Raw genomic sequence first — 60948 nt, 5'->3', positions numbered from 1 at the left:
AGCAAGGACCAACGCAGAGGTGGCACTCAGAGACACCTTGGTGCGGTGCTAGCTCAGGGCACTCGCACACCTCTGACAGGGAATTTACAGCACGTCCTCCGCGAGCGGCCTGCCCCGCAGCCACGGAATCCCACGCTGACGCCTTCCCCGTAGCTGGCAGTGGGCGGCCCTGCGCTCTGGCTTCTCAGTCCGCACGCTGGTCCGCTGGTCCGTTCGCGAGCGTATTGGGCCAAGCCCTGATCGCTGCCTCGTGGCTCCTGGACTTCCCTATAGCTTGGGTTCACATCTAAGTCAGCGATTGCTGTTGGGACCTTGAGGCTGGCCGGGAGAAGGGGGCAGAGCCAGGGCCCAGCCACTGCCTGGCCCCAGGACGCAGCGGGCAGTGGTGTGCTGGGTCCTCAGGGCCAGTGGGCTGTCCCCTATCGGGGATCACACGGTGCGCTGTGGAGTGCCCGGCACCGCGCCAGCCTGGATGTGTGGACACGCCCTCCTGCACGGGATCCGCTTGGGTCCACCGGCCCTGAAAAGCCTGTGCAGGGGGCAGGTGCAGAACTGTACCTAGCGCTTTCTTTCTCTCCTAGGAATTGTTATCGCGGTAGCTAGTGCTTTCTTGCTCTCCTCGAACTTGCTATTGCACTGGCTGACCAGGGACCTTGCGCTCTTGTTGCCCTGGGAGGTTGAGAATTGCCCAATAGTTCTCTGGAGAACATACAAAGTTTGGCTCCCGTCCCTTCCTTGTACCCAGCTGGGACACCACCTCCCGGTCTCCAGCGCCTGGCTCCCCACCCTCCTCTCAGCTCCCACCACGCCCTGCTTAGGTATCTGCCACAGACTCTGCCTAGCCCCTAATGCCCCAGCCCCTAGCTCCCCAGAGTTGTGCTGCCTTGCAGGCTTGGGGAGTCACCCCCTTCCTGAGGCTGCTCCATCCTGGGGCACAGCCTCAGCCCAGCTCCGAGGAGAGGAGCCCACAGCTGCCTCCCAGGTCCGCCTGTCCAGCGTCAGCCTCCTCTGTCCTGCTCTTGCTGCCTGCCCTGCCTCTCCGACCCTGCCTGCTGCCCCTGCCTCTCCAACCCTGCCTGCTGCCCCTGCCCCACCCCACGCAGGGCGCCCTCCCTGCAGTCAACAATTGCCCTGACTGATGGATCAAATCTGGCATTTTGCTTGTTTTTTATCACAGAGGTGGCAGGGTGTCTGGGTGACTGTTAGTGTTAAATAAATAGAATTTGAAAGCGTTCTTATCACCGCCTTGTAGCCCTTTCAGGGACTGTGCTGGAGTGGGGGCGGGGAGCAGAGCAGGCGGGGACACGCTGGGGAGGGTCACTGGGCGTGCTGGCCCGGCAGGGCAGCTGCTGGAGGAACTGGGCTTCCCTGTGGGAACACCTGCTTGTGGAAAAGCATGTTGTTTTTGGTGTGGGATTTTCATGGTGATAATCTGATTTGGGAGAATGACTGGATCCTGTCTCCTGGGCCACAAACCAATCTATTTAACTCTAGACTTTATGGCCCACATGCCCTGAGCTCGGTGTCCCATTGCCGAGCGTGGAAGAGAGTGGACAGATCGCACACCTGTCCCCAGCCCCGTCTCTGACTGTCCAGCACTTTGGGAATCCCCACAGTGAAAGGCTGTCCCCTCTCGGCACCCAGACTGGGGTCCTAGCACCCCGCTATTCATAAGACTAGACAGTGATCAGAAGTCATGTGTGCCGATGTCCTCCCTGTCTACATGATGTCTCTCCTCTCTGCTTGGTGGGCATCTGCCTCTGTGACTCCGAGACGAAGACAGATCTCAGCGGAGAGAATGGAGCTCATTCTGATAGGAGGCGCTTCTGAGCCCCAGCCTTTCTGCAGGTGGAAGTTGGGGGGCTTCCTGTTGAAAAGACAAGGAAAACTTAAGAACTCAAGAGTTCTTATTGCTGCAGATCTGAACAGTAAAAGGTAAGTGACTTGGCCACGGTCACACACAGATGTCTGGCCGAACTGCGATTGGTGTGCAACCGTCCTGGTCACGTGCTGCTGTCTCTCTGCCCTGCCTGCTCCAGAAGCCGGTCTCAGGGCTCACTCCCCGTGTTTGGAGAGCTCTTTGAGGGTCTGTGCACACGAAGTGTCTCAATGCCTGGTGACTTCTTCAATGCCTGATATAAAGGAGCTTGGAATGACATGAGAGGGGTAAAATAGACTGGGGGGAAGTCGCAGAGCAGAGGGGTCCAGTGGGGGAAGGGAGAAGGCCTCAGGGTCTGGGAGAAAGAGAGAGAAAGATGAAAGGAGGGGAGAGGCTTGGGAAGCATACTGCAAACCCCGACACCCTCCTGTATACCGCTGTGTCCCCAGCCGGGTCATGCGGGGGCCACAAGCTATGACTTCAGCCAGCAGACACCTCCAGAGAGAGTTGGGGTCTGGCCAGGGTTTGTGTGGCTCCCTTCCTCACTCAGCCCCTTCCCTGTCACCTCCTGGATAGAGGGGTTGGAAACAGATGATCTAAACCACTGAGGGGGTATGGGAGAGGCTGCAAACCCAGGGAGACCTCGCAGGGCTGGGTCAGAGCATCTTCCCTGCAGAGGTGCGTTGGGACGGGAGGGGGACCTGGGTGACAGGGAGGATGCTCCCTGACATCCTACCTCCCCCACTCCCTCCATGCACATGCCCATCTCTGGCCTTGGGCACATTCCACAAGAAGTAAGGATCCAGAAGGACCAACACCTGTGAACTTGAAAATCTACAGACTCTCAGGGCAATGCCAGGACACAGACACACGTGCACACACATCCCTGGGCTAACTCATTGCTACGGCCCACTGATGCATTTCACATAAAACATACTGGGCACGAGCACAGGTTGAATAACGAGCACAGGCGTACCCGAGAAGGTGGAAGCTGGCTGCAGGCGCCCTTTGCCGTGGCCTCTGCCCTGTTTCCAACTCTGCTCCTCAAGCACCTTTCTCTCGGCTTTCCTTGGGTCTCATCAGAACAGCGACGTGTGTCTGAAGCTGCTACACAGTGTCGGTCCCCCGGGGAGTGAGCACGTAGGTGGGCTCAGGGGTGACCAGGGATGGAGGGGCTGTAGGAAATGAGGGCGAAGGGATGGAGCTCCCGTCACCACCTGGGATGAGAACAGGGGACCCGGGACTAAGGCCACATTTAGGAGTGAAGAGCAGGATGGTTGTACAACAATTGAGACCCCCTGGCCCGGGGGAGCTGACATGCCTGTGTGTGCACAAGGAGCCCGTGGGACCGGCAGGCCTTCAAGCTCACAGGCTGTTTGAGCTGAAAAGGACCCTGGAGGATTTCTAGCACCAACTGCCAGCCAGGTGACCACAGATCCCGCCCTGGGGGCCTCACTCCTGGGGCTCCAGTCAGACATGTTCGCGGTCACGGTCCGGCCAGCCCGAGCCCTGGGCAGTGTGGTGACGTGTGTGCGTGCACGCTCGCACTCCCTGCCCATCAGCGCCCGCTGCTGTGCAGGCTTTCTGGGCTGGCACAGGCTCGTGAACCCAGTGACTGGAACAAACTCCAAGCTGAGCGAGCAGCGGCTGTGACCTCACTGCCTTGACCCGGGGCCGTCAGCACAGCTCCTTGGTCTACCTGGCCCGCCCTGCTCATGACAACAGAGCTAAAGAGCCTCCGAGATGGCGTCAGGAGAAGGGGTGCGGTAACGCAGTGAGCTGGACGAGGAGACAAAGAGGCAGAGGGAGAAGGAAGAAGAGGAATAAAGCCAGGGGTCCACAGAGACAGCTCAGAGCCCTAGACACACACACACACACACATGCACACACACACATGTGCACACACACGCACACACACACATGCACCAACCATATCACACACCACAGCTACTCACAGCATACATCACACAATACACACCCCGTATACACACACACCTCACCCCCCCCCCACATCACACACCACAACCCTACTCATGTGCACACAAACCCCACACGTGCTAGCACAGCACCTAAGACCAAGGGAGCAGGGGCAGTTGCAGAGAGGCAGTGGCTTGAGCAAGGGTAGACAAGGAACAGAAAGACAGGACCAACAAAAAGAGGGACACAACCAGAAATATACACACTTTTTGTCCTAAATCAGTGGTTCTCAGTGGAGAGAGATTTTTACTCCCCAGGGCACATCAGGCAATGTCTAAGACATCCTTGATTGTCACACCTGAGCCGGGGGATGCTCCTGCCACCCAGTGAGTGGCAGCTAAACACCCTACAATGCACAGGCAGCCCCCACACCCCACAGTTATTTGTCCCAAGACATCAGTAGTGCCTGGGTTGAGAAACGGTGTCCCGATGTAGGAAGCAGCGCAGGGCAGCTCCTGGGCCCCAGTCCGGGCTGTGCCTGGTCCTGCGCATACTAACACACGCATACACACCCACCATGCCCCTGACCCCTTCAGCACTGCCAGTGTGGACTTAGGGGACGCCGGCCATACTCTGGTTGACCCTCCCTCCCGATCTCTCCATCGGACCCTGAGGACCTGACTTTTACATACTGTTCAAGTTCACCCTGAAGCAGGAAGAGCCTGGCCCAAACCCAGTTAACACTGACCTTCCGGTCCCCAACCCCATGGACCCTGACCTCTTCAGTCCTCCAAGGCTTGGCTGGAGACGGACCGCCATGAGCTCAGGAGCATACTGGACAATGGTCACCCCCAATCCATATGCTCCTTCTTATAGACGGGACTGCTGAGAGGGACAGTGACTTGCCCAGAGTCATTAAAGTCTTCTTCAGTTTGGAGTCTGGCAGGGGAACTTGGAGAGGGTGTGACGGCAGCTCAGCAGAGGAGGCTGCACCTGTGACCATCCTGTCCTCCCATGAGTTCCAGCTCGCCCCCCTCCTCATCCAGGCACCTGCAGCCTGGGATACTTTTGGACACGCGAGGCGGGGACTCTGGGTCGCAGAGCCAACCCTGTCTCCCCTGCAGGGGGTTGTGGCCAGCATGGCCTCGGCCTTGACATGAGCCAGGGAGCCTGCCACACTCCTCAAGAGAGGGGGCTCCAGGACAGCTCCCGGCCCCTCGGAACCAGTAGTCCCAGGACGGGACGGGGAATGTGGCTTCACAATCCGAGAGGACCCATGTAGGGGAGCCACCACCCTGTGGCCCGCCTTTCCCACTGTCCAAGCACTAATGTTGGGACCGAGAGGTGAGGGGACAGGGCGGGCAGAAGCCAGTATCTGCAAGGCACCTCCTCTGCTCCGGTCATCCAACCCATGTCAGCCTGTCCTCTGTCTCCCACGCGTCCTGGGGACCCACACCGAGGCAGCGCCAGGTGCAGGCAGGGAAGGGCCGTCTGGAGTGACTGCATCCACCTGTCGCCTTCCTCCCCCACATGCAGGTACATCATCATCCTGTTCCCTCCCACCAGGGACTCACTGGGGGCTTTGGCTGGAGCCCAACAGGACAGCGAAGGTGGGTGGGTCAGCAGGCAGACAAGCACGGGCTTAATGGGCACAAAGGTCCTGGGTTCAAGGTTTGGGTTCTAGCACCTTCCCGCCACCCAGCCTGCACCCACTGACCCCTGAGTGGGTGTGGAAGGTGGCTCATTGAACTGCGCTGTTTGCTCAGGGCCTCTGGCCTGGCCTTGGGCCAACAGCAGGAACAGGAGCCTCACTTCCCGTAGATTTGAGGGTGACCCTCCTCCCCTGCCCACAGCGACAGCCCACCTGCATCTAAGCTCTCTTGTCCCCGTGCTTCCCCCTCTCTGTCTCTCCCCCTCTCTCCCCTTGCTGCTTGCGCCAGCCCTCTGTGTCAGGGACAGGGACATGTAGGACAGAATGACTCAGGAGCTAGAGAGCGACCCCACCCCTGGGACTCTGAGTGTGCAGACACGTGGGCCCCAGGCCATCGGGTGGGTCACTGGCTCGCCCAGGGGCTCTGCATCGTCCAGAGCCTCTGTTTCTGCCCCAAGTGAGGGGAAATAACTGATCTTCACGGTGGCCCCAGCTCGCACGTGTCTCTACTGTGTTGTGGGACCACGACGAGCTCTGTCGTTCTTCATGGCTGTGATGCAGGCCTGTCCCCTCCCTGGAACTCGGTGTGCCTGCGGGGGTGTGCTGGGGCAGAGAGATGGTGGCTCCATCGCCAGGGGGTGGGTCTGAACCTGGCCTTGGTCACTGAATGGCTGCCTGGCCCTGGGAGAGTTATTTTGCTTTGAGCTTTGCTTTCCCAATTGGAGAAATGCAGCTGATACACGTGCCTCACGGTGTGACACAGGCCGGCCGGGGCCCACTTAGTCCAGGGCCTGGCAGGCAGGCAGGCAGGGGCGAGCGGGTAGGTGAGCGCTGCCCCCACGGGAGGTTGCCGGAGAGGGTCCTTGCGATTCTCGGGCGTCCTTACCCTAACCCAGCTCCTTGTTGTCCATCTGAGATTAGCGCTGAGTGGGACGTGTGTACTGTGCTTGACCACCCACCACAGTATGTCGGGCCGGGGAGGATCTCCAGGTCCAGAGTGGGGGCGGCAAACCCTGTCGGGGGCCACAGCTCTCCTTCGTGCCCCAGCCCAGGAGCTCGGGATGGATTTTACATCTTTAAAGGGCTGTAAGAGAAGAAGAGGAATGGGTTGGGGACCGTATGCCCTGGCTTGCAAAGCTGGAGATACCCACCTGCCTCCACTGTGACCCCTGACAGAAATCGTCTGGGGACCTCCGCTGGTGTGGGGACAAGGATTTCAATACTGTGCCCCTGTTCTGGGCCAGGAGAGAGATTAAAGGGCAAGAGTCAGAAAAGCCAAGTCCCCAGCAGGGGAGGCTCAGAAAAGGGGGGGGAGGGGCTGAAGGAAAGGCCCCGTAGAAAGGTGGGCTCACTCATTTGAGGGGCCTTCCAATCCCAAAGACCTGCCTGACCCCTCCCCCCTCCTCCCTCACTGCCTTGAGCCTCTCAGCTTCACCTGACCTGTCCAGACCTTTCTATAAAAGGTCAGCAGGTGGCTCAAGGTCCAAGAGAGGCCTTTGCTGTCTCTTTGAAGAACTCTCCTCCCTGGACCGGCCTGGGGGCAGGGAGAGAGATGGGGTGAAGGAGTTTATGCAAGGCCCAGGTGGCAGGCAGGTCTGCTGGCCTGTCTCTTTAAATCTCAGGTGATTTGGGAGGAGGAGGGAGGGTGTCTGCCCAGATCCCAGGAGCTCCTGCCAGGGAAGCCCAGTGAGGCAGCCCAGGCTCTGCCAAGTGAAACAAACTCGGAGCCCTCTGCAACCTGGAGTGTGCCTGCCCGAGACCCCGGGGGCCCGGGCGGTAGGCAATGGGCCCCCTCCAGGGAGACGGCAGGCCGGCCCTTGGGGAAGCTGATGTGGCGCCCAGGCTGAGTCCAGTCGGGCTCTGGTGTCCGCCTCAGCCCCACAAGGAGCCCGCCCTGCACGACATGGGGCTGGCACTCCCCAAGAGGACGAGGCTCCTGCTCAGCCTGTGGAGGAAGCTCTGTAGCTGGTTCCAGAGACAGGAGTCCTGGGCTCAGAGCCGAGATGAGCAGAACCTGCTGCAGCAGAAGAGGTAAGCCTGCACCTGCTGCCCCCCCCCCCGCCATGAGCCCCCCATCCTTCTGGCCTCGGCCCCCTCGCCCCCTCCCCCTCCTCCCTCTCCTTTGTTTGGCACCTCTGTCTAGACAGACTGTGCTCCAGGACTAGTTCCTCTGGAGCATTTTGTCTCAAGAGTCTTGGCCTGTGGGGCCTCAGGGTTCCGGGCTGGAGTGGAGGACTGGCGTGGGCACAGGTGGCCCCTGTATTGGAGGCTCCAAGCCTGTTCTGCAGCTTCTTAGGAGGCAGTTGACCCTTGAACAATGTGGGGGTAGGGGCGCCGAGGGTGTGCAGTCAGAAACCCACACATAACCAACGTTGTCCATTCGTTTACAAGAGTTCTCGGCCGCCAGGTGCCCCTTGTAACAATATGGGTTTCAGCTGTGAGGGTCCATTGAACAAATCTGCTCATGGGTAGAACGCCGTTGTTCAAAGCTGCATTGTTAAGGGTCGACTGCCGTTTTTCTTTTATTTATTTATTTATTTATTTATTTATTTATTTATTTATTTATTTTACAGAGACAGAGAGAGTCAGAGAGGGATAGATAGGGACAGACAGACAGGAATGGAGAGAGATTACAAGCATCAATCATCAGTTTTTTGTTGCGACACCTTAGTTGTTCAGTGATTACTTTCTCATATGTGCCTTGATCGCGGGCCTTCAGCAGACCGAGTAACCCCTTGCTGGAGCCAGCGACCTTGTGTCCAAGCTGGTGAGCTTTGCTCAAACCAGATGAGTCTGCACTCAAGCTGGCGACCTCAGGGTCTTGAACCTGGGTCCTTCTGCATCCCAGTCCAACGCTCTATCCACTGCGCCATCGCCTGGTCAGGCTTGACTGTTGTTTTCTAATGGCCAGGCACCTTGCTGGGCCTTGGAAGGATGGTGGCATCCTCAAACCTCCACCAGAGAGGTGCTGATGGGTCAGGCAATGTCATATTTCTACTCCCTAGCCCTTGAAAAATTTCCCTGGCAGAAACATGTAGCAGACATACGTAGATATGTGGGAAGGAAGGAAAGAAGGGAGGGAGGGAGAAAGGACGGAAGGAAGGAAGGAAGGAAGGAAGGAAGGAAGGAAGGAAGGAAGGAAGGAAGGAAGGAAGGAGAAGGAAGGAAGGGGAAGGAAGGAAGGAAGGAAGGAAGGAAGGAAGGAAGGAAGGAAGGAAGGAAGAAAAAGAAAGAAAGGGAAGGAAGGAAGGAAGGAAGGAAGGAAGGAAGGAAGGAAGGAAGGAAAGAAGGAAAGAAGGAAAGAAGGAAAGAAGGAAAGGAGGGAGAGAGGATCTGCAGACTCTAGTAATCCCAAAAGAAGTAAAATGTGGTCCTGGTTCTCATTCCTGTGCATTAATTGCATCAACCATTGATGGGAGGATATGCCGATGGGACCCAGCCTGGAATCCATTACTCTCTGTTGGTGGGATGGGGCACCCCCTCTGCCATTCAAAAGTGGTGGGATTCTAGAGGCCTAGAGTCTGAGCCCTAAAGAAATCTCACCTGTTGCTCCCAGCCCCTGAAAATGTCTCTACCCTCATCTGATGCCCCCACCCCAGGGCAGCTTAGAGTTGGGAGCTAGCAGGAGGGGACCCGGAGGACACCTGAAGCTATCCCAGTGTAGGGTCTCCTTGCAAAGTCTCTGCGGACTGCCCACCCTGGTGGTGGCACGCCTGGAGGAAGTCCTCCTGCTGGGGTTTCCCCGGGTCCTAAGAGGGCAGATGATGTGTCTATGCATAGAGCAAAGCTTAAACTTTCGCGTCTGAGGGTCTTTCTCTCCGCAAATGGAGGGGCTCTCCTGAGCCTGGCCGGGAGGCAGGAGGCGAAGAGGCTGCCGGGAGCCCCTGTGGCTGTTCTTTGACTCAAAGACTCTGGGCTGGGGTGAGACGCTTTCTTCAGTGCTGGCTTCCTGTCTCTCACACCGGCCGCCCACCTCTGTCCCCCAGGCCTGAGAGAGTGGGGGCTGAGCACATGTTTGGTTGATGACGTCTTGAGGCCACAGAATGATGGTGTTGTTGTCGACTAGGCCACCCCTGGTCCCACTCATCCCCGTCCCACTCGTAGGACCCCAGGGCTAGGCAGACAGAACCAGAGCACAGAAAGGCCCAGGGTTCTGGAAGGGGTGGCAGAAGTTCTCTGAGTGCCAGGTTAGGCACGGACAGAGTGAAGGATGGCAGCCCAGCTGAGAGCGGGCGCCTCCACCTGCCTTTTCTGCCCTGCTTCCTCTTCGTACCGTACGCTGGGCCTCCTCTTGTACCTGGGGCCAGAGAGGCATGATGTCACCATTCTGAGGTACCCCTCCGCCTCCATTCCCCAACCTGCCTTCCTGATTCTACAGCTCCTTGGCCCTCTTATTCTCGAACTCCGGGACCCGGGAGGATTGAGTGTCCTCCGGGTGGGCAGTCCCAGGGGAGGCCTGAAGTAACCAGGAAGGAGAGAGGGCTGGGCTGTGCAGTCACCCAGCCCAAGAGGAGACGCCGAAAATCAGATAAATACGGGGAACGCATGGACACAGGACGAAATAGTCAGGTCAGGGGTGCACCCACAATGAAATCAGCACCCACCTTATCTGCAATCCCCAATCTAACTGTGGGAGGGAGGGGCTTTTCTCCCTGTTAAGGAGGCAGGCCCGGGGTCAGCAAACAGTGACATGAGGGATTTGTGTCAAGGGCTCAGAGGGGATTGCGGGGACTCCAGGGGGTGGAGCAGAGTCCACTGAGATGGGAGGACTTCCTGGTCTCCGCAGCCTGATGGGGAGCCCAGCGCTCCTCTCACTGGTGGGTGTTTTCTGTGCCTCAGTCTCCCATCCATTCTGGGTAAAGCCACGTGGTTGCCATTCAAGCTGAATGCCCCCTTTCCCCGGTACCATCTCCCCTGGGCCTCGAATGGTCCTCTTTCCTGATGTCCAGTGTACCAGACGTTTACCGAGCAGAAAATGCTAGGCTAGGTTTGCAGAAAATGAACACGGCCCCTTCCCTGCTCTCTGTGAGCTCCAGTTCTCATGGGCGACATACAACATCATCTGCTAGGCGATGCCCGGTGAGCGTCCCAGGCAGGGTGTGAACAGTCTTGAGAGCGCAGAGAAGGACGCTGCAGTGTCTGATTTCAGCTGATATGGGTGTGGAGGGGTGCCGCCACCTTCCAGAGGCTGCCTAACCTGACCCTCACACCTGACCCCCTTGCTGGTACAGCCTCCTCCCCCACTCGTTTACAGGAAGGCCATGAACACCGACGGTTCTCCTCTGTTTAGATAGCCACTTATAAACGTGTGGGAACTGACATGTCTGAGAAGCCCTGGGACTTCCCAGCATGTCAGGGCTCCCTGCCTCAGTAAATACACACACGTCGTCCCTGTGGGCACCCGGGTCTACCTGCACGCAGGATGGCGCTGTGGCAGGTAGGAAGGCAGCCCGACTCCCAGTCTGGCAACAGCTACTTCCCTGGAAGCTTTGAACCTCGTCCTATGGCCAAGAACTCGACCTGGGGGGAGGTGGCCAGGTGGTCAGTGTGTGCCTCCTTCCTGATGTGGAGGGGGCGGTGGTTTCCTTCATCTGTGGTCACTGCTTCGGGCTGTCCCCCCTCCCTCTGGGAAGAGTCATAAAACTTGAAGAACCACATAATTGAGAGGTGAGCGCCTAAGGCTAGGTTCTTGGTGAAGCTTTCTGCCTTTTAACTCTGTGTGATCTTTGGGCAAATATTTGGCCCTCCTGCCTCAGTTTCCTTTTCTGAAACACCGAGAGCATTAGTCAGCCTGTGTGGTGGGGCTGTAGGAGCAAAAGGGGGACTGAGCGAGGTGCTGCACATTGAAGGCATGGGGTTCTTGTGATGAGCACACCCCACAGTGGTAAGGAGGCACCTCCCAGGAAGGCAGGGGCGTAGAGGGGTTGTGAACTTCCTGCTGCCAGAACCGTGTTCATTCAGGAGCTGTACCGTGTTGTCGGTGCCCTCCCCTCCCCGAAGGACACCCTCCTCCGAGAGGGCGCTTGTGGCAAAGCCAGAGGAACCCACACAAGTCCGTACAGTCGCCTGTGCCTCTTCTCACCCCATTTCCAACCCCGATTAACAAGGAAAATGGGGACAGAGAAATGACAAATGGGCGCTCGTCCTAGCTCCGCCTCCGACGTGTTAGGACAAGCCACCTCCAATGCGAGGCCTCTTTCTCCATCTGTTGCATGAACAGATTAGACGAGATTTCTTGGAACTTCCCTGATCTAAAATTCGGATTTGAACTCTCCTGCAGACTCTCTTGGATCAGCCTTGCTCCCCAGCAACCAAATACAAAACTTGACTTGTGTCCCCTGCATGCACACATGTGTGAACACACACACACACACACACACACACACACACACACACACACACACACACACGAATGTCCATGTTCTTGGGAATGGACGGGGAGAGCCCGGGGTGGCAGAACCGGAAGAAGGGAAGTGATAGATTCTCCCTTGGTGGTCAGAGGGAACTCCGAGGGGGGTGACCCATGATTTGTCTACAAAGAATGTGCTAGGTTTCATGCCAGGAATCCTGTAGTTGGGTTTGCACTGGTCTAATACGGAACTAGACTGTTCAATTTGATAAATAATTGTCTAGCAAAATTAAACATTTTAAGTCCTGCCAGCACCTTTCATATTATTATAATTGCAGATTTGCTCAATAATTTGTTGCTACTTAATCAGTGGGTGCTTAAAAGACTTCACCTTTTTGTTTAATGACATGTATGAAAACATATAGGTTATTTCTCATCCATTTAAATGTGAAGTATCCTTTTTTAAAAAAAATGGATTATGAATAATTATATATACCTTTAGTTGGAGTTTCTCTACCTTGGCACTATTGACATGATGGGCAGGAGAATTCTTTGTTATGGGAAGCTGCCTGTCTAAGGTGCTTAACTGCTTAAAAACATCCTACCCTAAACCCATCAGAAGCCAGCCAGTGGTACCCCTCCCCCAGTTGCAACAACCAAAAATATATCCAGACATTACTAGGTGCCTTGGGGAGAGGACTGAAGATTACCCCTGTTTGAGCACCACTGGTCTAAACCCCTGTTTGTAGCTAAGGGATTCTGGTAGTAATGTGAAATATTCTACTAAATAAAATGAAGTTTTCCCCCCGGAAGGGACAGACTATAATCTAGCCATCCCAATGAAAGATATGTCCTCAGTATCTCCCCTTCTTCCCACCCCGGGAGGGACCTAGCAGCCACCTGGTAAAGGTGTGTAGAGTTTGCACCGAATCTAAACTTCTGTGCTGGGTTGTTATGAAAGAAACTATCAGAGCTCAGGCATGAACCTCTTTGGAGGGTCTGCTCTTATACCTTTTTCATGGGTCCCAAGGATAGGCAAGTGTTTTGGGGACCCCCCTTTACTGCCAAGAATGTGAGCTAGGGCTTCCTCTGCTGTCCCCTTGTGGCCCTGTGATGCTATTACAAGGAACGGCTCTGCCTGATGCCCTCAGGACTATCCACAGGCACCGCACCTCACACCCCCATGTTTGCTGGAGTCTGGGGCCTGCCAACCAGAGGAAGCCAGCTCTCCACAAACACTGCTGGGTTGGGTTCTAAGCCGGCTCTTCATCCAGAGTATGGTCTGCCTGTTCTTGACAGATAAAATACAGGACACAGTTAAATTTGAATTTCAGATCAACAAGGTGTTGTTAGTATAGATATGTCACAAATATTGCATGGGACGGACATACAATAAAAAGTGTATTTGTTGTGTATCTAAAATTCAAATTGAACTGAGTGTCCCATATATATATTTTTTAACAGAGACAGAATCAGGGAGAGGGACAGCTAGGCACAGACAGACAGGAAGGGAGAGAGATGAGAAACATCAGTTGTTTGTTGAGGCACCTCAGTTGTTCAAAGATTGCTTTCTCATATGTGCCCTGACTAGGGCAGAGTGAGTGACCCCTTGCTCAAGCCAGCGACCCTGGGCTTTAAGCCAGCAACCTTTGGGCTCAAGCCAGTGACCATGGGGTCATGTCTGTGATCCCAAGCTCTGGTCAATGAGCCCGTGCTCAAGCTGTGACCTTGGTGTTTTGAACCTGGGTTCTCTGTGTCCCAGTCCAACACTCTATCCACTGTGCCACCGCCTGATCAGGCAAGCGTCCCATATTTTTATTTGGTCGACCTGGTAAGCCTGAGCTGGACAGTAGCTCCTTGACCCTCCCAGGTCTAGCAGGGCTGTCAGCACACAGAGAATGTGGGGGGATATTTACTGGCTCCAGAGATGTGTAGGGACCAAAAGGGATGGGTGGAGATATATATATATAAATATAATTTTTTTCAAGCCTGCCACCCACAAACCCCTCTACTCACACCCTAGGATGCAGGAACTATGAGGAAGTTGCAACTTGGGTAATAGGAGCCCTGGGACCCATGTCTACCTTTGCCATGAACCACCTTTCACACATTTGGTCAAAGCCCCACATGAAACTGGGAGCGAATTGGAGGAGGTCAGGGGAAGAATACAGAGATGATTAAGTGGCCAATCACTGTCCTTCAAGTTCTCCTGGTACAGGAGAAGAGACCTGATACCAATCACAACACAGGTGCTAAAGGGAAGTAAGGCCAGAGAAGAGAGCTGAGCTCCCTGGGCCTGCGTGCGTGCGTCCGGCGTGCGTCAGGCGCGCTGCCCGTGCATTGCACTGACTCTGTATCTAAGGAGGAGGGGCGTGGCCAAATTGTCGGGCAGGTGGTGCTGCTGGTGGCGAAGGAGCGCAGAGCAGACTTGTTTTGCAGCTGGTTGCATACCAGGCATACTATTTTTTCCTAAGATTATATGTTTGCTTAAGGTTGGCTTGGGGGCAGCCGGTAAAGATAATAAGGAGAGACAGCGAGACCAAACCACTTTTTGGCCCTGCTCCTCACGCACTCACTCTGCAGACAGTGGGGATGCTGACCATACCCCGGTTACACATCCTAGGGACACAGAAGAGACAATGAGGGGAGGGGGTGGTAAATTTCATGTGGGAGGAACTTTACAGTCTAGGCAGAGAACGGTATGCTCTGGGGCAGCGGTGAGGCCAAAATGCCAGGGGGAGGTGTGAGCGGGGGTGTGTGTGTGGGGGAGAGCGTGGAGAAGTGTTACACAGAGACTGTAAAGGACCCTGGGCATTTAAGGGCCCACCGGACTTGTGTGTGATGTGACTGCATGTGCCATTTACAGAGAGTCTCTTGGGGGCATCCGGTAGGGCGTGGAGAAATTCATCAGGAGAGTGTTGTGCTAACCTGGAGCTAGAGGATGAGGACATGAATTAATGAGTGATGGTCAGGACCAGGCAGTAGAGGGTAGGGACTGCACAGGGAGAGAAAGAGATGAGGAACTCACAGGGCCAGAGGAGGCCTCTGAGCCATGAGCAGGGCAGAGGCCAGCCCTCCAGGAGTTGTGTCCCTTGCTCATCCCTCCTCTCCCAGTCGCCCTCCCACCCCCAACCCCGGAGCCAGCCTCCTGCCACCACCAGTGCTTAATGCCTGAGCGCCTATCTGGGTCTCTTTGTCACATAACTGGTCATCTCTGGATAAACAGGGTTATTTCATTGTCTCCCGTAGAAAGACCCCTGCGGCTCTGGGCCCAGAGAGGAAATTGAATGAAAAGAGTCCCATGCATCTTTGTTGGAGTATGTTTTGAATTTTTAAAAAAGGTTTTTAAGTTCATTGTAGGCATAAAACTCAAGAGAGGATTTGGGGGTGGAGCCCTGGCCGGATATCTCTGTTGATTTAGACCCAGAGCATAGAGGTTGCTGGTTCCGTCCCTGGTCAGGGCACGAACAGGAACAGATCGATAGTTCCATCTCTTTTTCTCTAAAGTCAATCAATAATTTTTTTTAAAAAAGAATAGGATTTGGGGGAGTCAGAGAAGACAGTTTTTGCTTAAAACAGGTGAGAAACAGATAGGAAGTAGGAAGAAACTCTAATCTGATGGAGGAGCCAGGAAATTCCTTTCGGATGAAGCCCTAAAGAGGCCAGTGCAGGGAGGAAGGGCCGGGACCCACGGGCTTTGCTGAGGAGATCTAGCAAGAGGAGCACCACGTAGCAGCAGGAAACCTGCTAACCTCCACGTGTGGACTTCCTCCACAAACAAGAGGGCGGAATGCCTTGTACTCCTTGTCCTTGAAAACAAGACTTATCGTGGAAGGTAATCTCAGGACACTTAGTGGAGCTGAATCAGGGTTGCTGAATCAGGGTTGCTCCAGGAGACAAAAGAGCAGGAGGTGAATGAGTACCTAGGGAAGGCTCCTCCCCTCTGTACCTGATATGCACAGATAACACATTCACACACATGGTCCCCGCACCTGGGAGGCAGGAAACCAGTCACTGAGGTTTGGGTTAATTAATAAAGAGATCCAGCAACTCTTTGCACCCCAGTGGCCTCACTTCCCTGTGCCAGGGACCTCAGGGTTCGCTGTCACTCAGGTGCATGTGTTTATACGTGATGAAGCAAAGCCATCACCCCTTGCTCCACCACGGGGCATGCTCACCGTTCCCACCTTTCTGACCCCTTTCCCTTATAGGATCTTGGGGTGTCCCTTCCTTCTAGCTGCCAAAGAGAATGATGTGCAGGCTCTCCGCAAGCTGCTCAAGTATCAGGCGTGTGAGGTTCACCAAAGAGGTGAGAATGGGGCAATGCCCTCAGCACTGCTCCTCCTGGGTAGGCCCTGTGCACATGGTCCCCACTATAGCCCAGGACTTTCTGCTGTGGCCCCTAAATCATGACTGTCCCCATCCCCCTGCCCTTGGAAGCCCCATGATTCTTCTCTCTGCGCAGGAGCCCTGGGGGAGACGGCGCTGCACATCGCGGCCCTCTACGACAACCTGGAGGCCGCCATGGTGCTGATGGAGGCTGCCCCGGACCTGGTCCTTGAGCCCATGACGTCTGAGCTGTATGAGGGTGAGGCGCCAGACCGGTGAATGTTTCGAGTCGAGCGCTGTGGTGGAGAATTTGGGGGAACCAAAGAGGGAATCTGAGCTCCACCACTCTCTGTCCACCTCCTTGCCTCCCTTCTATCTTGTCATCCTCACTGAGCATCATTAGAGCACCCCCACCCCAAAATGGAGAGACTTAGACAATGGGAACAAGTGAGCAGCAGCTGGATCGCCTGGAAACCCTGCCTGGCCCAGGGCTCCCTGTCCCCAACTCCTTAGGCTACCCATGTAGATATGGGGCCCCCTACACAACCTTGGGGACAGATCCATGATGGGGGGCTCTCTCTGAACCAGGTCAGACTGCACTGCACGTGGCCATCATGAACCGGAACGTGAACTTGGTGAAAGCCCTACTCGCCCACGGGGCCAGCGTCTCCGCCAGGGCTACGGGCACAGCTTTCCACCTCAGCCCCCACAACCACATCTACTTTGGTGAGAGCCAGGGCCGGGGCTGGGGAGGGAGGACAAGAGCAAAGGGCAGGCAGGCCAGGAGGCCCCAGGCCTGGGGAATGTGGAGGTGAGGTCAGCCCTCATAGGGCTCAGGGTCAGAGCCATTCCCCCAGGGCCCTCGGCACCGTCCCTGCCTCTGGTTCTGCCCACGGGCCCCCAAGCCCAGAGCTGAGATGTGGGGAGGAACAGGCAGCAGTCACTGGGGAGAATGCCCGTCCACCTGCACTCATGTTGTGGAGCCTCTGTCCCCAGGGGAGCACCCTTTGTCCTTCGCTGCCTGCGTGGGCAGCGAGGAGATCGTGCGTCTGCTCATTGAACACGGAGCTAACATCCGGGCCCAGGACTCCCTGGGTAAGGCCTGGGTGCGGAAAGGACCCGGGGAACAGGAAGGGGGTGGGACAGGAGGGTCTGGGACAACCATCGGGCCCACCCTGGGGTGGGCATGGGGACCACCAGAGACGGGTCCAGTGGCCCCGTGACACCTGCGTCCTCCCCCAGGAAACACGGTGCTGCACATCCTCGTCTTCCAGCCCAACAAAACCTTTGCCTGCCAGATGTACAACCTGCTGCTGTCCTACGACGGGCGCGGGGACCACCTGCAGTCCCTGGACCTGGTGCCCAATCACCAGGGGCTCACCCCCTTCAAGCTGGCTGGAGTGGAGGGCAACACAGTGGTGAGGACACTCCCCCAGCCCCACAGTGTCCTCCTAATGCCCCCACCCTACACTTGTAGCCTTTTGTAGGAACCAACATACACATGCCTCTCTGTGCGTCGGTCCCGTTGTCAGATCAGTGTTTCTCCTCGGCTCCTATCTCCCCTGTCCCCAGGTCCCTTCCATTCCCCTTTTCTTTCCTGAGCTGCTGGGCACTAACAGAGTTGAGATCCCTCGCTGGGGTTTGTAGTGCCCATGGCCACCTGCCCCCTCAGCCCACGGGGCAGCAGGGAGTCGTGGGGGGCTGGAGAGCAGCCCAGGGGTCTATGTGTGGCTGTTCTGCCCCAGAGGCTGTGGTCGTGAGTGAAGAGCACCCGCCCTTTCCAGTGGGGCTGTAGTCCTGGACCTGGTCTTTACTCCCACCCTGTGACCCGCCCCTTTGCCTGCCCTCCTGACTCAGTCTCCCCGCCCCTCCTCCCCTTACTTAGATGTTCCAACACCTGATGCAGAAGGGGAAGCACAGCCAGGGTACATTCGGGCTGTCAACCTACACCCTCTACGACCTCACAGAGATCGAGTCCTCGGGGGATGAGCCGTCCCTGCTAGAACTCATTGTCACCACCAAGAAGCGGGAGGTATGAGGCCTTCAGGTCAGTGAGTGGCCGGGGAGGGACGTCCGAGTCCCTGAGCCACTTGCTCTATGCCCGTCCTGCGGCAGGCTCGCCAGATCCTGGACCAGACGCCCGTGAAGGAGCTGGTGAGCCTCAAGTGGCAGCGGTACGGGAGGCCCTACTTCTGCCTGCTGGGCGCCTTGTACGTGCTCTACATCATCTGCTTCACCGTGTGCTGCGTCTACCGGCCCCTCAAGCCCAGGACCGACAACCGCACGCAGCCCCGGGACAACACCCTCTTGCAGCAGAAGCTACTTCAGGTGACACCCTGGGAGCCGCTGAGCTTCGGGGGCAGGATCAGTCTGCCCTTCCTCAGACCTGTCCCACTTTCCCGTCTGACAGCCACACTTCTCCCCTCACCCGGGGCTCAAACACAGAAGCACACACTCAAAGTGCACACACACGTGCCACACATGCCCTCAAAGAGCAGAGCTGAGGACAGCTAGACCTGACAGATTAAAAAGAATTGAACAAGGGATGCTTAACTTCCGGCCAGAGGCAGGCGGGGCAGGTGCATGGGGACCCTGAGCCCCTGCTCTGACCATATTGCTCCCCTCAGGAGGCCTACATGACCCGCCAGGACGCCATCCGACTGGTGGGGGAGCTGGTGACTGTTGTTGGAGCCGTGATCATCCTGATCGTTGAGGTATAGCATGGGCTGGGGCCGGGTGGGGGCCATCCGCCCCAGGGTTCCAGCCCGCACCCCAGCCCGCACATGCCTTCCTGTCTCTCCAGATTCCAGACATCTTCAGGGTGGGGGTCACCCGCTTCTTTGGACATACTATCCTTGGGGGACCGTTCCATGTCCTCATGTGAGTCTCCTTTCTGTCACTCCCAGCCTTCCCCTCACTAGGGCTCTGGTCTTACCTCCTGGATTCCCGAGCCCTGGAGAACCTTAGCCCCAGAGGTTCCTCTGGAGTGCTGTGTGGGACCCTGTGTATTGGGCGTGTTGAAGACTGACTCTGAGTGTGTGGTACTGTCTCAGTCACACTCTTGCTCTTGGGTCCTCTGGATCATCCCAGACCCCTCTCATCACCCCCTCCCTGCTCTCCCTACAGTATCACCTATGCCTGCACGGTGCTGGTAACCATGGTGATGCGGCTCACCAACACCAGCGGGGAGGTGGTGCCCATGTCCTTCGCCCTGGTGCTGGGGTGGTGCAATGTCATGTACTTCGCCCGAGGATTCCAGATGCTGGGCCCCTTCACCATCATGATCCAGAAGGTCCGTGCCTCCCCCCAAGCTTCCTAGAGGAAGGTCCTAGAGAAGGGGCTCCACACCTTTCTATCACGAGCCAGACAACAGATGATGCCTCGGGCTTTGTGAGCCACATATGGTCTCGGTTGCATATCCTTTTCCTCCTCCCCTTTTTTTCCCCCAAATCTTTTTTAAAATATGTAGAAACTATTCTTAGTTCAAGGCCCATACTAAAAAAAGGCCAAAGAGATCTGGCCTGCAGCCGTGGTTTGCCAACCCTGCCCGAGAGGGCGGAGTGGCGAGTGTTCCCAGAGTTAAATCTGTTCGAGGCTGGGAGGGGCCAGTCGCTGAGCGACAGGTGTAACCTTCTCCCTCTCTCTCTAGATGATTTTTGGTGACTTGATGAGATTCTGCTGGCTGATGGCTGTGGTCATCCTGGGCTTTACTTCAGGTAAACCACCTGTTCAGGCTGGGGGCCATGGGAGGGGACAGTGAGAGAAACCTAGAGAACACAGAGCAGCTTGGATGAACTTGGGGGAAGGCAGAGGCAAGAGGGGCCATGGTGTCTGAGGATGTGACATCCCTCAGAGGTGAGGGAAAGCTGGGAGTGGTAGGGGTGGGTGGCTCTTGGGGTCAGGGGGATGAGCCATATGGAAAGTAAGGCAACCCAGGAACGTAAAGTACGGAGTGGTCAACGGCAGGGAGGGGGGTATGGAGGAGGAGGGCAGCGGGCAGAGCTGGCTGTGTGGTTGGGTCACGTGCATGGCTGCCCTCACCAAGGTCATGCATGGCTCACCCCCTGGGGTGGAGCAGCCTTCTATATCATCTTCCAGACCGAGAACCCCGACGAGCTGGGCCATTTCTACAACTACCCCATGGCACTGTTCAGCACCTTTGAGATGTTCCTCACCATCATCGATGGCCCTGCCAACTATGACGTGGACCTGCCCTTCATGTACAGCATCACCTACGCGGCCTTCGGCATCATCGCCACGCTGCTCATGCTCAACCTCCTCATCGCCATGATGGGCGACACTCATTGGCGGGTGGCTCATGAGCGAGATGAGCTGTGGAGGGCTCAGGTGAGCCCCCTGGTGGCTGGGAGGGTTGGTGCACATCAATCCCTTCCAAAGACCATGACAAATTCAGAGAGAGGCAGGATATTTTGACATATGTTTGGACCGTTGCACGGTGGTACACAGAATAATGCAAAGTGCACAATAAAATTGGACTAGCGATCCCACCAAACGATACTGAAATAGCTGAAAATGATTGCACGTGGTTTGCTCAAAAATTAAAACCTGTCTTTTCTAGAATAATCAACAAGAATTAAACGAGGAAGAAAGCTAATTGTGGCTAAAAAGGGGCATTCCGTAAACTTTGCTACTGAAGAAAAAATCAAGTATCCAATTTTGGGGGCAATATTCTAGCATTTAAAATTTGACCCAGTAAAATTGGACAACACGGTAAAAATGCCACAAAAAGCCCCTTATAGCAGCAGAAACTATCTTCAGAGCACCCTAGTGGGGACAAGAGACCATTCAATGAATTAAATCATCCCTTAAAAATATATGTAAGGTAATTTATCACAACACAAATAATTCCTGCAAAATAGAAATGGAAATCTTGAAAATTGGATGGCATATAACTGTGCTATGTAAAAAAATAGTCAAAAAACAAACAAAAACCCCGAACTGGGTAAATGGGGTTTGCTCAGGAAAATATTTCTTCCCTAGCAAATGTATTGATATTAGACGTCTCAGTAGGATGTTGGCATTTATAAATGACCTGTCTGTAGGGTGGAAATATCTCATAGCCCCGAGGACCTGTGTCTGTTTGCTTTGCTCAGTTTTCCATTGACCTTGGAGTGAGGTCATTCAGCCTCCTGCAGAACCAGCCTGGTGCCAGCATGGGTGTTGGGTCACTGGGCACAGACTGTGGGGCTCACATCCCATCCACCCTCCCACAGAGGAGAGTTGACAAAGCGGACACCTCTATCCTCAGCTCAGGGGTGCTGTTTGTCACCTCTGGGGGACTGCAGAGTTCCTGAGTTTCCCATTAGTTGCCCAACACCCTCTCTGCTCCCTAGGCGACATCTCAAGTCTACACCCAGCCTCCTCTGACGTTCCCCTGTCCCCACGTGCAGGTGGTGGCCACCACGGTGATGCTGGAGCGGAAGCTGCCCCGCTGCATGTGGCCTCGCTCCGGGATCTTTGGGGGGGATTACGGGCTCGGGGACCGCTGGTTCCTGCGGTGAGTGACAATGGGGCCCTGGCCACTGCGGTGATCTCGGGGGTCCTGTGCTCTCCCTTGCCCCACAGGCTGGACCCCCTGCCACGCCAGCAGCGGATGAGGACGAGACCCATTGTGGTGGGGGTGGGGTGTGCACAGGAGACAAGCAGGTCTAGCCCTTTACCCTTGGCCCCCGCCCAAGTCCTCTGTCCTTCCTAGGGTGGAAGACAGGTGGGACCTCACCCAGCAGCGGGCCCGGCGCTACGCACAGGCCTTCGATCATCGGGGTTCGGACCACTCGGACAGGGACTTGGAGAAGCTGCAGCCACACCGCCCCTTCAGCCCCCACCTGTCCGTCCCCACCCCCTCAGTGTCACGAAGCACCTCCCGCAGCAGCAGCAGCAACTGGGAGAAACTTCGGCAGGGGACCCTGAAGCCAGAATCGAGGGGCGCAGTCAACAGGGGCCTGGAAGAGGAGGGCTGGGAATATCAGATCTGAGCCGGCCTGCCTGCTGCGCCTCCCGGCGGTCGCTCTCTGGTTCCCAGGGACGTTACAGAACCCGCACCTCAAACACTCGGAGCTCTAACCTCCCAGGTCCAGAGGGAAAGGAGGCAAGTCCTCTGGAACAGCTGTGCCCAGGTCTCTGCTCCTCGCTGGGCTCTGGAGCAAATGGACAGCCAGGCAGTGGCTGGTGTTCCCCTTGCCCGTTCAGCTTTAACAGAGCCCCACTGCACTGACTACGCAAAGCACTTTAAGGACAGGCTTGCCACCTCTGGCTTCCAGTGTCCACTCCAAGGCAGAGTGGGAGGGCCGAGCCCAGCCCGGGTGCTATGGGGAGTCTGGGCAGGCTTTTGGAGAAAGCGTGTGAGTGAGGGGACAGGACTGGCTCTGGGTAGGGTGATGCTGGTTGAGTCTTGTCACCTTCTCCCTACCAATAAATTGTCCCCTACTCCCCTGCTGTGCAGTGTCACCTGCCCTGTGTTCCTTGAAGACTGAGGCCTCACCACACCTCCAACTTGCAAAATCCCTTCTTTCCCTTTAATATGGGGAGGTGGGGCAGGGGCAGAGGAGAGGGGAAGGAAGCATCCAGAGGGTTGGGTTGAGTGTGCCGGGCATGGGAGGTCAAGGTGGAGTCTGGCTCGTGTCTCCCACGTCCCTCCTTGGAACTGTGTCCCAGCTGCATCCTAAACATCGTCAGTCTCAGCTTCCTGCCAGGGCCTCAGACCTCCACGGAACCTGGCTGCCGCAGGTGTCGCTGAAGGAGCTGGACATGGTGTAGCAGTTTCTTCTGGTGGCCAGCCAGGGTGATGCCCAGGGCCGGCAGGTCTCTGGCGGGGAAGGACTGGGTCAAACCTGGGCCTGCTTCTCCAAGATCCCAGGCACGACCCTGGCCGAGGGCTCAGGGCTTCACCACCCACCTCTCCCTGCTTACTCCTGGCTGAGCTGGGCCACATCACGGAAGGTGCAGAGGCCACACCTGGAGAAGTTTTCCTGGTAGCACTCCAGCCCAATGGCCGAAAGCCAGGCCTGCGGTGAGTCCAGAGAAGGAAAGTCCAGAGCCACAGGGTTCAGAAGGGCCTGGGCCGGTCTAAGGGGGGAGGGGCAGGCAAGTCAAAGTCCCCTCTTCATCCTAGCCCCCGGCTCCTTCAGTTTTCTTTTTGGTTGGCATCGCCCCTCCCTGGTTTTCCCAGGCTCCAGCCCCAAGCTCCAGACCTGTCCCCGGGGCTCCCGCCAGCCTGCAGAGTATCTGGCTTGCGAATCATCTTGTCAAACGCAGCCACCAGCTGCTCAAAGTGGGGACGCTGGGTACGGTCTTTTTGCCAAGTGTCCAGCATGAGTAGATGTAGTACGGGAGGACAGCCTGGAGGCGGGGGCAGCCGGAACTCCTGCTCTATTGCATTTAGTACCTGGGGATGAGAGGAAGAACGTGGTGAGGGGAAGCCATTGCGAGTGGAAAGGGGTACACTGTTAGGGAAGGGGTGGGCTGGCATCAGCTGGAGCATGAGGTCACGCTGGTGAAGGAACTTAAAAATATGGCAAACGAGCCATGAGACCTTAGGGAGGGAGTGGATCAGAGAATGGAGGTCTTAGATTGGGTGAGTCTGTGGGGCTAGTGGGTTGGAAGGATTGGGGCTATGGAAGTAGTAATATCTAAGTCGAGAGCTCACCTCCTGGTCACTCATGTCCCAGTAGGGCCGTTCTCCATAACTCATCACTTCCCACATCACTATCCCGAAGCTCCAGATGTCACTGGACGTCGTATGTTTTCCATGTGCAGTGACCTCCGGGGCTGCCCAGCGAAGCATACAGCTTGGGCCCTAAGGGGGAGGGTTGACAGCACCAATAGTAACAATCACAGCAAAGGTCATGCTGACTGAGCAACTACTCTGTGCTTGAGAGCGACTCAAAAGTTTTATTAATACATCAAGCCAAGTCTCTCGATCACCCAGGCAACCCTGCAGGGTAGATGATATCTCCATTTTGCAGAGACTGAGGCATGGAGCACTATGACCTCCAAGATCCCAGGCAAGATCGTGGGCAAGGTCACGGAGCTCAGGCTGGAGTGCTCAGGATTGTGCCCAGCTGCTCTGGCTTTACTGTCTGTGATCCTTAGGGGAAGGGCAGCAGGTGGTTCTAGGTTTCTGAGGTCTCCCGCCTTCCCCAGGGGCCCCCGGTCCAGGCTGCTACCCTGAATGAAGCACAGGAGAGCTCCAATCCTCCAGACACGAGGACATGGCACCTGAGGTCCCCACCCCAGCTTCTGGCTCGTCCTCCAGCGCCCGCTGAAGAATGCAGGGTCCCTGAGGCTGTGCTCTCACCTGGGGGCTGTGGCCAAGACGGGCCACCTTGCATACCAGGTGGCTGTTCACCAGCACACTGTGGGCAGAGAGCGCTCGGTGGACGAAGGCAAAGCTGGACAGGTACTGCATGGCAGCAGCTACTCCCCGCTGCATGGCCACCAGCTGCAAGCTGCTGAACTGGCCTTCCCGCTGCTGAGGAGCAAGGGGCAGAGGTCAGCCACCGCGCCGGGAACCCCAACACACGTACAGCAGACATCAGCATGAGAGCGCAGGGGTTTGGGAATCAGAAAATAGCCTGGGAATGAAGGCTGAAGACCCCTCCGGAACAGTCTAGAACTGCACACTTTCCCAGACCCAAGGGCCCTCTGCCTAACCCAGGCTGACTGACCCTGAGGAAGCTGTCCAGGGGCCCCAGCTCCATGAGCTCAGTCAGCACCATGAGGGGCCGGCTTTTGGTGACCACACCCTCCAGCCGCAGGATGTTGGGGTGCTGGAACTGGCCCAGCACTGCAGCCTGGCTGAGAAAGGTCATCTGCAGGCTCTCGGCACCTCCGGTCCACAAGGCCTGGATGGCCACAGCCTGCTCCCGCCGTCCCCTGGGCTGCAGCCGGCCCCGGCGCACTTCCCCGAAGGAGCCTGGGGACAGGTAGGGGTTGGGCGGTGATGAAGGCAGGGCCGGCGGGCTCATGGTGCCTGGCTGGGTCCTCTCTCTCCACTGTAGCAGTACCTGCCCCAATGACCTCTTCGATTTTGATATAGGCCGGATCCACCTCCCGGGCAAATTCTCGGACAGCTTGGCAGGGGTCCTCGTAGGTGGATGGGTCAATGTAATACTTCACCCCAAGCCCTGCAGGCATATATGGTGCATTATAAGGGTGTTATACAAGGCTGGTCAGCCCACACACTGCAAGCGTGCCCTCTGACTTCGGAAGGGAGTCCAGGAGTCCACTCTACCTCAAGGGAGTCTGGCCTTGCCTGGTGTCTCCCCCCCTCCCCGCCTGAGCCCCAGCTCTTCACCCCCACAACCCCCCCCCCAACCCCTGACCTGGACTGCTGTACTGCTGCAGCTGCTCCGTGTAGCCTGTCCCACGCCGCTTCCTGGGGACAAGCCAGAGTCCTGGGATGACACTTACCCCTCTGCTCTCTCTTCCCCTCCCCCCCAGCCTGTGGTCTACCTGAGGACCAGGCCCTTCCTCACCACCTCCACGTGGGCCCCGGGAAGGGGCTGCACTGGGCGTGGGAGTTTTGTAGTGGGCTTTGGGCTTCCAGGACTTGGGGTGGGGGTTTCTGCAGTGGGCTTTGGGCTTCCAGGACTTGGGGCGTGGGGCAGAGTGAGGGGTCATGGGGACGTGAGGAGGAGGGGCTCACCTCTGGAAGACGACAGCCAGCACTGTGATTGCTGCCAGCAAGAGGAAGGCCAAAGCCCCCAGGATGGACCCTATCACCAAGGACAATCTCTCCGGAAGCTCACCTGAGGAACGAGCCACCAGAATCACAGCAGCACACCCCTCCATGCACCCTCTGTCGGCCCGCATGCACCCGCCTGCCCTCCCACAGCCTCAAAGGCCAGCGCTCAACCAGGGTTCTCTCCTCACATTCTCCCCGGCCCTGACAGCCCCTAGGCCTGTCCTCGCTGCCCCTATGTACCGCCCCTCCATCCAGGCTTCCTCTCACCTTCCGGCAGCGTCTGGAAGTAGACTTTGCCCCCATAGGGGCCGTGGCCGGCTGCAGTCCGCGCCCGAACCTGAAAGCCATAGATATGGCCGGGGCTCAGCTGCGTCACGGTTGCTGTGTTGGTCTCGCTGGTCAGGGTGAAGGAGTGGGACTCATCTTCTGCCTGTGTGTGTGTGTGTGGGGGGGACAGCCACTCACTCCCTGCGGGCCTGTATCGGCCCCTCACCCCTGCTCCCACCTCCAGGGCTCCGGCCCCTCCCACCTTCCCGCAGGGCTGCAGGGCCCCTCTTTACGCCCCACCCCCAGGACCCCCGCGGGACCGCAAGCCCCCCTCTGCGGGCAACCCCATCCCCTCCCCACCTGGTCGTAGTAGCGCAGCTGATAGTCCAGGATGTTCCCGTTGGTCTGGTCTGGCTGCGGCCAGGACACTGTGATGCTGTTGGATGCCCGGCTCACCTGGTGCATCTCCGGGACTGCAGAGGGAACTGGGGTGGGGGTGGGGGGTCAGTAGGCGGTTTCTGAGGACCCGCAGGAGGGAGTGGGGGAGGGGGTCTAAAGAAGCAAAGGAAGGCTCACCTGCGTGGCTGGTACTGACGTTAATGGCTGCAGCCTGGGGAGGGTCAGGGCTGAGCTCTGACACCCCGTTGACGGCCTGCACCTCCAAGATGTAGGGCACGTGCGCGCGGAGTCCCCCGACTAACACCCGGCTCTCAGTCAGGCCCCGCTGGCGGGGGTCGAAGTGCACCTCGTCCCGGCAGCGGTGACAGGCGCCCCCGCTGCCGGGTTCCTGGTGGCTTCCGCACTCCTTGCACACGACGTTGAAGAGCAGGTCTCCGCGCCCCCCGAGCTCCTGAGGCAGGCGCCAGTGCAGCATGAGCGCGGAGCCTTGCACCTCGAACCACAGCTCCCGGGGAGCCGACGGAGGGCCTGGGTGCGCCGGGGGAGCGGAGGAGGGAGTGATGGAGTGGAGTGATGGAGTGGAGTGGTTGGGGGCGGGAGGAGGCGGTGGTGGTGGTGGTGGGGGGACAGACAGCACGGGGTGGGGCCACAGACAGCACGGGGTGGGGCCAGGACGCAGAGGCAGCAGGTGGGAGGAGAGAGGCGGGAGGTGGAGGGACACCGGTCAGGGAGAGAGGGACAGGCAGGGCAGGCAGGAGAGGAAACCAAGGACACAGGAGAGAGAAAAGTCACTGCCCATGAACACCAACCACACATGTTGCCCTCACGATCCCTCTCTCCTGGCCCCACTCCCAGTCCTGTCTCTACCTCTGGGGCAGGCCGGGGACTCACCAGTACAGGGGGCCTCTGGGGGGTCAGCACTGGCCCGAAAGAAGCCGGTAAGGCAGGGGCACACGGAGGCTGCGGGGTCTGGGGCGTGGCTGCGGGCAGGGCACGGTGAGCAGGGGGCATTCCCTGCCATGGCCTTGTAGGACCCCTCAGGGCAGGCTGAGGAGCAGAGGGGAGTGGAGTTCTTCAGGTCACTCTGTCCCCCACCCCCCTGCGCCCGAATGCAGGGCTGGCTCCTCCTCCTTTCCTGGGATGGAGCCCCAGCCCTCTCCTCCCTCTTTCCCTCCTTCAGGCATGGATTACTTCTGCTGTTTGGCTGGGGTGGAACTGCAGTTCCACGGATGGAAACAGGGAGGTGGGCAGGGGTTATGGGCAGGCCAAGCTCCAGAGGTGGGCGTCTGTAAGCTACATTGCATAACCCCTCTGCAGAGGCCCCTGCAGCCTCCACCTGCAACAGGGCGCTCTCCTCGGTCCTCAGCGGGGCTCCGCTGCCTTCTGTCTGCATCCTGGTCCTGGGACCCTAAGACACCCACCTCACATACAGCGCAAAGGCGCTTCTCAGACCTGCAACCCTGGGAGCCTTAGCAATGGCTTTGGAAGTCTCCAGAAGGTGCTACAGATTTCAGATGGGTGTCTGAGTGCGTTTGTGTGATTTCAAAAGTAAACAGGAGTCCTTCCCTCAAATAGCTTAATCCTGACCTTTTGGGGACAACATGAAGCTGGAGGTGTTCAGGAGAGGAGCCCAAAGATTGGGGCAAGTGGAGAGATCCTGGACCAGCGCGTGGGAGCAGGGGTCTCACCTTGGCAGGCTTTGTCTCCACGTGCAGGCTGGTGCCCAGGCTGGCAGCGGCAGCCCCCGACGGCCACCATCCACTTGCCCTCCCCATTGCAGTGTAGCCTGGGGGGACTGCCCCCGGCCTGGCCACCAACTCCATCCTCCTCTGGCTCTGCGTGAGCCACACAGGTGCCCATAGCTGCCACCAGGGAGGCTCCTCCAGCCCCACTGGCCTGTGTCTCGGGGAAGGAGGCGAAGGCCCGGACCACGGAGGGGCAGGCATGGTAAAACAGCTTGACGGCCACGAGGGCCAGGCAGGCCCCGGTGTCCTGGAAGGCCACGTAGAAGCCACGCTCGGTCAGGGGGCCAAAGCTTCGCTCTTTGACGTTCAGCTGCAGTCCGGCCCTCGGCCCCGGCCCTTGGGGCCCCACTGCCCAGGCAGAGGCAGCAGGAAAGCTCTCGTCCGCTGCAATCGTGTCCACCTTGGTCCAGCGTTTGAGGTGCCAGGCCGAAACACTGTCGGGGCCGTCAGGCTCCTCGGCCTGCCGGTAGTAAAGCGTGAAGGTCTCGCGACAGGTACCCCCGGCCGCACCCAGGCTGGAGCATGCCCGCACAGAAAAGTGCAGTCGGATATGTGCCCTCTGGGCGCCACGTCGCTCCACAAAGTGTGTCTGCAGCCAGTTGTCCTGCCCGGTGCCTGGCAGGGCCCCTGCCACATGGCAGGCCTCAAAGGTCCGAGTCAGGCGTCGCTGGTCATCGAGCACGCTCACTTCGTCCCACTACAGGAAGGGGAAGGCCGGAAGACAGGTGTCAGCAGCTCAGGACTTGGAGGGTACAGGAAAGGAAGGGGCCTCTCTATCACTGAGTCTTAAAATTAGTGACATGCACCGCAGGGTACCCCGAAGCCATGTTCCTCTGGAGGGAAAGGGTCTTATTCCATCAGCCCCTATCCCGGGTCTCCTTCCCCAATCCCACCCTCCAGGGAGCAGGGTGAGGGGCCATGGGTTCAGAATGAAAACCTGACACTTACCCCACCGGGTGGGTAGGTGAGCCAGCCTATCTCAGAAGTCTCTCCAGTGGTGTCCAGCAATACCTCTGCCCATAAATAAGGGACAAGCTGTGGCCAAGGCTCTCACCAGCACTGCTCACGCCCACCCCATTCCCATGAGGAAAAGCAGAATTCCCCTCCCGGGTCCACTGATCTCACCAGTTCCCCCTTGCCTCTTACCTTCCAGAGCCAGAACGGAGGACACCAGGACCAGGACCCAAAGACTGCACACCATGCCCGCTGCTCTGCTCCCTGACCGGGCAGCACCCTCAGCAGCCATGGGGCATCTTTAGGGCTCCCACCATTGCCCTGGCTGCCACCCTGTGCCCAGGCAGGGCTGCCACTTTGCCAGACTGGGGGCTGCAACCAAGCTTGCTTCCTAGAGAGACATAAGACCAGAGAGGCTGGGGGCAGGTAATGGCATGGCTTCATATGGCCCAGGCTACAAACACAGACCCCATGTCTCTGCCCATAGCTCTCATATGGCCCCAGCGCTGGCTGTGAGGTGCGAGCCCAGACATCACTCTCTCCTGCCCTGTGTCGAACCCACCATCTTGGAAGGCCATGTGCTAGGTGGCTCTCACCCTCCATGACCCTCCTTCTTAGAGCACAGAATACTTAGTTCTGGGCCAGTCTCAGCCTTTTGTTCAGGATGGATCTCTTCTAGTTCTTTCTCTCCATTTACTCTCTTCTCTTCCTCCCTCGTCCAACCACCCTGTGTTAGAGTCAGGAGATTCCTTTCTTTAAAAGCAAGTGGGTTAAAAGCTACTCCTTCGCTGGGGACACACAACCAGCCCTCCCCCATGCCTCCTGCTCCCCATCAGACTTGGGCACTCCAGGTGTCTCAGAGAGGCAGTGAGGCGAGAGGGACTGCGGAAGGAGGGCCGCGGGGTATGACGGGAGGGTAGGTGACAGAACCAACGTGCAGAGACATAGGGGGCAAAGACTCTGTCCAAGACATGGGCCAGGATCGAGGAGGGAGAGAGCCACAGAGGTCTGGCACACCGACATTTCTGACCCCAGGTCCTCTCTCCACAAGGGCCACATTTTTCTCCTGTGGCTTACAGAAAAAATAAATACACGCTCGCTTTACATATGCGCAAAGATGCTTCCAGTTTGCTCAATGAAAGGAAGGCATGTTGAGAAAACAGGGACACGCCAGTTTGTCCTGTGAGATTGAAAACCCAGTGGGTGGGGGAAGGCACGAAAAACAGGCTCTGCGATATTCAAATTGAAATAGTCGCTTGGAAGGGTAATTGGTGGTGTCTACCTAGCAGCTGCACTTCTAAGAAGTTGTCCTTCAGGTACCATATCCTTGGGTTCGTTTGCAAAGACATTCAAACAAGGATATTTATTGCAGAATTGTTTGTAAAGGAAAAGATCGTAAAGTAACAATTCATCACTAGGAAGATGGTTTATGGGGATGTAAAATACAGCATAGGGAATACAGTCAATAATGTTATAATAACTACGTATGGTGCCAGGTGGGTACTAGACTAATTGAGGAGATCGCTTCGTAAGGTATATAAATGTCTAATTACTATGTTGCACACCTGGAACTAATATGATATTGCGTGTCAATGGTAATTGTAAAAAAAAATGTTTTAATTATGGCACAACCTTCAAAAAAATAAAAGGAAGTGTTACTGTTTATACACTCATATGAAAATAATTTCCAAGTGAAAGTCCAGGGCAGAATAGTATAGAGCACATGTTCCCGATTGGGTATTAAAGATGCACATATCCACGTATGGATTGCTATGACGAGCAGGCAAAACCTGGGGAAATAGTCGGAAGCACAGGATGGGAACTGGTGCAAGGGAGACTCACGCTCACCGTATTCCCTTTCATTTTCGTTATTTAAAAAATCTAGTGTCTATATTATCTTTTCAATAAATCATTTACTGGAAATTCCTTTAAATCTGTAGATAATAACTGTTGAGTGAAGTGAATCGAAATAGTGTGCATGCTCTTAAAATGACTGACCACGTAACCAGCTGCCCTTTTATGTAAAATGCCCCAAGCCCTCAGCTGTGAGCACTGCAGTTCACAAGTGCGTGAGCGGGAGATGTGGCCGCCTCCAGGGTCACAGAGACAACAAACAGTTGCAGACCTTCCTTTGCTCCTTGGTCTAGAGATTAGTGGTGATGCCTCTCTCTTTCTCTCTTTCCTCATGACCAAGTCTCAAAAGTCCATGAGCTGCATGGACAAGAGCAGCAGACTGCATTTATTTTTGTTGAGAAGAAAACAAGCATGTAGCTCAAAAGGCATAGAACTGAAAGTGAAAAAAGAAAAAGTCAATTGAAAGTTGGACTCTTCTGGGATATTTGTGGTCCAATGTTACACAGTGCTGTTAAAAAATGACACATTCATAAGGATGCTAAAATCAAACTACATTCAACTTTGATGAAGATGAAAATCATGATTTGATTTCTACTCTTCTAATTTTTTCCTGGTGATGCTGACTTCACATGAAGATTAAGCCTTTGGCGTTATCTCCCTGTGGTTCCCATGAAAAGACACCGTGTCTGTATCTCTACGAGCTGAAATGTGGTGGGTATCTGCTAACTGGCCCCTCACACTGACTTTTCGTGGTTCTGGAACCCTATTTGTGAATTAAGACTTCAACTTAGGGCATATGGAGGGAAGAAAGAAGCATTTCCAAGTTTTCACATTGTATACCTTAAACTTACACAATGTTATAGGTCAATTGTATCTCAGTAAAGCTGGGGAGAAACAGGAAGCGTTTCCATAGGGCATATTATTCCTAAGAAACAAAGGCTCTTTGCCAAGACTGTCCCCAATGCTACTAGATTCATGCACGGATTAAACGCATGCTTCTAAGAAGAACAGGGAGATCACGAAGTGAATGGCATGGCCCCATCACCAAGGGCTGTTTAACAACGATCCTGAACTAATTCCTGTGGTAGGCACAACCCCCCAAACTCTCAATCGCTTAACGTAGAGACGTGCCTGACTCACCATAAACCAACCAGATTCTGTCCAGAAACAGAGTCTTTAGGAACACTCTCTTTAAGAACTGAAAATGCCCACAGAAAGTCTTTGCACAATGAAGGCTGTTATACTATTTGCCCAGTGGATAGTCTTTAAAATAGCCCTTTTCAGTCAGAGCATGGGTGGATTCCGGAATTTGTATGGAGAAGAAACTGTAAGCACTGTGTCTTCCTAAGCTGATAAACTAGACACGTAATCATGGGGAAAGAATAAAAACCACTTCAGATACATCTCAGTGATTGGGGTGGGGGGAGGGCAACAAAATATGAGAGAAAAGAGCCGATAACATCAGCTCTGCTATATGGATCATTCCAGAAGACGAGGAATGGCCAAGCGCTTGCTGTGCTAACCCACAATACAGGGACCACGGTGGCTGCGGCTGTCAGAGAGCATGCGTCCATGATATCGGCAGGCCTCTTCATGACAACATGAAGCTGGCCTCATTCCAGAAATTCCAGAAAAGAGCAAAAGCAATTATGAAACATATTAAAGCCACTCGGCTTCTATCCCCAAGAGGGACCCGAAAGGAAACAATAGAATGAAACCAATGCCTATGGATCACCACTTCAGTAAGTTTTTTTTAATTTTTTTAAAATTTTATTTATTCATTTTAGAGAGGAGAGAGAAAGGGAGAGAGAGAGAGACAGAGAGAGAAGGTGGGGAGGAGCTGGAAGCATCAACTCCCATATGTGCCTTGACCAGGCAAGCCCAGGGTTTCGAACCGGCGACCTCGGCATTTCCAGGTCGACGCTTTATCCACTGCGCCACCACAGGTCAGGCTTCAGTAAGTTTTTAAAAAATTTTGGCCTTGGCCAGTTGGCTCAGCAGTAGAACATTGCCTGGTGTGCATAAGTCCCAGGTTTAATACACAGAGGAGAAGTGACGATCTGCTTCTCCACCCCTCTTCCTCCTTTCTCTCTCTCTCTCTCTCTCTCTCTCTCTCTCTCTCTCTCTCCCCCCCCTCCCCCTACCTTCCATAGCCATGGCTCAAAAGGTTTGAGCAAGTTGGCCCTGGGCACTGAAGATGACTCCATGGCCTCCCCTCAGGTGCTAAAATAGCTTGGTTGCTTAGCAACAGATCAGTGGCCCCTGATGGGCAGAGCAACGCCCTGTAAGAGGGTTTGGCAGGTGGATCCCAGTCGGGGTACATGTAGGAGTCTGTCTGTCTGCCTCTCTGCCTCTCACTTAATAGAAAAAAATTATTAAGAACTAAGATATTCATTGAGAAAAAAAAAATGGATGAGGATGAGAAAGTACCCAGGAGGGTCCTTTGGTGGTGTGAGGAGGACACTTTTCAGATCTGATCCAGAAGACTGAAGGTTATAAAACAGGTTTCTTCAGAAAAAAATAAAAAAGCAAAGCAAACAAACAAACAAACAAAAAACATTGTGGCTGAGTGAGATGAGGCAGTTAGGTCAGTTCTTGTTTATCAAAGGAACCGGGTAAATTCAAGCTTTCTTTCGTAAGAGATGAAAGGGATCAAAATGCATCTCTATGGCTATAATAAAAATATGGAAAGAAGAACCTTGCTTAAGATATGTAAGAAATTGCTGTCAACTAAGTTCTACCACTGCAGATTCTTTTGAAACCAGTTTCAGAAGCAGAAATAGTAGTGACAGGAACACGAATGCTCCAGGCACATGCCCGGGATACTGGACAAGCAGGACTAAGTCCTTGGCTTTCAAAAGTGCCTTCAATGGCTGAGGACTAGGACATCGTTCCGGTCCTCTTCCTTGTGGCCTGCTTGAGACTCCTCTATCTTCTCCAGCTAGTAAAAGGAATGGGCCAGGAATTAGAAATCTTCAGAAAACTCAACCCAATCAGGGAAACTTGCAAATTTTTCAGATGTTGTACATGCTTTTAAACATATAAAACACCAGAAGCAGCCAAAAAAAAAAAAAAAAAAATGTAGCTGTAAAATGATCGCTCAGAAAATGAGACTGATTAAATACATTTCCTGGGACAAAAATTGTATTCTGTGACTTCTCATTTCTTTTTGTTTGTTTGTTCTTTCCTCAGCTCCTTTCCCTGCCATATCCCTCTTTATCTTTTTCATACAGTAGGGATCCTACACCTGCAAGCTCACTGCAAGTCTTTGGTGTACAAAAATATGACAGTTTCTTAGGCATCAGGATCGTATTTGATTTCAGAAACTGGCAAAGATTAAAGACGTGTAGAATCTTAGCTTATAAATTATAGCTTAGGATGTCAGTTGTTATATAAATACGAGCTTTAAACAGGAGTGAATCTGTAAGAATTTAAAAAGTTAACTGTGCTCACATCAACATATTAAATCAGATAATTTCATGAACAAACCAAGCTGACTTAATATAGTTCATGCACCTCAATCCACAGAGTGAATTTTTAAAAATTAAATAATATAAGCCAATTAAGCTTGGAAGTAGAAGGTATGGCAGAAGCTGTATCAGGCCATTAAAACTGGTTACTGTAAGAGGTAGGAACTGGGTGTGTATGTGTGAGGGAGAGGTATTAACTTTGTCTTACCCATATTTGAATTGTTTTTCTTATTACAGTGAGCATATCTTATTTTTACAATTAAAAGAAAAATCTCATAATTAAAATCTAAGCAAAAAAGGGACATATTTATAGACTAGAATAGCATATATTTATATTTTATCCCCCCCTTTCCCTTCTCTAGGTTTCAAAATATCGAGATATAAGAAGAAAGCAGAGATAGAGAGGAAGGAGGAGCTAGCAATGAATGAGCAATGAATGAACAGATGTCAACAGGAAAAGCAAAGGAACTTTCATCCCTGGGTTTTCTGTAAGCATCTCTCCCAAGAAGTTCACATTGTCCCACTGCTAACATCACACTTTTCTTACAGGAAGTCAGAACTGTGACTTCAAAAGGGAAAGAGGGAATCAGAAGGGATTGGACCCTCGGAACGCACAGGAGGGGCATCGCTATAAACTGAGCTCAGACAGGAACACGGGACCTGTGGGGCTGATGGTTTTGATGGGTGTGATTGCTGAGCTAGTCCTCACACTTGTTAGCCACCAGGGTCAGCGTGGGAGGGGTCAGCATACAGGCCCTGCCCTCCGTCCTGTTCCGCAGCTGTTTAAATGCCCAGGAAATTCCAGTGTAATCCTTGCTCAGCTTAATGTAGCAGCCTCTCCCCTTTAATCTCCACCTTGGACCTGGTCTCAGCCGCCTTCTCTTCCAGCTCTGGCCTCCTGCTTGGTAAGGGATCCCATTGGCCTTTACGGCAGCATCCAGAGCAGACAGTGAGGAGGTGGCTGTCCTCCGGTGCCTTAAGTCCCCTCTGCTGTGGTTGGAGAAGCCAATTTGTGGATTACCTAGCAGAGGACAGTCCTGTGTCCCTTGAGGCCTCCAAGCCTTAAAAATGTCCCCTAGAGCATGAAAATGCTGACGAATGTGCCTCCACTATGGAGCCGGGGGAGGCTCTTAAAATGCAGGCAGTGTCTGGGTTTAGCCAGACAGCCACTTAGAACAAGCTGCTCCGGCAGTGCACTGACGAGGGACATGCATGGCTCTGGAAAGGAGCCTAAGGGAGGGTGTTGGGGCAGTCGGTACATGTGACAAGGAATGAGTAAGTGGGAGATGGTGGAGGAAAGCGTGCATGAGTGCCAGGCCCAGTGCCTGTATGAGCAAATGGGAGAGTGTGTAAGGGAGTGTGTATGGGGTGAGATGGGTGTGGATGGTGGTGCAGGGAGCTGTGTGTGCGCGTACATGCCCCATCTGTGCAGGTTGGGAGTGGTCCTGGGATGCCCGTGGTCACTGGAGCCCTAGCCTGCCTATGAACTGCTCTCTGCCCAGGAGTTGTTTCTGCAGCAACACCTGGGCTGGGAGAGGGAGGGAAGCAGGAAGGTAGAGAAAGGGACACCAGAGGCTGCCAACCCCTTCCCTGCCAACCCATCCCTCCCTTCTACCTAGTGGGGATTGCGGTGTGAACACAGGGCCCAGGGCCCAATCCGAACACAGTGACCAGCTGGGAGAGAGAGCAGTCGGCTCAGGGGAGGCTTGGTCCTGCCCTTCCCATGCTCAGCCATGGTGGCCTGTTGCTCCTCTTCATCCAGGTGACATAGCTCTCATTGCCAGCCACCTTCTTGCACCATGAATGAACCAACAGACTCCTCCATAGGCCACCAGGTAGGTACAGAGGAGCCCCCACCCTAATCTTCCTGCGACAGAAAAAAATGCATTGCCCTGAAGGAGCCAAGTGGCCCCTTTGAACAGCTCTCAGTGTGTCTCCATCTCCACGTGCCCCATTGGGTAAACAGTTTCCCTCCATACCCACAATCCCGTGGTCCCTTTCCCACTGAACTAGCATCTCCCCTTCCAGAGCCTGAGTCAAGTTCCCCTGGCGATGGAGGGCCTGGCCCAGGTTAACTGATTGGGAACAGGCCCAGCCACTTCTCTCCACGGGCATTGCCAGGGACATTACAACACCAGCTATGCTGGGCCCATGCCAGCTCCCCCAGGGATGGGAGGAGAGAGGGTACCAGACAGCCAAGATTGGTGGGTGGGGGCCGGCGGGGCCAAGCTCCCAGACGGAAAGAGCAGGGGCGGGGCTGGAGCAGAAGCTAGCTGTCGACTTCAGGGCAACTTGGGGCTTTGGCTGGGGAGCAGGAGCCCAGCCTTCCCGCCGCCCCAACGCTTACCTGTGGTGATGGGGGTGCGGAGCAGGAGAGCTAGGGGGGCACTTGGGGCAGGTGTGGGATCAACCTCCTTGCTCCTCCCAGCTCCACCGGGATTGGAGCGATGCCACCGGAGGGGTGGGCAATCCTCTGCAGAAGGCTGGGAGCTCGGCCTCTGCGAGGAGCCCCCATAGCAGGACCCCCATGTCAGAGCCCGAGGACTGTCTGCAAACACTGGGGATCGCAGCAGCAAGGGTAATGGGGGTGTAAATGAGTCTGCTTAGAGGGGGCGGGAGAGCCAGGTGGTTCAGTTTCGCACCCCCTCGCAAACCCCGTTCCCATCTTGGAAGGGGGCACTCGGCACCCCTCCTCGGAGGCCCCCGAGTATCTGCAGAGGCCCTCTCTGAAGGGACCCTTTACTTTTGCAAACCTTAATTCCTCTGTCCCCAGACGCAGCAACCCCCAGCCCACAACCGCCTGCGACCCCGGGGCTCACCTCCCACCGGCCACAAGCTCCGCGGGTCTGCGCCTTCCTCCCCGAGGCCCCGCGTTCGCCCCGCGCTCGCCCCGCGCCGCCCGCGTCTCGGCTCGGGTGCAGGGATCCCGCTCTCCGCGGTCCGGGTCCGCCCGCGCAGCACGTCTCCGGGGCTCCGGGGCGGCCCGGGGAGCGGCGGCTGGCGGCCGGAGCAGCTCTGGAGGCGGGGTGCCGGGGATCGTGCAGGGCCCTGGTCGCGATCGCCGTCGCCGCGCTGGGTCGCGGGACCCGCCGCCCGCGGCTCTGCTCCCGAGGGGAGGCTGGAGCGAGCGCAGCCCGGCCCGCCCCTCCGCGTCCCTCCCAGCCCGGCCCGCCCCTCTCCGGCCCCTGCGGCCGCCCTCGCTCTCCCCTCTTCCGGGGAGCCGAGCCCGCCCTCCGGGCCCTGGTGGTGAGCGCGCGGGGAGAGCAAGGTGGCGGCGCGGGGCGGAGGGACGTGGGCATGAAGGGTGGCACGCGCTAGGGGCCTGGTGGAGGCGGGGATCCCAGCACCTGGGAGATGCGTTTAAAACCCCTGGCACCGACATGGACCCCGGGCCCGGGGAGAAAGGGGTAAAGGGGTGCCCGGTGGGCGGGCTGGCTGCAGCTGGGCCAGACACCGCGCCCCCTCCCTTCCCCGGCTTTTCTGCTCCAACTCGAGGAACTAAACGTACTCTTTAGTTCCTACTCAGGTTTGAACTCAGGTGGGCGAGAGCTGAGGAAAAAAGAAAAAGAAGAAGCAGAGGGTGGAGGGAAAGGCAAACTGAGACATCTCAAAGGGTACAGGGGTGGTGGGGGCGCCTAGGCAGCAAGGGAGAGGCGTTTGGGTGTGAAAGTGTCTCTCTGATCTAGCCTTTAAACTATTCTCCATGTTCGTGACCCTGGGTATTTGTCATCGTTGGGGTTTCTGACTCTACCCTCCCCACAGGGCAGGGAAGCCTGGGGCTTAGTGGAAGTCCTGATGCCAGTGCCTGGCTTTGCATGGCCCGGGCAAGTCGCTGCACCTCTGGGTGCCGCCTCCCTCGCCTGCTCCCCAGAGAGAACCTCCCCCACAGGGAGGAGAGGTAATGGAAGGGACTCAGCCTGTTCCTGGAAGGGAGGAAGGGGTGAGGGAGTAACAGAGGAGCGCCGCGGGGAAAGATGTTTCCGCCCTACCCCCCCCCCCCCCCCAGCCTCTGCTCACACCCTGGGCAGAATTGGGGGTCTATTGTTTGGGTACCACAGCGCAGAGCTGGGGCCTCCCGCGAAGTGTTGCTACCACCTGCTGGTTCTTTTAAGGAACACAGGAACCTGGTGGAATTCGCTCCCTTTTTTTCCCTTCCTTTTTCCCCCTGCTTCCTTATCATCTGGTCCCATCTTATTCTCCAAAGTGCTTCATTTAGTCAAGACACGTTGAGGTTTATTAAAGCACTAGCAGAAAATGGGCTGATCCGAACTGGTATTTATGGAGCCATCAGAAACGGAGAAAAATTGTGAAAGCAATCTGTGAGCCAACAAACGCAATAAACAAAACAATGGAATTCATTAAGGTTGGCACCTGGGAGAAACAAACAAGCTATAATGAATTGGCTGAATGAGTGACAGAAGGAAAGATAAAGGAGGTGGAACAAGTTCCCGCCTGGCAAGAGGGTTGTTCACTCCCAATATCTGGAGTTAATGAATAAGCCTACTTGTGTGTTGGATGATTCTGCATGTGGACATTATTAATAAGTATATTGGCACTGGTGAGTCTAATGGTATCGTGTTCCTTCCCTTTATTGTGAGACTCAGTGATAGAGAATTGCCTTCATTTCCAAGTCAGTTCTCTCCAAGGCTTTGACACTTTTGTGAAACGTGAATTTACATAACTCATCATCCTTGATGTATTAAGAATATGACTGATTGCCAGAAAGCTATAGGTATATTGGAAACTTAAAAAAAAAAAAAGCATAAAAGCCATGGCCAGATGGCTCAGTTGATTAGGGCACCATCCAGGAGCACAGAGGTTGCCAGTTCAATCCCCAGTCAGGGCACATACAGGTACAGATTGATGTTCCTGTCTCTCTCTCTCTCTCTCTCTCTCCATCCCAGTTCCTCTCTCTCTTTTAAATCAATAAAATAAACACTTTTTAAATTTTTTAACATATAAGTAAATTGTTTAAAAATAAAACTATTGACTAAACCAAAACACGGATGTTACTTTATAAAACCCAGACATTCCAGTAGCAATTTGCAACACATCATGTATTGACGTTATAGGAAAACCATCTCTATTCCTTGTTATTGTCTGACATGTCTCATTGTTTACACTGCCCATTAGGTGCCTATATATGAAATTAAGTTTTTGTGGTCAAGGCTTATGTAATTATTTTTCTTTTGTTAATAAAACTTGAGAGGCATCCAGTCTTGAAAGAAAGCTTCATTGTACTCTGGAGGCAGAGTGGTTTAAATTTGCAGTTATAATTGCCCTTGTATAAGAATTTGCTATGTGTTATCAAACCAAAGTTTAAAGGTAGGTGGATAGCACATAAAGCATTGTTGAGTTATGCGGCTATCTGTAGCGATTAAAAAGTGAAGTGATCAATTTATTTTTCAAGTTGAAAACAAATCTTTGCAACAGTGTGTCCAGTGCCTGGCATATAGTAGATACTGAGAAGTGTTTTAGAATAAGTAAAATAAAATATAATAGTATTTAAACTTGTTCTGTGCTGAAGGGCAGGACTTAATAAAGTTTGCGGCTCACAGAATTCATTGTTTTGGGACACAATCATTTATAATGTAAATTTGGAGCCCAGAAGAAGCTCTGGAGTAGATCTGCAGGTGGCTTGCAATGGCTTTCATTGGTTCTGTCCTTTTCCCCGGCTTCCTGTTTTTGCCTGCTTGGGCTTTTCTCTCTCCAGCATCTATCATTCCCCAAGGTTGTGCAATTGTCCTCTTCCTTATTTCCCTTTAGAATGGCTAATGCCAGCTGATGTTATTATAAACAAGAAACTTTAGAAGTAATTTCGGTGATAAGAATTCTAGTAAAAAACAATAAAGGAATTTGCTGAGCCCCCAGATCTCTTATTCTAGAACATTGATTATAGCTCCAGATGCACAGCCTTGCAGGGGTCCAGGACCTGCCCTGTACTACCTGAAAGCCTGATGGCCCCTAGGTGTGGTCTTACTTCCCAAAAGCTGGAGTCTGGTATCCAAGTGTTTTGTCCATTAAAAATGTCAAATGCCCATTTATACAACTGAACTTTTTTTTTTTCCTGTTTAGAAACTTGTAGAGTGTTCTAGGCCTCTTTTACAGTACTGGTTTGTTTTGTGGACAAACCTAGTTTGCCACCTATTTGTAGAACAAAGGCGACTGGTATCCTGGATGATTGCTAAATGTGAGCAATCTTCAAGATGTACCCATGAGAGTCTACACTTTGGCATGACTTTAACCAAGTAGTAAGGAAAAGACATTCAGAAGTATCAGTGCACAGAGAGAAAGAGAAGGGCTTTTTTCTCATAACAGAATGTTTTTGTTTTTATTTTATTGGCATGACACTGGTCAATAAAATTATATAGGTTTCAGGTGTACAATTCTGTATGTCGTATTGTGTGTTCACCACCCCAAGTCAAGTCTCCCTCCATCACCATTTATCCCGTTTACCCTCTTCCACCACCCCATCCCCTTTCCCTCTTGTAATCACCACACTGTTGTCTGTGTCTATGAGGTTTTTTCCTTGCTTAATCTCTTTACCTTTTGTATCCAGCCTCTAACCCCGTTCTCCTCTGACAGCTGTCAGTCTGTTCTCTGTATCTATGAGTCTATTTCTATTTTGTTTGTTAGTTAATTTTGTTCATTAGATCCCACATATAAGGAAAATCACATGGTAATTGTCTTTCCCTAACTGGCTTATTTCACTTAGCATAATATTCTCCAGGTCTGTTCATGTATCACAAAAGGTAAGATTTCCTTTTTTCTTTTTTTCTTTTTTTTTACAGCTGAGTAGTATTCCATTGTGTACCACAGGTTTTCTATCCACTCATCTACTGATGGGCTTTTGGGCTGGTTCTAAATTTTGGCTATTGTAAATAACACTGTAATGAACATAGGAGTGTATATCTTCTTTTGAATAGTGTTTTGGATTTCTTTGGATATATTCCCAGAAGAGGAATTTCTGGGCCACAAGGAAGTTCTGTTTTGATTCTTTGAGGTAACTCCATACTGCTTTCCACAGTGGCTGCACCAATCTGCATTCTACCAACAGTTCACAAGGATTCCCTTTTCTCCACATTCTCACCAACACTTGTTTTGTTGATTTATTGATGAGCGCCATTCTGTCAGGCTTGAGGTGATATCACATTGTGGCTTTAATTTGCATTTCTCTGAGGATTAGTGAGGTTGAACATTTTTTCATATGGCCATTGGCCATCTGTATGTCATTTTTGGAGAACTGTCTACCAGATCCTTTGCCCTTTCCTCAATTGGATTGTTTGTTTTTTTGCTGTCAAGTTTTCTAAGTTCCTTATAGATTTTGGATATTAAGCCCTTATAAGATGTATCGGTGAACATGTTCTCCCATTCAGTGGGTTGTCTTTTTATTTTGTTGATGGTTTTCTTTGCTTTGCAAGAACATTTTAGTCAGATGCAACCCCATTTGCTTATTTTTCCTTTTATTTCCCTTGCCGGAGGTGATATATCAGAAAAAAATATTGCTACAAGAACTGTCTGAGGTTGTACTGCCTATGCTGTCTTCTAGGATATTTAATGGTTTCTGGTCTAACATTTTAAGTCTTTAATCATTTTGAATTTATTCTTGTGTATGGTGTAAGAAGGTGGTCCTAAAACAATGTTTTATCAGTTAGAGATCAACAGCCATCTGCATGTAACAGAAAAGTTGTACAGCAGGGGTTTCAACAGATTGAGTAATTCAGGACCGCTGTGGGAGCCCCTGGCTGAGGAGACCTGGGTTCCTGCTCCTCCATGTTCAGGGCGAGCCCTTATTTCCCAGTTCTCAGCACACCAGCCAGAGCTCCAGCTACAATGCCTGTTCATTTCCGTCAGGAGAAAGGAGATGGCACAGAATAAAGGGCACGGCTAAAGAACCTTTCCAGAAGCTCCACCCCATGATATCTCCTTTTATATTATTGGCCAAGGCTGTGTCCTATGACAACCCCTGCCCCCAATGAAAGGGACTGGGAATTGCATGTTGTACCAAATAACATTCAGGTTTGGTTAGTAAGAGGAGAGAGAGAATTTTAGGTAGGTGACCAGCAGCCCCTAGTTGATCACAATTAACTGCATCTTTTCCTGCCATCTATGAAAATGAAGGCTTTTCATAGGACACCCTTGCTGGTATTTTCCCCCGCACCATGATCTTTAATGCATTTCTAATGTTCAAGGATGATTCCTAGGGAGTTAGTAGAACGAATAGACATGCTAGAAGCATCCTCCCACTAACATAACTATGACACCAACTAAAAAAAAAAAACAAAAACAAACCCTGTGCAGTTACTCATAGAAACAAGAGTTAAAAACATCCTAGGTCCTTTTTTTTTTTTTTTTTTTTACAGAGAGAGGGACAGATAGGGACAGACAGACAGAAAGGGAGAGAGATGAGAAACATCAATTTTTTGTTGCGGCACCTTAGTTGTTCATTGATTGCTTTCTCATATGTGCCTTGACCGGGGGGGCTACAGCAGACCAAGTACCCCTTGCTCAAGCCAGTGACCTTGGGCTCAAGCTGGTGAGCCTTGCTCAAACCAGATAAACTCGTGCTCAGCCCGCGACCTTGGGGTCTCGAACCTGGGTCCTCTGTGTCCCAGTCCTATGCTCTATCCACTGTTCCACCACCTGGTCAGGCAAAAAACATCCTAGGTCTTAATAAAACTTTGGCAGGATTGGGTTGATAAGTGCTCCACCCCACTCTGCTTCTTCCCTTGTCTGTCGGGTCTGCTGGATTAGATGGTCCCATGGTCTGCTTGTACTCCAGCCTACACGTACTCCAGCTCTGGTCCCAGGCAGCATTCTTTGAAAGTATCTACATTCCTCCAAAGATCTGCTCCAAGACCTGCCTCTTGCTCTAGATGTGGCTGGAGCATTTCCTGGTTCTCTAGTTGTTAGACCTTCCCTTGTCTTCTCTCTCTCTCTCTCTCTCTCTCTCTCTCTCTCTCTCTCCATTCATACAGGCTTCTGGAATCTATCCCATCAGACCTTTAAGTACCAGTTACAAAGGGAACAAGTCAATATAGAGAATGAGTAAACAACAGCCATAGAACTTGGGATCTTTTAAAAATCTCAGGCAATGTGGAAACAGAGTCAAGATATAAAAATTTCAAGAAAAAAGCTCCACTTAAATTCTTAGAGAGTTAAAAGCAGATATAGAAACTATTTTTATAGGTTGGAATAAAAGGCAGTTAAAGGGAAAAAAAAAAGCACAATAGTCATAATAAAACCCCAGTCATGCAGAAAGATGACAAAACTCCAGGAAAAATAAACCAGTGAAATATACCGTGAACCTGGGAAGACAGTCAAGACATGGGACATGAATAGATTATTTTTAAATTTGGAGTCATCCCTGGAAGAGTGAATGGGTTTTTTTTATCAATTGTATTTACAGTAGGGAATTTTCGCCTTAAAATCATAATAATTCCAGAACGAGAAGACAGATCAACTCTGCAAAAGGAAAAAAAAAAGAAAAAATTTAAAACATTTATTTTAGCATCTGGTACATATTAAGTACCTAACATTTATTAAATAGTTAAATTAACCTATGGCAGAAATGAATGCCAAGCTATATTCTGGTGTATAAGTTTCCTAGTCAGTACCTTGTAAGTTTACACATACACACAAGAATTAAACATGAAAATACATTCACGTTTTGTCTCTGATTAATAAGTAATTTAGGGTTTTCAAGGGAAAAGGATAAAGCGCTATTGACCCGCTTCCAAGAAGCCATTCTCAATTCTTGTCCTTGGCGACCCAAAATGTTGAGGCTGAGAAGCTCCATAATTACCCTGCTCGCCTTTTTCCCCCAGTTAGGAGTGGCTACCAGAGTTAATTCTGCTGGGAGCAGTTCTGGATTTCTGATAAAAGGACGATTTGGCTGATGTGGTCCTCTCTCCTTTGTCCTGCTTCATAGTTATCCCTGGGGTAGTGGATGGGTTTCTTACTAAAGCCACAAAAAAACAGAGTGGCTGAAAATCCCACATGTGTATACAGTTCCGGAGGTCAGGAACTTGAAATGCGTCTAACTGGGCTAAAAAATTTTTTTTAAAAAAATCAAGGTGTAGAAAGGAGAATGTTTCCCTTTCTTTTCTAGTGCGACCTCTAGAGGTCACTGCATTCCTTAATTAACTCAACAGCCTTCTTTTGCTTCAAAACCTGCAGTGTTGGGGGGAGTCCTGCTGACTCTTCCGCCTCTCTCTTCCACTTAATAAGGACCCTTGTGATTACTTTGGGCCCAACTGGATAATCCGGGGTGATCTCGCTCTCTCAAGGTCAGTTCATTAGCAACCTTAATCCTTATGCATCCTTAATTCCCCTTTGCCACGTAAACCAACCTAACAATTCCAAGGATTAGGATGCAGTTATCTCTGGGGATCATTATTCTGCCTACCACAGATGTGGTGGCCACATTGGCAGCTGAGCCAAAGCCAGCAGCCACATCTAATCCTTGTTACGTGAGAAAAATAAGGGCCAGTAATTGTGATTATTTTTTTTGTTCTTGTTACCTAGAACTTCATTCTTCCCTATTGGTTGTAGACTCAGATATTATATCCGCAGCCATGGGTTTATTCTTTTTAAAGGCAAGATGAGGTCATTCTCAGATCTGCAGCGTCTTAGAACATTTACCACTCAAGTCTGTTTTTCAGTGAGACGCATTACAAATAGACTCTGAACAATTTAAGAGATGAATAAGCAATTGCATTCTTCATTAGGGAAGTTGTGATTGAGGAAAAGTGGTTATAATCACCGAAACTATCTAAAATTGTAGGATAAATAAAATAGAAAGAAACACAAACCTGCAAATTACTAAGCAATAAAAAGGGGAAAATTAAGTAATTGAGGGTAATTGTGGGAACAAAAGTAAAATGCTCAATGTAAATATATAAAGAAGGTCTTCCTTTTAAAGGAGAATTTGAACATCAGATTAGTATAATACAAAATATGAAAGAAAACAGAAGAGGTGGGGAATGTCATAGGTGTTGGCTTCTTTGACTTCCATGAAAGGAAGTCGTTGGCATAATTGGGTAGAAAGGAATATAATGTTTTAAGATAATCATGGAAGATTTTATTTATTGATTGATTGATTTGCTGCCAAAAGCTATATTGTTTACCTTTGGTCTGAGGCATGGGAGAGGGTTTCAGAGTGGTTCTAAGGATGCCTAATGGTTTCAGGGAGAGGCTCAGTCAAAAGCCAGGCACCAGGGGAACCGCAGGGGCCCTCCAAGACCTCTGGGTTCCAGTGGCTCCTAGTCCGGCTTCAAGGTGCGGCTTTTGAAACTCCGCCCGGGAGCGGGGCAGCCTGTGGAGGTTGGTCAGGTGGTCGTGCATCCTCTAGATAAGTTTCACCTGCTCATCACAGAACTGGTTCTCCGGGAAGTCACAGAGCTGAGAGGCTGTGCCCAGGGCCATGGTGGCTTCCATGGTTTCCTGAGTGTCACCCTATATATACTGGAGAGGCTTCAGCACATCCTGGGCCAGAGAACGCAGCCACCGCGCTCGGTTTGCATCTTTAAGAGACGCTCAGCGCCCTCCATGGCCGACTCGTCGAAGAAGTGTCCCCTTGTCCCTCCAGAGCCACATTGTCGTGTAGTGGAAACAAAAACCCAGAGAGAGGAAGGAGTGGGAGGCCCACAGATGCAGGCTGACCTGGCAGCTGATGGCAGCTTCCACCTCGGTGGAATAATTCTGATGAATTTGGGAGCTCGTGGTTGTTTAGCAACAAGGAGTTAAGGTCAAATAACAGTGCTGGCTGGGCTCACATGCTGAGGATGGCGGAGGGGGCTATGAAGGAGGTGCCTGGAAAGGAGGATGGAGGGTGAGGGAAGGCTGGGAGAAGGGGCGTCCCTGGGTCTGTCCCGTCTAAGCACTGTTTAAGCAAGAGACACATCCTGGGGGACCGCTGAGAGCACTGCCATGTATGATTTTCTATAAAATAGGGTGTTAAGTCGAAGATGAAAGATAAAAGCAAACAGATATAGTTCTTTCACCCAAAGGCCAAATACTAAAAGATAACAAGGAAGCATTAAAACGTGAAAAGCATACTTAAAGTGACAGATTTCAAACCAACTACAATGTCTCAATCAGCAAAATAATCTAGTGCAATTTCTATGGTAAGTCAATGGGATAAGCACGTTGTGAAATTTCATGTAGCAAATAACAAAAAGGCCCACAGTTTATAATATACTTACGTGAACTATTGTCTTTTGCATTTCTAGAAATGTTTATATCAATGAGACAGTATTAGGGAAACATTTGACCCTTTCATGTCTTAAATAAAAATGGGACCATGAGTGACAATATAAAACAATACTGTTAAAACTAAATATATAATTTTAAAATATTTAAACATGGAGTTTAAACACACACACACACACACAGAGGCACGTATCATTGGGAGGAGAACATTGCCATACTTCCCATGATTCTGTTTTCCTTCACGACACAAGGAGAAATGGGAAGATGACGTTGACGTGTCTACAAAATTGATTAGGCTCTTAAAGCAATCATTTTGAAATTTCATCTGAGTCTTTGTGTTGCTACAGCAGCAGCCCTGAAAGGAGATAAAACTAAGAAATGAGCTCATCTTTTATTTATCATAAACCCAAGGGGATGTGGTGTGAAAGGACGAGATGATTATTTTAAAGAATCATGGTATCATCACATTCAAGTTCAACAAAAATATAGACTTAAAGACTTTAATCACTTTAAATGAAAACATAAAACTGTTTACTTTCAGATTGGAAAATAGAGTACCTTTCTTAATGGGGTCATATTCATTCAATCCCTTCAAAGTAGATGAACGAAGCAGAGACATTTGACAGATAATGCAAGATGTTAAATGAAACTCGTACAAATTACAGAAATTCCCCTTGTTTATTCCATGGAATCACTTCTGACAACACCAACTCCCCCTTTCTTCCCTCCCACAAACCTTTTAATTGCCTAGAAGGAGTTTTTCTAACACTGTTCTGTATAATAGTGTAATTACTAATTTTATAATGGGCAAGGTGGGCTTCCCTGATTGTTAGATAATTAGGTTCTTCCTCCTCATAATTTTGTTCTGTAGTACCCATGCAAATTAATGTTTGACCCTGTTAATTGTGCTTTTCTGATTCACTGCTACTTGTTGGATACTGGAAGAAAAACAGTGACTCACATTGGTGTCAGGATAATAAGGCAGATAGATTGAGTGGCCCCCTGTGCTATTCTGCTGAAGACCCTAGAGTAAAGTAAATAACACAGAATGTCCCCCAAAAGAGATTTTAAATGCCAGATTAATTTAATGCAGCATGTGTCAGAGAAATAGAAGAATGAGATATTAATGCTATGTTCTTGGAGAAGAAAGTCAGTATTTACTGTTACTCAAACTCATCTTTCTACTTAGAGGGATGTTTCTCTTTTTTGTCATCTATGTAGCTCTTGTTCATTCTGTAAATTGTAGCTCACAGCCCAGAAATAAACCCTCACATATATGGCCAGTTTATTTTTGACTAAATGAGGAAGGGACAGCCTCCAACAAATGGTACTAGAAAACCTGGAGATATATATATGCAAAAGACTAAAGTTGAATCCATACCTAATATTATGAACAAACAACTCAAATTGTCAAAGGCCTAACCTTATGAGTAAAATGATAAAACTCCTGGAAAAAAACATTGGGGAAAACCTTCACAGCAATGGATTTAGCAGTGGTTTTGTGGACATGCCACCAAAGGCAGTGGCACCAAAAGAAAAAATAATATTCAGTCAAAATTAAGAATTTTTATACATCAAAGAAACCCAAAGCCCAACTCAGAGAATGGGAGAAGTTATTTGCAAATTATATATCTGATACATGATTAAAATCCAGAATATATTTTAGAAAAAACTCCTAAAACTCAACAACAGAAACCAAATAACCCAGTTTCAAAAATGGGCAAAGGACTTGAATAAACAGTTCTCCAAAGAAGATGTAAATGACCAATAAGCACATGACAATATTCTCAACTTCATTCGTCCCTAGGAACATGTAAATCTAAATTACTATGAGATACCACTTCACGCTTACCAGGATGGCTATAATTTAAAAAAAAAGTGTTAGCAAGGACATGGAGAAATTAGAACTCACGTGCGTTGCTGGTGGGAATGTAAGATGGTGTCACCACTGTGGAAAACAGCTTGATATGTTTCTAAGAAGTTAAATGTAGAATTACCACATAGCCCAGCAGTCTCACTTCTAGGTATGTACTAAAAGGATTGAAAGCAGGGACTAGAACAGGTATGTGTACACCAGTGTTCATAGCAGCATGATTCACAATAGCCAAAATGTGGGTACCACCCAAGTGTCCATCAACAGATGAGCAGGTAAACAAAATGTGGTGTATACATGTAATGGAATATTATTCAACCCGATAAGGCAACAACATTTTGATATTTGTTACAACATGGCTGGACCCTGAAAACATTATGCTTAGTGAAATAAGCCAGATGTAAGACAGATATAATTTCAGTTTAATGAAGTACCTAGAATAAGCAAATTCATAGAGAAAATAGAATAGAGGCTACCAGGGGCGGAAAAGGGAAGGAGAGTTGTTGTTTAATAGAAACAGAGTTTTTGTTGGGGAAGATGAATATGTTTTGGGTATAGATAATGGTTCACAGTATTTAGAATATATTTAATACCACTAAATTGTGGTTACATATAGTTTACCAAAATGAAAGAAGTCTCAGCTCACAGATTGCTGGTTCAGGAAACTTGGGATCATATTATACTCCCTCACTGTGCCTCTTCTTTCATCATGTTCAGCCTCGTGTGTAAATACATATGTATTTATTTGTGTTTTTTTGAGGAATGTCTTTTTTTTCTCCAGGGTTGCATGCTCCATTATGATTTCCATGTCAGGTTCATCTACGTATCTTCCAACAGTATCTAGCCCATGAAATCATTTGGTATAAAAGTTGTGATTTTTTTGTTGTTGTTGTTATTAGGACAGAAACTAAAATATAATTTTGAGTTCCACCTACATTGCGATTATCTAAATCATTCCTCACCGTGGTATTTATATAGTTGACTAATTTTAATAGGTCATTTAAAAACATAATTTAGCAAATGTGGCATGAGTAGGCCACATGAAAACACAGAGAAACAAGTCTAATTATTCTATTGTTACATCACATAATTATCCTTGATCAAATTATAGATGGCAGAAGAGATGATTATTTCCAATGGTCTCTAAGAGCCGTCATTTTCTTTCATTTGAATTTGGTAGGAATTAGGAAGGGGCACAGCACACAGCTTTGTTTCTGGTAATTCATTCTGAAGACTAATAATCATGGGAAGCAAACAAATTTTCTGTAAGAATCTACCTGTCTTGTAATGGGCTTCAAATAACCCAGCAGAGTGGATTAGTAGTATGGATTTTTAGATCTAACAATTTGTAGTGACTTTTCATGCAATTGCTAATAGTTCAAAGGGTGACCCCTCTTCTCCCCAAAAAGAGTGAAATTTAATCCTGTTTTTATTTTTGTTTCTTTATTTGACTAGGAAGTTTAAGATATTAGGATAGCTTCTTTACATTCTTAAATGTGTGTCTAGTAATTTAGATTTACATGTCCCTAGGGACATGTAAAGAATGTAAAGCATTCTTTGGTGAATGCTTTAGCTGCCCAGAAGAATACTGACAAAATTTTATTTGTAAGCGTTTTCATAAAGCATCTCTTCCAAATACTCTTTTTTTTAGTAATAGTGATTGTGGTGGTGAGGATGGTGGATTTCATGCTATCTAAAATAGAGCATTTCTGTTGTTATAATTGTTTCTATTTAAGTTATTGTATTAGGTGTCTAGTCCTACTTAATCTGCTTCGTTTGTAAGAAAGTATATTCACCAGTTATGTGCCTTAGCCTACTGTTCCAAATGGAACCAATTTTATGTCTTTGTAAATATATAATTGAGGTCTTTAAGACTGTTTTTGTTGGGACTCTGATAAGTTTGTGTATAATTATGATGTGGGCCTTTCTGTGTGATCCAGGGTTTTGCCATCTGCTAAATGCTGCTAAATAATTTTTTTTTAAAGCCTGCTAAGACACTGGTTGGTAGAGAGACAACATTTATGCAGTAGAAATAGTATAAGAAGGTGGAGAATGTTTTTAGTTTTTTTCCTCTTAGCATCTGGTTTGAAAGTTCTCCTCGGGGAAAGTTGTTTTGTTGTGTTTGGAGGAAATGTGTCCGTAAGATTTGGAGCAATGGCGACTGCATGCTCAGGTGCAGAAAAATGTTCCCTAGCTGCCTTCCAAACTCAGCGCTTAAGGCAGGTTGACTATCATCACCCCCACCTCATCCCCACTGCCTTTTTTTTTTCTTCTGAGTATAGCATTCATTTGTTCTCTGGGTGCTGGGGGCTAGAGCAGGGTTGAATTGCTTTACATAATAAAGGATTGAATGCTAGGGGTTTGTGTTTAGCTCTTTTTTTATTTTTAAAAGATTTTATTTATTCATTTTAGAGAGGAGGAGGAGGAGGAGGAGAAGAGAGAGAGAGAGAGCGAAGGGAGGGAGGAGCAGGAAGCATCAACTCCCATGTGTGCCTTAACCAGGCAAGCCCAGGGCTTTGACCCCGCGACCTCAGCATTCCAGGTCAATGCTTTATCCATTGCGCCACCACAGGTCAGGCTAGCTTTTATTTTATTTATTTATTTTTACAGAGACAGAGAGAAAGTCAGAGAGAGGGATAGATAGGGACAGACAGACAGGAATGAAGAAGATGAGAAGCATCAATCATCAATTTTTTGTTGTGGCGCTTTAGTTGTTCATTGATTGCTTTTTCATATGTGCCTTGACTGTGGGGCTAAAGCAGACCCAGTAACCCCTTGCTGGAGCCAGCGACCTTAGATCCAAGCTGTTGAGCTTTTTGCTCAAGCCAGATGAGCCCACGCTCAAGCTGGTCACCTCAGGGTCTCGAACCTGGGTCCTCCGCATCCCAGTCCGACGCTCTATCCACTGCGCCACCACCTGGTCAGGCTCAGGCTAACTCTTTTTAAAATAGCAATTAGATGGAAGTTTCAGGATATGAAAGGATAACAGAAAAGCCATCAAAGGGGATCACACATTCTTTTTTTGTTTTTTAAATTCCTTTACGTTGGGTTCTGAATCCAAACACAAAGATGACATCTGGTGTGATCTACATTTTGCTTAGCTTTTTCCCAAATGTGTGTCTTAGGTCCTGCTTCCTTCCCAGGGTGAGGGATGCCAGTGACCGTCTGTTTCCGCTGAGTGGTCCGTTGGTCATGAACTTCCTGGTCTGGGTAGTTACTGTGTCGTTCACGATGGTGGCTGATCTTTAAGCCCGGGATCACCTTTCTTTCTTCCCAGTAAATTATACAGGTCAAAGGGGAGGCAGCTGTCAGCTACACCACCTCGGGTCTCCTGTGTCATCCTCCTCAGTGACTCTGGTGGGGCGTGCTGGGTCATGACATCAGTCACCTTGTTGATGGCCTCGGACTGGGTCTGCTAAGCTTCTGTGTTACCAGAAAAGAGAGGGGGTGTCATGGTCATAAATATTACTTTTCCCGGGGTGGGACCCTGATGTTTGCTTTCCAGAAGTCTTCTGGAAAAAGCTAGTAACAATGATTTTGGTCTTATTTGAGATATGAACGGATAACTTTCTAATCTACGAGTAAAACAAGAGTGCAAGCTGACACTATTCCTAAACAATGTATTGTGTTGGTAGATACGGCCTTGGTACAGCCAGACTCGTATCTGTAAGGGAAGACCACAATGACTGAGTTACCTTTCTCTAGGGCATGGTATAATCTCTTAGTACCTCTGTTCGTTTCCTTTAAGGTGTAGAAATCCCCATATAACTTTGCCTGGAGGGCCACCTGGAGGATTTCGTGGGGGATCTGAGGGTAGAGGAAGGAGGTCTAGGGATAGAGAAGACAGGGTACCCCTGGAGGGGGAGACTCCAGAAGGGGTCCTGTGGCTAGTCCCTCCCGGGGTTTGCAGCTAGAAGTGTAACTGCAGAACTCGATCAAAATGGTCCTGTTTAAAGAGATGCTGAGTTGCTTTTCAGAGACCACGAAGAAAAACTGCAGGTCAGCAGCCAAAGCATGCCCACGGGAGAGAACTCTGACCTCCAGCTGCACCCGGAACCAAGTCTTCTGCCCCAAACCCTCTCCCAAGGAACCAAGGGATCAGGACATAACCAGAACTTTAGTGCTGGAACCCTTTCAGAAGCCAAGGGTCCACTGTCCAGAGAGATCTAGGGTCAATGCCCCCTTACCATAAATGGCCAAGTTCCAAGATCTTCCAATTAAAACTTGCCCCACCTGCACTTCCGAATACCTGTTTCTGTAGCCCTTTAAAAACCCTTCACCCTGTCCAGAGAGCAAGATGGATTTGAAGCACCAGGAAGCCTCCCATCTCCTCAGTTGGTGCCTTCTTGATCAACAAACCTTTCCACACTGACATTTTGAGTACTGGCCTTTCAAAGTGTCAGGCACATAGACTTGAGCTTTGGTCACAGAAGGTCACAATGACTATTCATTTAGACCTCATGACAAGCTGCAGAAGCAAGCACTGAGGTAGCCATGTTTCATATTATTTAATGCTTTCTTTCCCTCTCTCCCCTGCAACATCATCATGATGGGAGGAGCCCCGGAATAGTGGCTGAAGTTTAGGTGTCAGGTAGGTCCCACTCAAACCACTGTTCAATAACCACTTTCTTTGATCCTTTGACTCCTGCAGCCACATGTCCAATCAGAGGAAGTTTGTTGGTAAATTAGGGTATACTACAAAATGGAATGTTTTGCTTATTCTAAATCTACACGGCCATAATAAGCAAACTCTAAACTTCATAATGGCGCAACCATGGTAGAAGTTTCTTTCTTGCTCATGTGAAGTCCTACATGGGGCTCCAGGTTGATGAGGATCACCTTTCCAGGAATAACTTACAGACTCAAGAGTTATTACTGTTTTTGTTATTTGCCTTCTTAACATGTAACTTCCAAGGTCCTTCTAAGGATACGTAACAAGTCAGTAAGGAGAAAGGGAATGGAGCTAAAGGTCACCTGTCTGTTTAAGCTTCTTCTAACTGCAAATTCTGGGAGGAACTAGTCACAGGACCCCCTCTGGAGTCTCTTCCTCCAGCTCTATGGTGTCTTTTCTATTTCCCCAGAAACCCCTCCTCTCCCTCAGATTTCCTCACCATGGGAGAGGCTTACATTTCTGCTCCCAGCCCACTGTTCAGGACCAGTAGTCATCTGGCCCCATTTAGATACAAGAGGACTGGGAAATGTCATTGTCTTGTACTTCCAAGAGGGTGATACAACGGTTTGATAGATTGCTAGCACTGTCTTTGCCACAGCTATATATTTTGCTGTTTTCTTAAAGAAAAAAAAAAGAGTCTGATGGTAACTTGTTCATTTAATCATGTTAAAAAAATGTTGATTATTATCTGTGATTGGCCAATGTTTCCTCCAACAGAAGCGGCCTCTTCCCCACACGAGAAGACTGATGCAGGTTCTCTGTTTGTGAGTGTGCTGGGTAGACTGGCAGGCTTCACTCTAAGATAAGCAGGCTGGCACCCTCTTCTCTGAAAGCCATGGCTCCTCTTAGGTTAACAGCTTCACTCCTTTGAGAGGTGTTTTGTTTTTTTTTTCCCCAGCTTTATGTTATAGACTGTCTCTTCAAACATATTCATATGGCCTGACCAGGTGGTGGCACAGTCGATAGAGCGTTGGACTGGGATGCAGAGGACCGAGGTTTTAAATCCTGAGATCACTGGCTTAAGTACAGGCTCATCTGGCTTGAGAGCAGTGTTGCTGGCTTGAGAGTGGGATCATGGACATGACTCCAAGGTCACTGGCTTGAGCAAAGGGTCATTTGCTCTGCTGTAGCCCCCCCACACCCCCATCAAGGTACATATGAGAAAGCAATTAATAAACAAAACAAAAACATTCATAGGTGTGGGAATCAAGAAGGAGGCCCTGACTTAGCAGAACATACAGCTCTTCAACCAACAGTTTTCAGTTCTTTCTCATACTCTAACCACATCCCTCTGGACCTGCAGAATGGAGCGCCCTCCCATGCTGTGTCACCCCCTACCTGCTGTGTCTCTAAGCTGTGTCTCTCTCCCCTTGGACTGATGTCTCATTTGGGCCATAGTCATCTTTGATCTTTCAGAAATGCATAAAATTTTGTGTTGCAATCATATTAATTTCTTCTCTTTTATGCTTCTTTGCCAATATTTATATTTCAATATTTGTTGCTACTTTTTGGAGTTGAGAGGAGGTCAATGATTTTCTCCAATCCATCATCTTCAGCTAAAAGCAATACATTTTCCACTTAGTAATCAATGATTTTCCATGCCAATATAGCTATTCTCTATGTCGTTAAAGGATCTGAAACCAGATTTAGAATAAGCAAAACATTCCATTTTATAGTATACCCTAATTTACCAACAAACTTCTGATTGGACATGTAGCTCATTTCAATATTTTTTTTTAAGAATTTTTTATTTTTCAATTACAGTTGACACCCAATATGTTACTTTTAGATGTACAACAGAGTGATTAGACATTTATATAACTTACAAAGTGCTCACCCCGATAAATCTAGTACCTGTATGACATGACACCACACAGTTATTACAATATTATTGACTCTATTCCCCTGTGCTCTATTTTACATCCACATGACTATTTTGTGACTAACAATTTGTTACTTCTTAATCCCTTCCCCTTTTCACTCGTCCTCCCAACTCCATTCCTTTCTGGCGACCGTCAAAATGTTCTCTAAATATTGATGAGTTTGATTCTGTTTTGCTTGTTCATTTGTTTTGTTTCTTAGATTCCACATAGAAGTGAAATCGTATGGTATTTGCCTTTCTCTGTCTGACACATTTCATTCAGCATAATACCCTCTAGGTCCATCCATGCTGTAACAGATGGCAAGATTTCATTTTTTATGGCTGAATAATATTCCATTGTATAAATGTACTTCTTTATCCACTCATCTATTGACGGACACCTAGGTTGCTTCCATATCTTCACTATTGTAAATAATGCTGCAACAGACATATGGATGCATGTGTCTTTTGAAATTAGTGTTTTTGATTTCTTCAGATAAATACCCAGAAGTGAAATTGCTGGGTCCTTCTTTGTCTCTTGTTACAGCCTTTGTTTTTTTTTTTGTTTTTTTTTTTCATTTTTCTGAAGCTGGAAACAGGGAGAGACAGTCAGACAGACTCCCGCATGCGCCCGACCGGGATCCACCTGGCACGCCCACCAGGGGCGAAGCTCTGCCGACCAGGGGGCGATGCTCTGCCCATCCTGGGTGTCGCCATGTTGCGACCAGAGCCACTCCAGCGCCTGAGGCAGAGGCCACAGAGCCATCCCCAGCGCCCGGGCCATCCTTGCTCCAATGGAGCCTTGGCTGCGGGAGGGGAAGAGAGAGACAGAGAGGAAAGCGCGGCGGAGGGGTGGAGAGGCAAATGGGCGCCTCTCCTGTGTGCCCTGGCCGGGAATCGAACCCGGGTCCTCCGCACGCTAGGCCGACGCTCTACCGCTGAGCCAACCGGCCAGGGCTACAGCCTTTGTTTTAAAGTCTATTTTGTCTAGTGTAACTATTGCTACCTCAGCTTATCATGAAAAATTTTTTTTTATCTCTGTACTTTCATTTTGTGTGTCTTTCCATCTGAAGTGAGTCTCTTGTAGAAAGCATATCAATATATATGGGTTTTGTTATCTTATCTATTCAGCTACCCAATGTCTTAACTGGAGCATTTAGTCCATTTACATTTAGAGCAATTATCAATAGGTATGTAATTATTGCCATTTTATTATTCATATTTTGATCTTTTTATTTCTTCTTCTCAAAGAACTCCCTTTAACATTTCTTATAATACTGGTTGTATGGCGATGCATTCCTTGAGTTTTTTCTTGTCTGAGCTCAGTATTGTTTTGGACCATTATAAACCAGTCTGCAGTGCACATTTTTCTACCTGGGATGTTCAATGTCTGACGATTTTCTTAGATCCAGGTCCTTGCAATGGGATTGCTGACTCAAGGAGCATTTGCTTTATTCTGACTTTATATATGTCTAGCAAATTCCCTCTAGAAATAGCATGCTGTTGTATAAGCCCAGCAGCAGTAGGCATTATTGTTTTAAAAAAAACTTTATCAATTTATATATGCCAGTAACACTAACTGGGTATCTTGATTTCTTCAACTGTGAAGTATAGTCTAGGTGTTGAAGGTTTGTAAATATTAAATACGCATCTCCTACGTGCCTATCACAAGCTACAATAGGAGTAAATTTTAAGAATGATACATTTTTTATAAGCTAAAAGAACCATCTGCCTGTCTCTCAGGGTTATTATAAGGATTAAATGAGATTATATAGATGTATAAAACACATAGAAGCAATGTGCATATATATATACATGCACACATATATAATATTATATAAAAGTGATAAGTATTATTGTTCTCTTTCTAATCCAGGTCTCTTCAATGCAAGGGTATTGTAAACAAGGCCCTCACTAGGATTCAGGGAAGGCTAGCTAGCAATCAGGGCTTGCACGGCAGCCTGGGGGCGGGCGGGAGGAGTGACCCATTACTGAAGAAGTTCAAAGAGACCAACAAAGGACTGGCCTTCGGGGGAATTTACTCCCCCCTCGGCCCATCGGTCTGATTTTCTTTTGATTACAGCTCTGTGTGAGCATCTGTGTGTGAGCAATTTCTCAGCAAGGCAAGGCGGCTGTCAGCCCCTCGCTGGACACCATCCCCCTGGCTAAGTGATTTTCTGCTCCTCCCCAATCCCACTGAGTGTTTATAGGAACATGACCCAGGTACAGAGAGGATGTGTTTCTGGTTCACTCGGGAGCACTGGGGGGTTTTGATAACCAGTTGGCAAGAGAGGAAGGGACAGAGTTTTGAGAAGCATAAGGAGAAAAAGAACTAGCATAATGTACACTATGGCTATTCAAAGGGATGGTGTCAGATACAGAAAGGTGCAGATAAGAGTACTGGAAAGTTAGGTCCAGAAATGATAGGCTAGAGAGAACTTGGGTTGGGCAGGTGGAATACCTGGCCAGCTGTGCCTCTCTGTGCCTTGATCTGTTCTGTAAACTTGGGGTCTTTGGGATGAAATATGGGTGCTGTGAAGCCTCTTACACTCAAAGCCTTGTTTTCTTCTCTTTGTTTCCTTTTTTCGCTGCTTTTTCTGTCTCGGAGTGCGCCCGAGTCAGTTAAATAAAGCCATTGTCTTACATCACAATCAGGGCTAAAATACACTTGATGGGGAATAAATGTCCCCAGACCCACTCACGCAGTCCTCAAGTCCTGCTTTGTTCCCTCCATCTGTGCCCTGAAATCAACTCTGGGTGTTTCCATGTGCCGCCTTAGGAGCAAATGAGCCCAAAGAGTGTCCAAAGCGAGGGTGTTCTTTTTGAGTTTGTATCAGTTAGGTTATGCATTCTTGGGCTGGGAGGACATGGTCAATAATCATGGCTTACAACAAACCAAAAACAGAAAAATAGTTTTCATTTACATAAAAAAAGCCTGGAATGATGCTGTCTAGGGCAGGTAAAAAGGCTGCAGGGTGTGTTTTTGACAAGATAGAAGTTTATTTCTCTTTTGCTTAAAATCCTGAATGTAAAAAGTTCAGGGCAATTGCAGAATCTGCATAATGAACAGGACTCAGAAAAACCAACCTTCCCTCCAACCAACCAACCTCATTCCCTCCTTCCCTCCTTTTCTATCTGTCCCCGCCTCCGTCCATTTCTATCTCTGTTTGGCACACTCAGCTGGGTTCTAGCTAGCTGTGTGTGTTTCAGAGATTATGAACTAATTTATCTGCATTTAGCACATCTTATGCATGGCTGCCCGTCTCCCAAGCTACTGGCCTCTACAGGTCATTTCTTTACCCTCTTTATTTGCTTTCCTGTCTCTGTAACAGATTTTAACTTTCTCCTAATGCTAGACACATAACATATTATTGGTGCCAGTTATATGCCACCAATAAATACCATGGCAGATACAAGTGATAGTATCTTTCAGTTTCTCCTCTCTTGATTTTTCATGATATTGACATTTTTGAAGTGGAGACTGTAAGGTACTATTCCCTGCTGAGGAAAGAAGGGGCCGGAGCCACGAAGTGTGGAATAATAAAAGGCTTTATTGAGTACAGAGCACATCCCGCCAGACAATGTTCCCTGGTCTCAAGATCAGGGGCCAGGGAAGTCGCATAGGATGACCCGCATGGGGGATATTTAAAGAGTCTCTAGGGTGGTCGAGCTAATATGACGTGGTAAAATCTCACTGGCTGATGGACAGTCACTTTTTTCCAAAGGACTCCTGAGAAGTTTCTTTTGGTGCGTCTGGATGTGGGCGGTTCTAGCCAAATTCCCGGGTCTGGTGTCTCACGTGACCTTTCCCCTTGCCCACCACCCTACATTCCGACCTTCTGTGTTAATTAGGGGTGCCGCTTATTCATCTGGCTACTTCCTGCTGATTAGGGGCATCGTGGGGAGGGGAGATTGGAAGGTGGTGGTTTTGAGGGGTGTAAGGAGGAACATTTGTTTGGCTGTGAGTTGAGAAACTTCATGGATGCAGTCCTGTACGGATTTAAAAAAAAAAAAGAGGAGTAATAGGGGGAACTGCAGGGTCCAGCCTTTTGGTGAGCTGGAGATGGGTAGAGTCCAGTGGTTCTGACAGCCAGTGGTCCTGTATGGAGGCAAGCTTGAGGCAAAACTGCATGTCAGGAGTGGCGTAAGAAGGGAAAGAAAAGGGGTCCCATCCATTCCCATAACCGAGACCTGTGAGGGAACTAGAGGTCCAGAGTGTGATGGCAAAACAGAGAAGGCAGCTCCCATGCACACAAGAAATGAGATGGACTTACCCGTTTCTGTGGCATTACCCTGGGGTTTGATGAGGATGATGGGGGGAGAGGTCTCCGAGTCCAGGCTGTGTCAGCCATCCATGAGGTCTAGAAGTTCAAATGATGGGCCTGTCTGGCTAGCTTGGCCTCCCATCTGAGTGGCTCATCCTCCACGTAGAGACACTGAGGAAAAACCTGTTGCCCAAAGGGGCAATAGCTCCACCAGTGACTGGGCTGTTTGCAGTCAGTGCAGGGCTCAGTAGGCAGCCATGGACAGGGGCCCTGCCAGAACCAGTGATGGGGTTCTTCTTTGCGGCCTGGATTTGGGTTGGGCACTTTTTATGCCTTGTCCCTGTTGCTCTGCTGGCCTCAGGGTTGCCACAAGAGCCTGAGTTTGGAGCGTTACCTTCTGCTGCATGTGGGCCTGGAGAACAGCCTTGGCCTGTTCCTACTAGCTGTGACCATTAAAAACTTTAAATGCCATGTTCACAGGCCCCAGATAGGGGTTTGGGGGTTAGAATAAGAGGAGGGGGGCTCATGGGGGGTCCAGCACTCAGATCCAGTGGGAAACTCTGGAGCCAGAGGGCAGGACAAGGCCAGAACTTCCTGTAAAAAAACTGAGGTTGGGTGTCCCGCAAACTGGTGTAAGGGCCAATGGCAGGCTGAGAATGGCCTGATGAAGGAGGAGCTTAAGAACACAGTGGAGAAGGGAGGGGCCCCTGGCCAGCAGGGGAGGAGAAAGAAAGACTGGTATTTGCAGGTGAATGAGAAACAGGATCCTGCGAAGGGAGGGGGCTCTTGGAGGGGAGAGACCCAAGCGATAGAGGTCCGCAGAGGGACCAGAGAGGGATCCTGAGAGAGGGGTGTCTCCAGGGGTCAGGCAGGAAGGGGAGAGAGTTGGGATTGGGCAAAGGAGGAAAGATTTGGAGCAGAGGGTTTAGGTGAGTTTTCTCTGGACGAAAAAAGGGCCTGCACAATGTAGCAGGCGGCGCAGAGATTAGGATGGGAGCGCTAATAACTAGAAGCCCTAAATGTAAGGGATCTCCAACCAGTCCCCAGCTTTTTTGGTGATAGTTAAATTGGTGAGGGTGTTAAAACTGAAAGTACCTTCAGGAGGCTATCTGGTCCGATTATCTAGTGGGTTCTGTGGCCTGGCCACAGTGGAGAAGAAGTTTCTTCTTGTTTAGGGAGAAAGATTTCTGATAAGGCAACTCCAGGAGTGTTTTTGGAATAGGTTTAGATTCCTGTGCCTCTATGGCCACCCTCAATTCTCGGAGTGGTCAGAGTTGAGCATTGGCGTCCCACAACTCAAGCTCTGGCTACCAGATGGATAAGTAAAGTGGATGTGCTCGGGACGTCTCCACGGGCACACACGCACTCGGAACGGAAAAGACTTCCGTGATGCAGCTGCAGTTTCAGACAGGGAGCCGAGGTGGAAAGAACTGAGGGGAGGCTGGAGGCAGGGGACTTACCTCACCGTGTGCCAAAGTGGGTGGAAGGTCGGAGGTCTTGGTTCTTCCTCGGAGGGTAAGGGGAGAGGAGTGGTCCTTGAGGAC

At 50.7% G+C, this 60948-nt stretch overlaps 2 protein-coding genes across 2 annotated transcripts; one reads left to right on the top strand and one right to left on the bottom strand.

Moving 5' to 3' along the window:
• Positions 1-6933: 6933 nt before the first annotated feature.
• TRPV6 (transient receptor potential cation channel subfamily V member 6) lies at positions 6934-22580 on the top strand. The gene is made up of 15 exons (XM_066262490.1): positions 6934-7478; positions 16008-16105; positions 16262-16384; positions 16714-16851; positions 17122-17220; positions 17368-17543; positions 18011-18157; positions 18241-18453; positions 18753-18839; positions 18929-19005; positions 19252-19417; positions 19775-19841; positions 20204-20472; positions 21537-21643; positions 21842-22580. Exons 1-15 carry the CDS (start codon positions 7231-7233, stop codon positions 22119-22121), a joined length of 2295 nt encoding a protein of 764 aa, XP_066118587.1. The 5' UTR covers positions 6934-7230; the 3' UTR covers positions 22122-22580.
• A 55-nt stretch (positions 22581-22635) lies between these two features.
• On the bottom strand, positions 22636-37656 carry EPHB6 (EPH receptor B6). Its single transcript, XM_066262489.1, has 17 exons — positions 37340-37656; positions 29389-29587; positions 29191-29255; positions 28186-28939; positions 27389-27544; positions 26675-27025; positions 26459-26583; positions 26099-26261; positions 25793-25895; positions 25470-25522; positions 25152-25271; positions 24813-25060; positions 24443-24616; positions 23792-23941; positions 23337-23530; positions 23056-23211; positions 22636-22951 (listed from the first exon to the last, which is right to left on the bottom strand). The coding sequence occupies exons 2-17, from the start codon at positions 29486-29488 to the stop codon at positions 22843-22845; spliced, it is 3021 nt and encodes a 1006-aa protein (XP_066118586.1). The 5' UTR covers positions 29489-29587; positions 37340-37656; the 3' UTR covers positions 22636-22842.
• Positions 37657-60948: the final 23292 nt, after the last annotated feature.

This window comes from Saccopteryx bilineata, chromosome 2 (genome assembly GCF_036850765.1).
Source record: "Saccopteryx bilineata isolate mSacBil1 chromosome 2, mSacBil1_pri_phased_curated, whole genome shotgun sequence".
Lineage (NCBI taxonomy): Eukaryota > Metazoa > Chordata > Mammalia > Chiroptera > Emballonuridae > Saccopteryx > Saccopteryx bilineata.
The sequence above is the reverse complement of the archived record's forward strand: the minus strand, read 5'-3'. Positions and strand labels throughout refer to the sequence as shown.

Coding starts and splice junctions, on each gene's coding strand:
- EPHB6 (XM_066262489.1), bottom strand. CDS start 29,488: ATGGCTGCTGAGGGTGCTGCCCGGTCAGGGAGCAGAGCAGCGGGCATG. Junction 25,061..25,151: donor CGAAGAGGTCATTGGGGCAG/GTACTGCTACAG, acceptor ACCTGTCCCCAG/GCTCCTTCGGGGAAGTGCGC. Junction 22,952..23,055: donor GTGGCCCAGCTCAGCCAGGA/GTAAGCAGGGAG, acceptor CTTCCCCGCCAG/AGACCTGCCGGCCCTGGGCA.
- TRPV6 (XM_066262490.1), top strand. CDS start 7,231: ATGGGCCCCCTCCAGGGAGACGGCAGGCCGGCCCTTGGGGAAGCTGAT. Junction 7,479..16,007: donor AACCTGCTGCAGCAGAAGAG/GTAAGCCTGCAC, acceptor TTTCCCTTATAG/GATCTTGGGGTGTCCCTTCC. Junction 19,006..19,251: donor GGACCGTTCCATGTCCTCAT/GTGAGTCTCCTT, acceptor CTCTCCCTACAG/TATCACCTATGCCTGCACGG.